The 72,089-nt window shown below is 38.3% G+C and overlaps 2 non-coding genes across 2 annotated transcripts; both read left to right on the top strand.

Moving 5' to 3' along the window:
- Positions 1–45,839: 45,839 nt before the first annotated feature.
- Positions 45,840–45,947, top strand: LOC114927208 (small nucleolar RNA R71). Its single transcript, XR_003817592.1, has one exon. It is a non-coding gene; the product is annotated as a small nucleolar RNA R71 (small nucleolar RNA).
- A 7,118-nt stretch (positions 45,948–53,065) lies between these two features.
- On the top strand, positions 53,066–53,173 carry LOC114927207 (small nucleolar RNA R71). The gene has a single exon (XR_003817591.1). It is a non-coding gene; the product is annotated as a small nucleolar RNA R71 (small nucleolar RNA).
- The last annotated feature ends 18,916 nt before the right edge of the window (positions 53,174–72,089 follow it).

Below are 72,089 nucleotides of genomic sequence, written 5' to 3'. Positions count from 1 at the left end.
GTCTGGATGCTGCATGGCTTTGACAGCAACTTAAACTCATCCTCATTGACTCTCAGGGTTACTTCCCCCTTTTGGACATTAATGAGAGTTCGTCCAATTGCTAGGAAAGGTCTTCCTAGAATGAGAGTAGCACTCTTGTGCTCTTCCATTTTCAGCACTACAAAGTCAGTGGGAAAGGGGAATGGCCCAACCCTGACAATCATGTCCTTAATCACGCCTGATGGGTATTTAATGGAGCCATCAGCAAGTTGGAGACATATCTAGGTTGGTTTAACTTCTTCAGTTAAACCAAGCTTTCTGATAGTGGATGCAGGTATTAGGTTGATGTTTGCCCCAAGATCACATAAAGCTGTCTTGGTGCAATTACCCTCTAATATGCATGGTATCAGAAGCTCTCAGGATCTTTAAGCTTTTCTAGAAAGCTTTTCAGAATGACTGCACTACATTCTTCAGTGAGGAAACTCTTTTAGTTTCTCTCCAATCCTTTTTATGACTCAAGATCTCTTTCATGAACTTGGCATAAGAAGGTATTTGCTCAAGTACCTCTGCAAACGGAATCTTTATTTCAAGAGTCCTGAGATAATCTGCAAAGCGAGCAAATTGCTTATCCTGCTCCTCTTGGTGGAGTTTTTGAGGATAAGGTATCTTGGCTTTATATTCCTCACCTTAGTTGCTGCAGGTTTATTTTCTACAGAGTGGTTGGAGAAGCCTTTTTAGAGGGGTTGTTGTCAGCACTTGTGTATGTCTGATCCCTCACTAGCATTTGAATGCCAAGGTTAGAAGCTGGATTGGCATTGGACGCCAACTCCTTGCTTGTTTCTGGCGTTTGAACGCCTGAGTTATTCCTCTCTGGGCTCTTATTGTCCTCAGAGAGATTTTGAATAACAGTTTGTTCATTTCTTGGCTTCCTGCTACCTTGAAGTGAGGTATTTAATGTTTTCCCACTTCTTAATTGAACTGCTTGGCACTCTTCTATTATTTGTTTTGATAACTGTTGTTATGTTTGCTTCAACTGTACCTCCATATTTATATTAGCCATTCTTGTGTCTTGTAGTATCTCCTTGAATTTGGCCAGCTGTTTTGTTAGAAAGTCTAATTGCTGATTGAATTCAGTAATTTGTTCTGCAGGACTAAGTTCAACAGTTACTGTTTTAGCCTCTTCTTTCATAGAAGATTCACTATTTAGGTACAGATGCTGATTTCTGGCAACTGTATCAATAAGCTCTTGAGCCTCTTCAATTGTCTTTCTCATGTGTATAGATCCACCAGCTGAGTGATCTAGAGAAATTTGAGCTTTCTCTGTAAGCCCATAATAGAAGATGTCTAACTGCACCTATTCAGAAAACATTTCAGAGGGGCATTTTCTTAACATCTCTCTGTATCTCTTCCAGGCATCATAAAGAGATTCATTATCTCCTTGTTTAAAGCCTTGGATGTCCAGCCTTAGCTGTGTCATCCATTTTGGAGGGAAGTATTGATTCATGAATTTTTCTGACAGCTGTTTCCATGTCCTTATGCTAGCCTTAGGTTGGGTATTTAACCACCTCTTAGCTTGGTCTTTTACAGCAAATGGAAACAGTAATAATCTGTAGACATCCTGATCTACTTTCTTATCATGTACTGTGTCAGCAATTTGTAAAAACTATGCCAGAAACTCTGTAGATTCTTCCTGTGGTAGACCGGAATACTGGCAACTTTGCTGCACCATGATAATGAGCTGAGGATTCAACTCAAAGCTACTAACTCCAATGGAGGGTATACAGATACTGCTCCCATATGAAGCAGTAGTGGGGTTAGCATATGACCCCAGAGTCCTTCTAGACTGCTCATTTCCACTTAGGTCCATGATGGAGAAAAGGGAACTGATGTGAATTGTAATTAAAATATATTTTTATTTTATTTTATAAAAAGAGAACGAATAATAAAAAAAATGAAATAAAATAACTAGAAATTAAATATAGATTTCGAAAATTAAGAATAAAAAAATTAAAACTAAAATTAATTACTTAATTAAGAAGATTTGAAAAACTTTGGATATGATTTTTGAAAAAGATTTTAAATTTTGAAATAGAAATCTGAATTTTAAAAGCAATTTTCAAAAATTCACTTTAAATAGAGAAAAAAGATATTTTTTTGATTTTTGAATTTTATGATGAAAGAGAAAAACACACAAAAGACACACAACTTAAAATTTTAGATCTAATGTTCCTTATTTTCGAAATTTTTGGAGGAAATCACCAAGGAACACCAAACTTAAAAATTTTAATATCAAAACACAAGGAAGACTCAAGAACACTTTGAAGACTCACAAGAACAACAAGAACATGAAGATAGAACACCAAACTTAAAATTTTTAGAAAACCAAAATAAAATTTTCGAAAACTAAAGAAAAATCAACAAGAAAACACCAAACTTAAAGTTTGGCACAAGATTTATTCAAAGAAAAATTATTTTTGAAAAAGTTTTTAGAAAGAAAATTCCTAATTACCAAGAACATAAGCACACTGCTCTAGCCAATTGAGCTATAAATTTAAAGTGTTTTAATAAAGGTATTTAATGTATAAATTTTTATTTTTAATTAAATTTTTTTTTGGATACTAATAATTCAAAAATGCACAAGACAAACAAGAAAAATCACAAAACAAGAAAAACTAAAGATCAAACAAGGAAAATAAACAAGAACAACTTGAAGATTAAGAAAGAACAATGAACACAAATTCAAAAATTTAAAAGAAAATAAAAACATGCAATTGACACCAAACTTAAAATATGAAACTAAACTCAAACAGAAAAACTCAATTATCAGTTTATAAAATTTTCGAAAAATTTAAAAAGAGAAAATAAGGATTTAAAAAAAATTTCAACCAAGAACAATAATAGAAGACTCTAAACCAAAAAGAAAAATTTTTCCTAATCTAAGCAACAAAATAAACCGTCAGTTGTCCAAACTCGAACAATCCTCGGCAACGGCACCAAAAACTTGGTGCACGAATTGTAAATCACACTTTTCACAACTCGTACCACTAACCAGCAAGTGCACTGGGTCGTCCAAGTAATACCTTACGTGAGTAAGGGTCGAATCCCACGGAGATTATTAGCTTGAAGCAATCTATGGTTATTTTGTAATTCTTACTCAGGATATCAATTATAATTATCAGTTTGTATTGTGAAAAATAAAAGAGCATGAATTAAATACTTGTTATGCAGTAATGGAGAATATGTTGGAGTTTTGGAGATGCTTTGTCTTCTGAATCTCTGCTTTCTCCCTGTCTTCTTCTTCACGCACATAAGGTTCCTCCTATGGCAAGCTGTGTGTTGGTGGATCACCGTTGTCAATGGCTACCATCCGTCCTCTCAGTGAAAATGGTCCAGGTGTGCTGTCACCGCACGGCTAATCATCTGTCGGTTCTCACTCATGCTGGAATAGGATCCATTGATCCTTTTGCGTCTGTCACTACGCCCAACCCTTGTGAGTTTGAAGCTCGTCACAGTCATTCAATCCCTGAATCCTACTCGGAATACCACAGACAAGGTTTAGACTTTCCGGATTCTCAAGAATGCTGCCAATGGATTCTAGCTTATACCACGAAGATTCTGATTAGGGAATCCAAGAGATACTCATTCAATCGAAGGTAGAACAGAGGTGGTTGTCAGGCACGCGTTCATAGGTTGAGAATGGTGATGAGTGTCACGGATCATCACATCCATCATATTGAAGTGCGAATGAACATCTTAGATAGAAACAAGCGTGTTTGAATAGAAAACAGAAATAATTGCATTAATTCATCGAGACACAGGAGCTCCTCACCCCCAACAATGGAGTTTAGAGACTCATGCCGTCAAAGAGTACAAAGTTCAGATCTAAAATGTCATGAGGTACAAAATAATCCTCTAAAAGTTGTTTAAATAGTAACCTAGTAATCTAGGTTTGCAGAGAATGAGTAAACTATGATAGATAGTGCAGAAATCCACTTCTGAGGCCCACTTGGTGTGTGCTGGGGCTGAGACTTAAGCTTTACACGTGCTTAGGCTGTTTCTGGAGTTAAACGCCAGGTTGTAACCTGTTTTGGGCGTTTAACTCCAACTTGTAACCTATTTCTGGCGTTTAACGCCAGACTGCAACATGGAACTGGCGTTGAACGTCAGTTTACGTCGTCTATCCTTGAGCAAAGTATGGACTATTATATATTGCTGGAAAGCCCTGGATGTCTACTTTCCAACGCAATTAAGAGTACGCCAATTGGACTTCTGTAGCTCCAGAAAAGCCATTCCGAGTGTAGAGAGGTCAGAATCCAACAGCATCAGTAGTCGTTTTTCAGCCTGAATCAGATTTTTGCTCAGCTCCCTCAATTTCAGCCAGAAAATACCTAAAATTACAGAAAAACACACAAACTCATAGTAAAGTCCAGAAATAGGAATTTTTCCAAGAAACTAATGAAAATATACTAAAAACTAACTAAAACATACTAAAAACTACATGAAATTAACCCCAAAAAGCATATAAAATATTCGTTCATCATGAATCAACTTGATTCCACAAGTCCTAGCCAACTCCCAAGGGAAAGACTAGCATTAGTGGTATCCAAATCAATTAGCAACTTCTAATGATCAATCAACAAAGGAATTAGATAACTCAAGCGTCACTAATTACTCTACCAAAGCCAAGAGGAACAAAATCTACACTAAAATCCAACCAAGCATTTTATCAAACACTTGGAAGACATAAAAGGAAAGCAAAGTAAATTGATAACAAAAATAAAATCTAACAACAATTATTGTAAGAAATCAATAACAACAATCAAAAGGAACACAATTATTATGAATTACCTCTAATTGAATTGAAAGAAAATAGAAGGAACAAAAGTAGATCTACAATAAAGCATAGAAACAACATAAAGGAAATTACAACAAAAGAATAGAGGAATCATAAAAGCAACAACAAAGAATTGAGAAGAAGAAGAAGAAGAAAGCATGAATTGAAATCTAGATCTAAGAACTAAACCTAATCCTAATCCTAATTCTAGAGAGAAGTGAGAGCTTCTCTCTCTAGAAACTACTCTAAACTACTCCTAATGTGTGTTATGAGTAAAAATGAGTGAGTGATCCCTTCCCCCTTCAATCCTTGGTCCTTATATGCATTTTGGCGCCAAAGTTGGTTGAAATTGGGCCCACAGCTCTTAGAAATTGCTGGGCACATTTTTTATTTAAAAAATCATGTGCGCCCATCGGCGCGTACGCGTACAGTGCATGTGCGCGCCCCTTGAAGTTTTCGCAATCCACACGTGCGCGTATCGTGTGCGTGCGCGTGGATGCACTTTTCCAATTCTTTGGCTTTTCCATGATTTCTCCACTTTGTATGCTTTCCTCTTCACTCCTTTGATCCATTTCTAGCCTTTTCAACCTGAAATCACTTAACAAACAAATCAAGGCATCTAGTGGAATCAAAGGTGAATCAAATTTAACTAATTAAGGATCTAGAAAGCATGTTTTCATACTTAAGCACACTTTAAGGAAGAATCACAAAACCATGCTATTTCATTGAATAAATTTGGGAAAAGGTTGATAAAATGCCTTAGATGAAGCATAAGATAAACCCTAAATATGGGGTTTATCAACCTCCCAACACTTAAACCAAGCATGTCCTCATGCTTAACCCAAGAAGGAACAAAGGGTATGACATTTATTCAATGAAAACTAACTAAATGCAATCTACCTATATGCAACTATCTACATGTGAAGGTGGTGGTAGGCTTAGAGAAGGGGGGTTGAATCTATGCCTTCCTTTTTAAGTTGCTGTTATTACCCTTTTAAAACAAACTTTCAATTCTGATTCTGTTTGTACTCAGCAGCGAAAATTTATGAGAGAATTTATTTTTGTCTCATGAATATCAGAAAACAGAACACAGCAGAGAAGAGAAAAGCTAACACCAGCATGTATCCTGGTTCGGTTGCCTTGTGCTATGCAACCTACGTCCAGTCTCCTCCACAACTATGGAAGAATTTCACTATAGTTAACAGTATTACATACACCAATTTCACAGGATTGACCCAATCCTTTCACACTCAAGTTCTAACCTAACTTAACTCAAGTTCTGGTAAGGCAAGATGGAGGGAATTGAAAAACAATTCGGGCTTGGATTGGGTTCTTCTCAAGTTCAGCCCGTTGGTGCATTGTCTTGCTTCTTGGAAGACTTTTTGCTTGAGATGAATGACTTGGGCTTGTATTTATTTTCACTTACCATTCAGCCCATTGGCATATATCTTTTGTTTGATGTTGGGCTGCTACAACACTTGTTATTAGCCTGCATTACTTATAAAAAATAATCAAAAACTAATTAGGTGATTAGCCCACTAATCAAATGTTTGTCATCATCAATTTTATTAATTAATTTCTTAACTCAACAATCTCCCCCTTGATGACAAATATAATCAAGCAATGATCAACGGAATTAAAATTTTTTTTGTAAGGTTAGAAAACTTCCCTTTGATGTTTCTTGCTTTAGTGTTTCTCCCCCTTTCATTTTCAAGATTAGCTCCCCCTGGAATTATGCTTTCTTCTTTATTCCTGTTTTACATTGTACTTAAAGATAACACAATAGAGAGCTATACACAATTATCTTGTCTAAGGGATATCAAACAAATAACACTATGTAATCAGCCCAACATTAAGCTAATATTATTAGCAAGTGAAATCAAGTATTAGTGCAGCAAACAGACAACAATCCCAAAATAAATACTAGTAAAACATCCTAGTAAAACATCATCCTATTGCTTTTACTCCCCCTATGACAATAAGGATGAATAAAAAAAACATCACTATAAACCCTGCAAGAAAGGTTAGTGCACAGTCCAAATTACTAACTAAACTACCATAAGTACATCAGTATTCAAAGTTATTACAGTTATCCAAGACATCAAACGTAGAGCAAACAGTAGCAAAATAAAACAGAGTTTATGAGACAAAAAATGAGCTGCAGCAGCAGTTTTTATGAGACAAATCCTAGGCATCAGAACCATTTTCCTCCGAAGCAGCTTCCTCTTCAACATCAGTGGCAATGTCTTCATCATTGTGAAGGTTATCAATGAAGGTCATGAGCACCGCCACCCTGTCCCTTGATTTTCTCAAAAAGTTCTCATGCTTGCTAGCTAGCTTCCTTTGTTCCTTGCTCATGGCAATCATGTGGTTTGATTGGGAAACAAATTCTTGAGCAACATCCTTGACCACATTCAGTAGAGCAGATTTCTTCCCAATTGAGATGGAAGTTCCCTCGATGGAAGGAGGAGGAGAGTCATCTGGAATGAACTCTTCATCATCATCATCTAGAACCACTCTTTCAGATCTAGTGGGTCCTTTGTTCTGTTTCACTGAACCACCCCCTTTTAGGTATGAATGTCTGTTTTCATAAGCCTCATTTGACAGATCAACACCAAAATTCTCAAATATGCAAGTTAAAAACATGCCATAAGGTAGTGCTTTATCTTTCACACTTCTAACAGAATCAAACATGTATCTAGCTATCAAATAGGCAAAAGAGATTTCTGTTTTAGTGATTAGGGCATACAAAACAAGTGTGTCCGTGTAAGAAACCCTTTGATATGAACCACTTTAAGGAATCAAGATGTGATTAACAATTCGATGCAACTGAGCACGTTCATATCCTAGGGCTTTGTGAGTGGGTGTGATGCCATTAATTAAGAAAACATGTTCACAAATGTGAGCCAAAGCATCATGGTAAGAGATACCAACTCCATCATCCCACTTTATAGATGTAAAATCACACGGTCCAACATCAGTGTACTTCAAAGAGTCACTGATAGTTTCATTATTCAAAATAATGTCTCTGCCCTTAACATAAGAATGCACACTTCCTTCATGTTAAGTCATGTTTGCATAAAATTCTTTGACTAACTAAGGATATACAGATTTTTTTGATTTTGAAAAGGTGATTCCAGTCTAAAAATTCCAAATTTTCAACAAAAGGAAAACCTTTCTTTTCAAATCAGGTAAATCAGCCAGAAAATATGGACATAGAGTACGATACTGAATAACTCCCTCATAAAATTATGGTTCATGGCAGATTTGAAACGATGGGGTTAAAGTTTGAGTGAGACGTCATGTAGTGTGATTTGTGAGCAAAAGGATCAATGTCTGGTTCTCTAACAGATTTGAGAGGGCGATGAGGGTTACCTCTTTGTGATCGAATAGGGACAGACCTTGACTTAGGTTTTGCTGTCTCAGGAACAAGTTCTTCAATAGCAGGACGCTTCCCCTTGGATGAGCCAGGTTTCGAAGAGCTTAGTTTGGAGGGTGTCGTCTTAGGTGGTAGCGTCGGCTTGGCAGGAGCAGGGTACCTTGGAGTGGTTTTGGTTCGCGCCATGGGAACAGAGTGAGGAGGAGAGGTAGGAGGAGAAGGAGATGGAGTAAAGGTCCGGTCTTGGGAGCGAGTGGAAGGTTTTGAGGGAAGTTTGTATACTTTTTCACGAGGAGGCCTTTTAGCAATGGTTTTCTTCCTCATTTGGTTAGTTTCAGTCTTTTGAGGGAAGAGAAGCAGTAAAGTGAGTGGGAAGAAACCGAAGAGTGTGAGGAGAAATTATGGAGGGAAGAGAGGGAGTGTTGGTAACCGTACCCAAAAGTGGATTTCCAAAATCATGCAACTGCATCACCATTTGAAAAGACTTGAAAAGACATGACCTCATAAAAGAAAGATTTGATTTGATTTTAAAAAACAAGGAAATTTTTAATTTTAAATTTTCGAAATCCTTAAAATTAAAAATAAATCAAACTGAAAATCTTTTTGGACAAAAATATTAAAAGAACCCTTAAACAAAATTAAACACATAGGCCAAAAAAATTTTAGCAAAGAATTGTAACATTTATATTTGGGCCTTGAGGTGATATGGATTTAATGAAACACATTTGGACCATTCTTGATCTGAATTTTGAAGTTGGCCCAGATTGAGTTTCACTTGAAACAAGCCCAGAACACGCTGACTTGAGGGAAACGTTCATCACCTGCCCAGAATTGTCTCATGCCTGTTTATGAGACAAAAAGCTCCAGCAAATACATCAGCATTTTTCAAACAAAGAATCATAACTCAGAATTCCTAGACTATCCCTAAGCATGCAGAATCTATCCTCAGCTAATGGTTTTGTAAAAATATCTACTAATTGCTCCTCTGATTTAACAAATTGAATGCAAATATCCCCCTTTTGGTCATGTTCTCTTATTAAGTGAAATTTCACTTCAATATGCTTAGTCCTAGAGTACAAAACTGAATTTTTAAAAATATTAATGGCACTCATATTATCACACATTAAGGGAATATTTTCAGCATTTAATTTGTAATCAGCAAGCTGTATTTTTAACCATAAAAGCTGAGAACAACAAGAAGAAGCAGCTATATACTCAGCCTCTGCAGTGGATAAGGCCACTGTTGGTTGCTTCTTACTTGACCAAACATTTAAGGACCTCCTAAGGAAGCAACATAAACCAGAAGTGCTCCTTCTATCAACTCTATCACCAGTGAAATCTGCATCACAATAACCAACTGCAGAAAAATCATCAATCTTAGGATACCAAAGACCAAAATTGGATGTGCCATGAACATATCTAATGATCCTCTTAACTGCAGAAAGATGTGACTCTTTTGGTTTGGATTGGAACCTAGAACACAATCCAACACTTTGCACAATATCGGGCCTAGAGGAAGTTAAGTACATAAGGGAACCAATCATTCCTCTATATCTAGTCTCATCAACATCTTTCTCAGTTTTTCCCTTATCTAATTTAGAACTAGGATGCATGGGAGTTCCCATGGGTTTGGCATTTTCCATACCAAATTTCTTAACTAATTCCTTGGCATACTTTTCTTGATGAATGAAAATACCTTTTTCAGTTTGTTTAATTTGCAGCCCAAGGAAGAAATTAAGTTCACCCATCATACTCATGTCAAATTCACTTATTATGAGTTTTCCAAATTCAGAACAAAGGGATTCATTGGCTGATCCAAAAATAATGTCATCAACATATATTTGGACTAGAATGAAAGAATCATTAGAGTTCTTGATAAATTGAGTTGTGTCAGTAGTGCCTCTTTGAAAACCATTTTTCAAAAGAAAAGAGCTAAGTCTCTCATACCAAGCTTTAGGAGCTTGTCTTAGACCATAGAGAGCTTTAGATAATTTGAAAACATGATCAAAATGCTCTTTATTTTCAAAACCAGGAGGCTACTCCACATACACTTCTCTATCTATCACACCATTCAAAAATACACATTTCACATCCATTTGATATAATTTAAAACCACAAAATGCAGCATAAGCTAAGAGAAGTCTTATGGCTTCCATTCAGGCAACAGGGGCAAAGGATTCATCAAAGTCTATTCCTTCTTCTTGGTCATATCCTTGTGCCACTAGCCTTGCCTTGTTTCTTGCAATGCTACCATCTTCTCCTAACTTGTTCCGAAATATCCACTTGGTGCCGGTCACTTTCTTTCCACTTGGCCTTGGAACCAAAGTCCATACTTGGTTCTTTTCAAACTCAAGAAGCTCATCCTCCATATCTTTAACCCAAGAAGGGTCACTGAGTGCTTCCTTGACGTTTTGAGGCTCTATTTGTGAAAGAAGGGCAACGTTTGATCCTTCATTTGTCTTTCTAGTGGAAGACCTTGTTTGCACTCCATGAGATACGTCTCCAATGACAAATTCCTCAGGATAATTCTTCAAGAATCTCCATTCACGAGGTCTGGTGGACCTGGAGGCAGATTCAGTCACCAAGAGATTCTGAACGCTGCTTGCTTGCAGAATTCCTTCAGATTCATGAGACAAAATGGAATTGTCTCTTGAATTCTCAGCATTAGCAGTTTCTGGTGCAGCTTGTCCAGAATTCTCTTTTTTAAGATTTTGAGCAGCTTCATCTTCCTTTTGAGCTTGATTTCTTGCATCACAATCTTCCAAAATACTTTGTACCAAGTTAGTATCACAAAATGTAACATGTATGGACTCCTCAATAATCCTAGAATCTTGATGATAAACCCTATATGCTTTACTAGTTGTGGAATATCCTACAAACAAACACTCATAAGCCTTTGGATCAAACTTACCCAAATTTTCTTTGTTGTTCAATACAAAACATTTGCATCCAAAGATGTGTAAGTAATCTAAGTTTGGTGGGTAGCCTTTCCAAAGTTCATAAGGGGTTTTCTTCAAAAATTTCCTTATGATTGTTCTATTCAAAATGTGGCAAGTCGTGTTAACTGCTTCAGCCCAAAGGAATTTTGGAACATTACTCTCACAAAGCATAGCTCTTGTCATCTCTTGTATGCTTCTATTTCTTCTTTCCACAACACCATTTTGTTGTGGTGTTCTTGGACAAGAGAAGTTGTGAGATATTCCAAATTTCTCACAAAAGGATTCAAATAAATTATTTTCAAATTCAGTTCCATGATCGCTTCTTATAGAAGAGATTTTCAAATCCTTTTCATTTTGAATTTTCTTGCAAAAAGGTTCAAAGGCCGAAAAGGCTTCATTTTTGTGTGTAAGAAATAAAACCCAACCAAACCTAGTGTAGTCATCCACAATTACTAAACCATAATGTTTACCACCTAGGCTTTGAGTTCTTGTTGGACCAAATAAATCAATGTGTAGCAACTCAAGTGGTCTTTTAGTAGAGATGTCTTCCTTTGGTTTAAAAGAACTTTTTGTTTGTTTTCCCATTTGGCAAGCATCACAAGTGATATCTTTGTCAAACTTTATCAAAGGAAGACCTCTTACTAATTCTTTCTTTACAAGTTTGTTTATTTGAAACATACTTGCATGGCCCAATCTCTTGTGCCATAACCACTTTTCAGATTCTTTAGAGTGAAGACAAGCTACATTTTGATCTTTTAGTTCATCAAGAGTAAGTCCATACATATTATTAAAACGCTTGGCAACAAACATCACTTCATTTGTTTTTTCATTTACAACACAGCATTCAAATCTTTTGAAAATCACTAAATATCCTAAATCACACAACTGACTTATACTCAAAAGATTGTGTTTCAAACCACATACTAAAAGTACATCATCAATGAAAGTAGATTGCTCATTACCTACTTTTCCAACAGCAATGATTTTACCTTTACCATCATCTCCAAAGGTCACAAAACCTCCATCATACTTATTTAGTTTGATGAAGTAGGTTGACCTTCCAGTCATGTGCCTTGAGCATCCACTATCCATGTACCACATGTCCTTTTTGTTCTTGGATGCTAGGCAAATCTGCATGATGAGTTTCAAGTAGCCTTAGGTATCCAAATTAATTTGGATCCTTTGAAATTAATCCATCTTGGTTGCCCAAGTGCATTGAAATCACAAACAACATTGTAGACTTTGTTTCCCACAACTCTCTTTTCAATGAAGCATTGTTCATATGAGTGACCAACTTTCTTGCAATTAACACAATGATTTTCTGATGTGTGTCGCTGAAACTTAGGTGAGTGAAATTGCTTGAAGTGATTAAATGGTTGAAATTTTCTAGTTTTTGGAGGAGACGCATTTCCTTTAACAAACTGATTTTTGTTATAATTGTTCCTCTTTGCAAAACTGTTTTCACCAGAATTTTTAAAACTCTTTGGATTTTTTGAAAATGAGGTTTTGTTATAGAAAAATGGTTTCTTGAAAGCAGCCTCATTTTTTGAAATATAACCCAAACCTGGCCAGTTTGAACTCGGATCAGTTCTTGGTGAAGGCTCAGTTTCACTTGTGTATACTTCATCAAAGTTTTCTTCAAAATTTGAAACATATCCAATACCCGATTTTTTTGGTATATGTTTGGTATTTGATGAAGAAGCCACAAATTTTATAGAGGAAGTGTTGGAAACTGCATCTTCCTTGGCTATGTAGCCTAAACCAGATTTTTCAAATAATGGTCTTTGACTTGCAAGTAATTTGTGCAAGTTACTAGAACCTTGAGCAAATTTTGCTAAGTCACTATTCAGCCTTTTAATCATATCATTTAATCTTTCATTTTCAGCAATTAACTCATGAGAAGGATCCACAGCGTGCTTTCCTTTTAATTCAGTTTCCTTCACCTTTTCTTTTAAAAAATCATTTTCAGATCTGCATTCATTATATTTATCAAGCAGTTTTGATGTGTTTAAAGTGAGATCATCAATAATAGCATGCAAATCTTCAATGGTCAAATCATAATAGTTTACCTTATCAAGATTGTTGTTTCCAGCCATGAAGCAGTCTTTGTCATCTCCTTCGTATTCTTCTTCATTTGAGTCATTCTCAAGATCCTCCGAAGCTGCCATGAGTACTCTCTTCCTTTCCTTCTTTCCTTTGTCCTCCATTTTGAGCTTTGGACAGTTTAGCTTGAAGTGTCCAGCCTCCTTGCAATGATGGCACGTCACCTTGCTCAAGTCTATCTTGTGCTCCTTTGAACTTGAACCCTTGTATTTGCCCTTATTCTTCATCATCCTTCTAAATCTCATAGCAAAAAACAAAAGCTTGTCATCTGAAATACCATCACTAGACTCACTCTCTTTCGGTTCTATTTGTGACTTGAGGGCTATTCCCTTTTTCTTTGAGTCTGTGTTTGTGTGTGTGGCTTCATAGGCAAGGAGTTTGCCTCTCAGCTCATCATAGGTTATGGGACTTATGTTGTTGCTCTCGGTTAGGACTGTGGCAGTGTTTTCCCATTCTTTTGTGAGGCTTCTAAGGAGTTTTCTTACCAAGGTTTGTTTTTCATAGTTTGTACCCATAGCATCAAGGTTGTTGATTATGATTGAGAATCTCTCAAATGCTTCATCAATGCTTTCTCCATCCTTCATGCTAAACATCTCGTACTCTTTTCGCAGCATATCAATCCTCGTTTCTTTTACTTGTTTGGTGCCTTTCGTGTGTAACCTGGAGTTTTTCCCAGATTTTTTTGGCTGTCTTGCATCTAGACACCTTCCGGTACTCTTCAAAGCTGATAGCACAGTGAAGAAGGTTGATTGCTTTGGCATTCATCTCTATCTTCTTCTTATCATCTTCATTCCATTCAGCTTCTTCTTTTGGAGTCACCACTCCATCAACACTTGTCTTTGTTGGAATCTTTGGACCGCTCACAACAATCTTCCATATATTGTAGTCAATGGATTGAATGAAAATACTTATCCTTTCTTTCCAGTAGGAGTAGTTCTTCCCGTTGAAGAAAGGTGGCCGGTTGTTTGACTGGCCTTCAGTGAGGGTGTAGGCAACTGTGGTTGTGCCCAAGTTGTTCGCCGTTGGATCTTTGCTCCAAGCGGTTAATCTTGATTCTTGAGACCTTAGCTCTGATACCAATTGAAGGTGGTGGTAGGCTTAGAGAAGGGGGTTGAATCTATGCCTTCCTTTTTAAGTTGCTGTTATTACCCTTTTAAAACAAACTTTCAATTCTGATTCTGTTTGTACTCAGCAGTGGAAATTTATGAGACAATTTATTTTTGTCTCATGAATATCAGAAAATAGAACACAGCAGAGAAGAGAAAAGCTAACACCAGCATGTATCCTGGTTCGGTTGCCTTGTGCTATGCAACCTACGTCCAGTCTCCTCCACAACTATGGAAGAATTTCACTATAGTTAACAGTATTACATATACCAATTTCACAGGATTGACCCAATCCTTTCACACTCAAGTTCTAACCTAACTTGACATTGGCTATGCTAATACTTAACTATTCACTCTTAGTGCTAACCCAACTAAGAAAGGGATACCTTACAGGTACAAGATACAAGACATAAACATACCTAAAGAAATCTGAAATAAACTCTTGGCTTTTCTCTCAAGTGTTTCTCTCAGCCTTTTTCCACTTATGGCCTTTTTATAATCTTTCTCACAATGCCTTTTCTCACAAGAAATTACAGAAAGATAAACTTAGAAATGTACATTACAATCAGTAAAACATGAAGGAGATTGACTTCATCAGCAGCCTCTTTGCTATGTGCAAAACCAGATTCGCAAACCTCAGATGCAGTTCTTCAGTATTGGCCGAATGCTTCTTTGAAAGAAAGCATTATCCAAGTAGATGAACTTCTTAACAGAACACTACTCACACAACTCTGGTTTTCTCCTTGCCTTCTGAATGAACAGCAAGCTTCATTTATCTCCTTGCATATTGCTGGGTTCTTCTTCCAAGGTCAACACCTTGAGCCTTGAGCTTCACCAACCCACAGATTCACTTTTTCACATTAAACCTTAGAGTAGAAACTTTGCTTCTAACTCCTTCATCTTGGCCAAAAGCCACAAAGCAGTAACCATAGAAATCTTCTCATGGTCAACTTGATCTTAGCCATTGAGAAACTACTTGGTCCCCAAGTATCACTTGTGACTGTAGATGTGAAGCAGATTAGGGCAGAGACCAACTTTCCCTTGAATGCCATTTTCAGATAGAGCAGAGAGTTGGGAAGAAGAGAAGAAGATCTGATGCATGCAAGATGAGATGGATTACCTTTAACTTAAGCTTGATTTGGTTTGGATTTTCTATTTTAGCTTCTGTGTTTCAAGCTTAAACTTTCTCTCTCTTGCTTCTTTGGTTACTAGCTTAGGGAAGAAGCTTTTTCTCTCTTTCTCTTTCTTACTTTTCTGAAGCTTTGATTTGACTTGATTAGAGAGGAGAGGAACGTTGCTTCTGGTAAGGCAAGATGGAGGGAATTGAAAAACAATTCGGGCTTGGATCGGGTTCTTCTCAAGTTCAGCCCGTTGGTGCCTTGTCTTGCTTCTTGGAAGACTTTTTGCTTGAGATGAATGACTTGGGCTTGTCTTTATTTTCACTTACCATTCAGCCCATTGACATATATCTTTTGTTTGATGTTGGGCAGCTGCAACACTTGTTTTTAGCCTGCATTACTTATCAAAAATAATCAAAAACTAATTGGGTGATTAGCCCACTAATCAAATTTTGTCATCATCAATTTTATTAATTAATTTCTTAACTCAACAACATGAATGCAATTGCTTGGTCAAAATAAATCAATTCTCAAGAAGCATATATGCACAAGGGCTGAGGACTAGCAAGTCTAATCCACAATTAAAATGAGTTATTAAATATTTTATAAGCTTGTAAGAAAAGTGATGATTGTGGGTAGAAACATGTAATTGAGCATCAAACCCTCACCGGATGTGTTTGCACTCTATTCGCTCAAGTGTTTAGGGTTGATTCACTCAATTCTCCCCTAATCATGCTTTCCAAGATTTATTTTTCTTCTAACAATCAACATTTATTTCATGCATGCATACACCTATCATGAGGTCTTTTCATTGGTTGTAATGGGGCTAAGGTCAAGGTGGGATGCATATATGGTCAAGTGAGCTTGAAATTTCAATCTTTGATAAGCTTAAACTTCCCACCTAACCTATGACATCCTATACAATTCAAAGCTAACCTAACTACCTATTTGTCATTTTTCCACATACTCATGCATTCTTTTTCATTTCACAACACCTATGCATTGATTTTATTGAGCTTTACTTTATTTTGGGGCATTTTGTCCCCTTTTTATTTCTTTCTTTTTCTATTTTTTCTTTCTTTTTCTATATTTTTTTTTCTTTTCTTTCTTTTCCATATTATTTTTCTTTTTTCTTTTCCTTTTTCTTTTGTTTTTCTCATTTTTTCTTTTCTATATACAAGAATATCAATGCATAAGGTTTTACATTTGATTAATACATGAGCATGTACCCAATTCCAAATATTTACAACATAGATACAAAACTACCCTTTTATTCCCTCAATCTCCCAAGATTCCCACACTTGAATGATACACACACTCTAGCCTAAGCTAATCAAAGATCCAAATGAGGATATTTATTATTTTCCGCTTTAAGGCTTGTAATGTGCTAAAATTATGAACAAAGTGGGTTAATCGTAGGCTCAAAATGGCTAACAATGGAGAGTAAAAGGTAGGCTATTTGGGTAAGTGAGCTAAATGAAATGATGGCCTCAATCATATAAATGCATGAATACATAAAATAATGGATATAAAGAATCAAACAAATCAAAGATCACAATCATAGAAAGAGAACAATGCACACAAGAATGAAAATAAGTGGTTATAAGATGTAACCACACCATTAGACTCAAATCTCACAAGCTTTTGTTCTTAGCTCAAAGACATGATCTACAATATATATATAATTCAAGCAAGTCCTATGAAAGGTTTTCACTCAAATCAATTGGGGTGCCCTATAGATAGAAATCTTGAAAAATCTCATTATTTTGACTAAGCTTATTGTGTATATATATGCAAAAATAAGAAAATGCAAGTAAAAATCCTAAAAACCTAAAATGAAATGAAATGCAAAAGTGTTGAGATTAGAAACTTGTCACCCAAAATCGTCGAACGGTCGGACGACCTCCCCACACTTGAAGATTGCACCGTCCTCGGTGCATGCAAAGATGAGCAAGGGAGTACGACGACTCTCCGGATTGCTACCTTCAGCTGGTAGATCAACCGGTTGCTACGCCTTCTTTCTTCTGCTTCCATTTTTGCTTGCGGTGTATCATTTATGAAAAATAAAAATATAACACCATAAGATGAGAGAACACAAAAATAAGGAAGCATACATTGTTAGAAATGAGGTACTAATCACTAGAATTGAGTGAGTAAATTAGTGTGACATTAGAAAATAGGGATGTGAGTTCTAAATTAGGCACCTTTTAGAACACACATCATCATAAAAAGTGATGTCACAAAAGAAGCATGCACTTCACTTATCCTAGTGTTCTTAAAATGCTTTAAGTAGACTTGTAAGGTAAAACAAGCATTAAAGAAGCATGAAGGCATTCAAGCTATAAGCATATGGATGAAAATGATTGTGAAATACAATGCATTAGGATAAATGCACAACATCCATCAAGAAATTGCCTAATCGAGGAAAAAAATTCCAATTTCATGGTGGCTAGCTACAACATGCAATTCAAAAGGATGTACAAGCTCGAAGGCGATTCTCATCACTTAGTATTCTCAAAAGATAAGCATGAAGAATTCAAAACCAAGTAGCAAAGTATAACCTCAACAATAGAATCCAACAAAGATTATAAACATAATGATGTTAAGATAACATCCCGTTTGTACTCAGCAACAATTAATGGTAAACAAAATTAACAATCCAACACTTACAATGAAAAAGAGAAAATGAAATAAAAACTAACTAAAACTAACTAATCAACTAACTAACTAACTAGAATAGATGATTATCAATGGTGTTTGGAAGTGTTGGATGAGGGGTAGGAGAAGGGAAGAAGAAAGGAGAAGGAAAGAAATGGAAAGAGGAGAAGAAAAGAAATGTGTTGAAGGAAGGACATCCGTGCATACGCGTGCATGGCGCGCGCGCACGGATGGTGATGCAATGGAGGCGACGCGTACGCGTACATGGCGCATCCACGCCGATCGCTTATTTTGAGAGTGGCGCGTACGCGCCAGGTACGCGTACGCGCGAGTTGATTTGTGCCTCGGGCACAGTGCACGCACAGCATTCGCACAACTCTTGGGTCAATGTATGGAGAAATGAAATTTTGCAATCCACGCGTACGTGCACATGGCACGTGCACGTGGATGGTTGAAAACGCTTGATGCACGCGTACGCGTGCAGTGCGCGTACACGTGAATGGTGCTCTATTTTTCAAAATTTTTTTATGTTTTTGCACTAATCCAAGCATTCTAAACCTCCAAACAACTACCAAAACACCATAAAACCTTATTTAACATACTAAACTACCAAACAAACTCAACAAATCAATCAAAACGTGAAATTAAACTATTTTAACCAATATGCACAAAAAGGAAAAAAAGAAAGATTTTACCATGGTGGGGTGTCTCCCACCTAGCACTTTTGTTTATTGTCCTTAAGTTGGACTTATGGGGAGCTCCTCTCAAGGTGGCTTGTGCTTGAAACTATCTTTGAACATCCACTAATGCTTGAATCTCCAATAAGCTCCATTCGTCAATTTTAATATCTTCAAGCCTTGATGGAGTTCTTCACAAACCATGAGCTCCCAAATTTGATTTTCCTTGTGAGATCCGGGATCCCACACTTTGTTTTGACACCCGTCCTTAAATTGGTCATCATTATTCCATCCGGGTAGCATGGCCTTGGAATTCTCAAAGAAGCTTCCAAACAACTTCCTAGACCCATGCAATTTGGTTTCACACCAACCATTGCTCTTGAATTTTGAGCTTGCAACCATCATGAGCTTAGAATGACATTTCCAACTGCTACACAACTCTTTCCTACTCTTAACTCCACAAAGAGCTTTAAGTTGACCATCATTTTCAATCAAACCATATTCAAGTGAGAAAGTAAAGCTTAGGGATAAGAATTTTACCCACTTGAATGTTGTGTAGGATGGTGACTTAGGGAGGGAGACCTCTCCACACTTAGACAATGCGAGGTCTAGTTCTTTAGGCTCTTCTTTAGTTGTTGTTTCCACCTCTTCGCAAGCTTCCTCAATTTCAACCTTTCCCTTTTTATCACTTGGCTTGATGTTGTCTTCAAGAACTTCGATTTCTTGCTCAATGAGAGGTGGCTCAATTTTGGATAGGAATTCATTGATGAATGAATTCATCTCTTGATCAACCCTTTCATATTCTTCAATTTTGATATACACCATGCCAACTTTTTCCTCTTGGTAGCTCTATTCCGATTCACTTTCCTTCTCATTGCTCACCAAGAGTATGGGAGGTTGTGCACATTCTTCTATAATTTCAACTTCATGTACAATGGGAGAGGATTCACATGTAGATAGAAATTCATCCATGATTGAATCCATCTCTTGATAAACCTCTTCCAAGTCTCCAAGTATGATATTCCGTGGAGGTTGCGCACCCTCCTCAACATCAACATCAAGCTTCTTAGAAGAGTGCTCCATGATGCTACATTCCCATGGACTTTCAACATCTCCTAAATCTTCAACCACTTTTTCTTTTTCTTCAATAACCATAGGCTCCTCCAATTTCTCTAACACAAAGTGGCATCCCTCATCACCCACCGGAGTTTTCAATCTCTCCTTCATGCTATGATCTTCAATTGATTCTTCACATGTGGTTATGGAAGCACCTTGAGTGTTCAAGCATTGGTAGGCTAAAGTATGCACTACCTTGGTCAACTTGGTCACAAACTCTAGGGTGTTCCTTTGCATATCTGCTTGTCCTTGAAGTAGCAAGGTAAGAGAATCATCTATTGGGGCTTGGGGTGGATAGGAGGGTTCATTATTTTGGAGAGAGGGTTCATAGTAGGAAGGTGGTTCTACTTGGTAAGGGTATGGAGATGGTGTGCATTGAGGTAGTTCTTCATAGTAGTCATGATATGATTATGGTGGTTCTAAAGGTTTTTCCTCATAATGGTCATAAGAATATGGTATGGGTGATTGGTTATACGATGGATATGGATCATAGGAAGGTGTTTGGTAATGAGAGGCTTGTGAGAATGGTTGAGGTTCATGTTGAGGATAAAAATCATAGGCATATGATGGTGGTAATTGATTGTCATAAAAAGATTCACCATAGCCAGTGAATTGACATGCATTAGGATGGTGATTATACCTATACATATACGGAGGTTATTGCCAATAGGAGTGATCAATTCCTTGAGGCTCCTCCCATCTTTGTTGGTTCCATCCATAATGAGTGTCATCATTGAAGTTCACATTTCCTACAACACAATTAGAACCAAACTCATAGCCAAAGTGAGAATTCATAGTGGAAAAACAAAATAAAACTAACAAGATCTAGAAACAAGCAAAAGACAAACCTATTCACAATATTCACATATATACAATAACCAATAACACAACACCATTGCAAGTCCCCGGTAACGGCGCTATTTTGATGATTGGACTTTTGTGTGGTCTAGAATTCACAATTGAAATCTCGTTGCAAGTATAGTTTATAAACCAACAATAGTCCTTTCATACAAAAATTTGTTTGTCACAAGTAACAAACCCATAAATTTATAAACCGAAGTATTGAAACCTTAGGTCGTTCTCCCTAGGAATTACAATAAAGTGTTCTTGCTATTGGTTATGAAGTATGTTTGGGGTTTTTGAGATATTAGACATGAAAGGTAAATGGCAATGAAAATAAATTAACATCTAGAAAGCTCTTGGCAAGGTTGTGAGAATTAGAAGTTCTATCCTAGTTATCCTTCTCAATTGTGACCACAATTATCCATTGCTACCACTTAGTTAACCTCTAACCATGGAGGAAAGTCAAGTGAATGAATCAACTTGATTCTACAAGTCCTAGCCAACTTCCAAGGGAAAGACTAGCATTAGTGGTATCCAAATCAATTAGCAACTTCTAATTATGAATCAACAAAGGAATTAGATAACTCAAGCGTCACTAATTACTCTACCAAAGCCAAGAGGAACAAAATCTACACTAAAATCCAACCAAGCATTTCATCAAACACTTGGAAGGCATAAAAGGAAAGCAAAGTAAATTGACAACAAAAATAAAATCTAACAACAATTATTGTAAGAAATTAATAACAACAATCAAAAGGAACACAATTATTATGAATTACCTCTAATTGAATTGAAAGAAAATAGAAGGAACAAAAGTAGATCTACAATAAAGCATAGAAACAACATAAAGGAAATTACAACAAAAGAATAGAGGAATCATAAATGCAACAACAAAGAATTGAGAAGAAGAAGAAGAAGAAAGCATGAATTGAAATCTAGATCTAAGAACTAAACCTAATCCTAATCCTAATTCTAGAGAGAAGTGAGAGCTTCTCTCTCTAGAAACTACCCTAAACTACTCCTAATGTGTGTTATGAGTAAAAATGAGCGAGTGATCCCTTACCCCCTTCAATCATTGCTCCTTATATGCATTTTTCCGCTAAAGTTGGTTGAAATTGGGCCCCACAGCTCTTAGAAATTGCTGGGCACATTTTCTATTTAAAAAATCATGTGCGCCCATCAGCGCATACGCGTACAGTGCACGTGGATCTTCTCTAATCTCATGGAGGATGATGGAGTGCTCTTAGTGCTCCATCCTTAGTTGTCCCATGTTGGAACTTAATTCTCCTAGGGAAGTGTTGATTTGTTCCTAATAGTTTTGTGGAGGGAAGTGCATCCCTTGAGGCATCTCAGGGATTTCATGGTGAGGAATTTCCTCATGCTCTTGTTGAGGTCCATGATCTCTTGTTTGCTCCATCCTCTTCTTAGTGATGGGCTTGTCCTCTTCAATGAGGATGTCTCCCTCTATGTCAATTCCAGCCGAATTGCAGAGGTGACAAATGAGGTGAGGAAAGGCTAACCTTGCCAAAGTGGAGGACTTGTCAGCCACCTTGTAGAGTTCTTGAGGTATAATCTCATGAACTTCCACTTCCTCCCCAATCATGATACTATGGATCATGATGGCCCGGTCTATAGTAACTTCAGACCGGTTGCAAGTAGGAATGATTGAGCGTTGAATAAACTCCAACCATCCTCTAGCTACAGGCTTAAGGTCCAGTCTTTTCAATTGAACCGGCTTGCCTCTTGAGTCAACTTTCCAATGAGCTCCTTCCACACATATGTCCATGAGGACTTGGTCTAACCTTTGATCAAATTTGACCCTTCTAGTGTAGGGGCGTGCGTTTTCTTCCATCATTGGCAAGCTGAACGCCAGCCTTACATTTTCTGGACTGAAATCTAAGAATTTCCCCCGAACCATGGTAAGCCAATACTTTGGATTCGGGTTCACACTTTGATCATGGTTCCTAGTGATCCATGCGTTTGCATAGAACTCTTGAACTATTAAGATCCCGACTTGTTGAATGGGGTTGGTGAGAACATCCCAACCTCTTCTTCGGATCTCATGTTGGATCTCCGGATACTCATTCTTTTTGAGCTTGAAAGGAACCTCAGGGATCACTTTCTTTTTTGCCACAACTTCATAGAAGTGGTCTTGATGGACCTTTGAGATGAATCTCTCCATCTCCCATGACTCAGAGGTGGAAGCAATTGCCTTCCCTTTCCTCTTTCTTGAGGTTTCTCTGGCCTTAGGTGCTATTAATGGTTATGAAAAAACAAAAAGCTATACTTTTACCACACCAAACTTAAAATATTTGCTCGTCCCCGAGCAAAAGAAGAAAGAAAGAAGGAGAAGAAGAAGAAAAACGGAGGAAAGGGAGAGAGGTGTGTATTAGGCCAAGGGGAAGACGAGAGGGTTGGGTTGTGTGAAAATGAAGAAGGAATGAAGGGTTTATATAGGAGTGGAGGGGGTTTAGGGTTCGGCTATTAGGGTTAGGTTTGGGAGTGAAAAGAGTTTGAATTTTGGAGGTAGGTGGGGTTTTTGGAGAAGAGATGATGGATGTGAGTGGTGAAGAGGTGATGGGGAAGAGTGATTGACGTGATTGGTGAGGGGTATTTATGGAAGAGAGTTATGAAAAGGTGTGAAGAGGAGAGAAGAAAATGTGGGGATCCTGTGGGGTCAAGAACTTAACATCCCTGCTCTAATTAGGCGTGTAGAATGCTCTTAGCATGCATGTCTGGCGTTAAACGCCAGCTTGCTGCTTGTTTGGCGTTAAACGCCCAAATGTAGCCTATTTCTGGCGTTTAACGCCACTTCCATGCTCTGTTCTAGCGTTAAACGCCAGTCTGGTGCTTGTTTCTGGCGTTTAACGCCAGCTTGATGCTTCTTTCTGGCGTTAAACGCCAGTTTGATGCTTCTTACTAGCGTTTAAACGCCAGTAAGTTCCTCCTCCAGGGTGAGCTGTTTTTAAAGCTATTTTTCATTCTGTTTTTGATTTTTCAGTAGTTTTTGTGACTCCACATGATCATCAACATAAAAAAAACATAAAATAACAATAAAATATATATATATATAATTAAATAACATTGGGTTGCCTCCCAACAAGCGCTTCTTTAATGTCAATAGCTTGACAGTGGGCTCTCATGGAGCCTCACAGATATTCAGAACATTATTGGAACCTCCCAACACCAAACTTAGAGTTTGAATGTGGGGGTTCAACACCAAACTTAGAGTTTGGTTGTGGCCTCCCAACACCAAACTTAGAGTTTGACTGTGGGGGCTTTGGTTGACTCTGCAGTGAGAGAAGCTTTTCATGCTTACTCTCCATGGTTACAGAAGGAGATCCTTAATTTTTAAACACAAGGCTGTCCTCATTCAGTTGGAGGACCAACTCTTCTCTCTCCACATCAATCACAGCTCTTGCTGTGACTAGGAAGGGTCTTCCAAGGATGATGGATTCATCCTCATCCTTCCCAGTGTCTAGGATTACGAAATCAGCAGGGATGTAAAGGCCTCCAACCTTTACTAACACGTCCTCTACTTATCCATAAGCCTGTTTTCTTGAGTTGTCTGCCATCTCTAAAGAGATTCTGGCAGCTTGCACCTCAAAGATCCCAAGTTTCTCTATTATAGAGAGTGGCATTAAATTTATTCCTGACCCCAGGTCACACAGAGCCTTCTCAATGGTCATGGTGCCTATGTTACAGGGAATTAGGGATTTACCAGGATCCTATTTCTTTTGAGGTAGAGTTTGCTGAACCAAGGCATTTAGTTCCTTGATGAGCAATGGAGGTTCATCCTCCCAAGTCTCATTACCAAATAATTTGGTATTCAGCTTCATGATTACTCCTAAATATGGAGCAACTTGCTCTTCAGCAATGTCTTCATCTTCTTTAGAAGATGAATATTCATCAGAGCTCATGAATGGTAAAAGGAGGTTCAATGGAATCTCTATGGTCTCTAGATGAGCCTCAGATTTCTTGGGTTCCTCAAAGGAAAACTCCTTATTGGTCACTGAACGTCCCAGGAGGTCTTCCTCACAAGGATTCACGTCCTCCTCCTCCTCTTTGGGTTCGGCCACACCAAGTAAGGTAATGGCCTTGCACTCTCTTTTTAGATTCTCTTCTGTATTGCTTGGGAGAGTACTAGGAGGAGTTTTAGTGACTCTTTTACTCAGCTGGCCCACTTGTGCCTCCAAATTTCTAATGGAGGACTGATGAGCGGATAATTTATACGCTTTTTGGCATTGTTTTTAGTATGTTTTTAGTAGAATCTAGTTACTTTTAGGGATGTTTTCATTAGTTTTTATGTTAAATTCACATTTCTGGACTTTACTATGAGTTTGTGTGTTTTTCTGTGATTTCAGGTATTTTCTGGCTGAAATTGAGGGACTTGAGCAAAAATCAGATTCAGAGGTTGAAGAAGGACTGCTGATGTTGTTGGATTCTGACCTCCCTGCACTCAAAGTGGATTTTCTGGAGCTACAGAACTCAAAATGGCGCGCTTCCAATTTCGTTGGAAAGTAGACATCCAGGGATTTCCAGAAATATATAATAGTCCATATTTTGCCCAAGTTTAGATGACACAAACTGGCGTTCAACGCCAGCTCTCTGCCCAATTCTGGCGTCCATCGCCAGAAACAAGTTGCAAAGTGGAGTTCAACGCCCAAAATGGCACAAAAGCTGGCGTTCAACTCCAAGAATGACCTCTCCACGTGTAGACTTCAAGCTCAGCCCAAGCACACACCAAGTGGGCCCCGGAAGTGGATTTATGCATCAATTACTTACTTCTGTAAACCCTAGTAGCTAGTTTATTATAAATAGGACCTTTTACTATTATATTAGACATCTTTGGATCATCCTGGATTGTATTTTGATCTATTGATCACGTTTGAGGGCTGGCCTCTCGGCCATGCCTGAACCTTCATTACTTATGTATTTTCAACGGTAGAGTTTCTGCACTCCATAGATTAAGGTGTGGAGCTCTGCTGTTCCTCAAAGATTAATGCAAAGTACTACTGCTTTTCTATTCAATTCATCTTATTTCGCTTCTAAGATATTCATTCGCACTTCAACCTGAATGTGATGAACGTGACAATCATCATCATTCCCTATGAACGCGTGCCTGACAACCACTTCCGTTCTACATTAGATTGAATGAGTATCTCTTAGATCTCTTAATCAGAATCTTCGTGGTATAAGCTAGATTGATGGCGGCATTCATGAGAGTCCGGAAAGTCTAAACCTTGTCTGTGGTATTCCGAGTAGGATTCAATGATTGAATGACTGTGACGAGCTTCAAACTCGCGAGTGCTGGACGTAGTGACAGACGCAAAAGGAGGGTGAATCCTATTCCAGCATGATCGGGAACCTCAGATGATTAGTCGTGCCGTGACAAGGCATCTTGGACCATTTTCACAAGAGGAGGCGATTTAACCATTGACAACGGTGATGCCCTTGCATAAAGCCAGCCATGGAAAGGAGTAAGACTGATTGGATGAAGAAAGCGGGAAAGCAGAGATTCAGAGGAACGAAAGCATCTCTACACGCTTATCTGAAATTCTCACCAATGAATTACATAAGTGTTTCTATCCTTATTTTCTATTTAATTAGTATTATTTTTGAAAACTCCATAATCAATTATTATCCGCCTGACTGAGATTTACAAGGTGACCATAGCTTGCTTCATACCAACAATCTCCGTGGGATCGACCCTTACTCACGTAAGGTTTATTACTTGGACGACCCAGTGCACTTGCTGGTTAGTTGTATCGAAGTTGTGACAAATTATGAATTGAGATTAGAGAACCAAGTTTTTGGAGCCATTACCAGAGATCACAATTTCGTGCACCAAGTTTTTGGCGCTGTTGCCGGGGATTGTTCGAGTTTGGACAACTGACGGTTCATCTTGTTGCTTAGATTGGGTAATTTCCTTCTTATTTTCAAAAAAAGTTTTCAAAAAATTTTTCAAAAATCTTTCAAAAAATTTTTCCTTTGTTTTCGAAAAAATAAAAAAAAAATTGTTTTCAAAAATATATTTTTCTTCAAAATTTTTAAGAATGAATTCTAGTGTTTCATGAAGCATGTTGAAGCCTGACTAGCTATAAAGCCATGTCTAAATTCTTTTGGATTGAGGCTTCCAAACCATCAGCATAGAGGCAAGTTACTTTGATAAGTAATGAGCAGTATATTCTCTGATGTTATATGCTAAAGCTTGACTGGCTATTAAGCCATGCCTAACCCTCAGATTGGAGCTTTAGACTAAGAATGCTAGATTCCTGGAATTCATATTAAAAATTTTGGAATCCTTATTTTTGTTTTTCAAATAATTTTCGAAAAAATACAAAAAAAAATTAGAAAATCATAAAAATCAAAAATATTTTTTGTGTTTCTTGTTTGAGTCATGTGTCATGTTATAAGTTTGGTGTCAATTGCATGTGCATCTTGCATTTTTCGAAAAAAATCATGCATTCATAGTGTTCTTCATGATCTTCAAGTTGTTCTTGGTAAGTCTTCTTGTTTGATCTTTGCATTTGCTTGTTTTGTGTCTTTTCTTGTTTTTCATATGCATTCTTGAATTCTTAGTGCCTAAGCATTAAAGATTTCTAAGTTGGGTGTCTTGCATGTTTTTCTTGCATTAAAAATTTTTCAAAAATATGTTCTTGATGTTCATCATGATCTTCATAGTGTTCTTGGTGTTCATCTTGACATTCATAGCATTCTTGCATGCATTCATTGTTTTGATCTAAAAATCTCCATGCATTGAGCATTTTCATTGTTTTTCTCTCTCATCATAAAAAATTCAAAAATAAAAAGAAAAAAATTCTTCCCCTTTTTATCTCATCAAATTCAAAAATTTGAGTTGACTTTTTCAAAAATTTTTAAAATCAAGTTGTTTCTTATGAGTCAAATCAAATTTTCAATTTGAAAATCTTATATTTTTCAAAATCTTTTTCAAAAATCAAATCTTTTTCATTTTTCTTAGTTATTTTTGAAAATTTTTAAAATATTTTTCAAAAATCTTTTTCTTGTCTTTATATCATAATTTTCGAAAATGACATCATCAATTAATGTTTTGATTCAAAAATTTCAAGTCTGTTACTTTTTTGTTAAGAAAGATTCAAACTTTGAGTTCTAGAATCATATCTTGTGATTTCTTGTGAATCAAGTCATTAATTGTGATTTTAAAAATCAAATCTTTTTCAAAAACTAATTTCAATTATATCTTTTCAAAAATATCTTCTCATCTTATCTTTTTCAAAATTTGATTTCAAAATATCTCTTATAACTTCTTATCTTCTTATCTTTTCAAAATTGATTTTCAAATTTGTTTCAACTAACTAACTAACTTTTTGTTTGTTTCTTATCTTTTTCAAAACCACCTAACTAACTCTCTCTCTCCAATTTTCGAAAATATCTTCCCCCTTTTTCAAAATTTCTTTTTAACTAATTATTTTAATTTTTTATTTTAATTTTCGAAAATTACTAACCTTTTTCTAAAACTATTTTCGAAAATCACTAACTCTTTTTCAAAAATAATTTTCAAAAATTCTCTTCCTCTCTCATCCCCCTCTATTTTATTTATTCATCTACTAACACTTCTCTTCATCTCACATCTCTGTTCCTATCATCACCTTTGTGTTTGGATTCTTCATTCTTCTTCACCCCTATTCCTTTTCTTCTTCTACTAACAATAAGGAACCTCTTTACTGTGACATAGAGGATTCCTCCTCTTTTCTTTTCCTCTTCTCTTTCTTATGAGCAGGGACAAAGAAAAAGGCATTCTTGTTGAAGCTGATCCAGAACCTGAAAGGACTCTGAAGAGAAAACTAAGAGAAGCTAAATTACAACAATCCAGAGACAACCTTATTGAAAATTTCGAACAAGTAAAGGAGATGGCAGCCGAACCCAACAACAATAATGCAAGGAGAATGCTTGGTGACTTTACTGCACCTAATTCCAATTTACATGGAAGAAGCATCTCCATCCCTGCCATTGGAGCAAACAATTTTGAGCTGAAATCTCAGCTAGTTTCTCTGATGCAGCAGAACTGCAAGTTTCATGGACTTCCATCTGAAGATCTTTTTCAGTTCTTAACTGAATTCTTGCAGATCTGTGATACTGTTAAGACTAATGGAGTAGATCCTGAAGTCTACAGGCTCATACTTTTCCCTTTTGCTGTAACAGACAGAGCTAGAATATGGTTGGACTCTCAACCCAAAGACAGCCTGAACTCTTGGGATAAGTTGGTCACGGCTTTCTTAGCCAAGTTCTTTCCTCCTCAAAAGCTGAGCAAGCTTAGAGCTGATGTTCAAACCTTCAGACAGAAAGAAGGTGAATCCCTCTATAAAGCTTGGAAAAGATACAAGCAGCTGACCAAAAAGTGTCCTTCTGACATGCTTTCAGAATGGACCATCCTGGATATATTCTATGATAGTTTATCTGAGCTATCAAAGATGTCATTGGATACTTCTGCAGGTGGATCCATTCACCTAAAGAAAACGCCTGCAGAAGCTCAAGAACTCATTGACATGGTTGCTAATAACCAGTTCATGTACACCTCTGAGAGGAATCCTGTGAGTAATGGGACGCCTATGAAGAAGGGAGTTCTTGAAATTGATACTCTGAATGCCATACTGGCTCAGAATAAAATATTGACTCAGCAAGTCAATATGATTTCTCAGAGTCTGAATGGAATGCAAGCTGCATCCAACAGTACTCAAGAGGCATCTTCTGAGGAAGAAGCTTATGATCCTGAGAACCCTGCAATAGCAGAGTTAAAATACATGGGTGAACCATATGGAAACACCTACAATCCATCATGGAAAAATCACCCAAATCTCTCATGGAAGGATCAAAAGCCTCAACAAGGCTTTAATAATGGTGGAAGAAACAGGTTTAGCAATAGCAAGCCTTTTCCATCATCCACTCAGCAACAGACAGAGAATTCTGAGCAGAATCCATCTAGCTTAGCAAATTTAGTCTCTGATCTATCTAAGGCCACTGTGAGTTTCATGAATGAAACAAGGTCTTCCATTAGAAATTTGGAAGCACAAGTGGGCCAGCTGAGTAAAAGGATCACTGAAATCCCTCCTAGTACTCTCCCAAGCAATACAGAAGAGAATCCAAAAGGAGAGTGCAAGGCCATTGAATTAATTACCATTGCCGAACCCACAAGAGAGGAGAAGGACGTGAATCCCAAGGAGGAAGACCTCCTGGGACGTCCAGTGATCAATAAGGAGCTTCCCTTTGAGGAACCTAAGGAATCTGAGACTCATCTAGAGACCATAGAGATTCCATTGAACCTCCTTATGCCATTCATGAGCTCTGATGAGTATTCCTCTTCTGAAGAGAATGAGGATGTTACTGAAGAGCAAGCTGCCAAGTTCCTTGGTGCCATCATGAAGCTAAATGCCAAATTATTTAGTATTGAAACTTGGGAAGATGAACTTCCCTTGTTCACCAATGAACTAAGTGATCTGGATCAACTGACATTGCCTTAGAAGAGACAGGATCCTGGAAAGTTCATAATACCTTGTACCATAGGCACCATGATCTTTAAGGCTCTGTGTGACCTCGGTTCAGGAATAAACCTCATACCCCTCTCTATAATAGAGAAACTGGGAATCTATGGGGTGCAAGCCACTAAAATCTCATTAGAGATGACAGACAATTCAAGAAAAGAGGCTTATGGACAAGTAGAGGACGTGTTAGTAAAGGTTGAAGGCCTTTACATCCCTACTGATTTCATAGTCCTAGATACTGGGAAGGATGAGGATAAATTCATCATCCTGGGAAGACCTTTCCTAGCCACAGTAAAAGCTGTGATTGATGTGGACAGAGGAGAATTGATCCTTCAAATAAATGAGGACAACCTTGTGTTTACAACTCAAGGATCTCTTTCTGCATCCATGGAGAGGAAGCATAAAGAGCTTCTCTCAAAGCAGAGTCAACCAGAGCCCCCACAGTCAAACTCTAAGTTTGGTGTTGGGGAGTCTCAACAAAGCTCTGCACATCTGTGAGGCTCCATGAGAGCCCACTGTCAAGCTATTGACATTAAAGAAGCGCTTGTTGGGAGGCAACCCAATGTTTATTTATCTAATTTTCATTATTTTTCATGTTTTATTAGGTTCATGATCATGTGGAGTCACAAAATAAATATAAAAATTGAAAACGGAATCAAAAACAGCAGAAGAAAAATTACACCCTGGAGGAAGACCTTACTGGCATTTAAACACGAGTAAGAAGCATGTTTTGGGCGTTCAACGCCAGAACAGAGCATGGTTCTGGCGCTGAACGCCAGAAATGGGCAGCATCTTGGCGTTTGAACGCCAGAAATGCACCCTAGAGAAGAGCTGGCACTGAACGCCCAAAACAAGCATGGTTCTGGCGTTCAACGCCAGAATTGGGCTACAAATGGGCGTTCAACGCCCAGAACAAGCACCAATCTGGCGCTGAACGCCCAGAGTTGTGTGCAAGGGCATTTTGCATGCCTAATTTGGTGCAAGGTTGTAAATCCTTGAACACCTCAGGATCTGTGGACCCCACAAGATCAACTCAGGATCTGTGGACCCCACAGGATCCCCACCTACCTCCACTCACTCTCTCCATTCATGGCCATCCCTTCTGTTTTTCATTTACCACTCACATCCATACACCTACCTACCTTCAAAATTCAACATCTCTTCCCCACCCAATCCCACCCATATGGCCGAATACACACATCCCTCCATCTCCTCCATATCTTCTTCTTCTTCTTCTATTCTTTCTTCTTTTGCTCGAGGGCGAGCAATATTCTAAGTTTGGTGTGGTAAAAGCATAAGATTTTTGTTTTTCCATTACCATTGATGGCACCTAAGGCCGGAGAATCCTCTAGAAAAGGGAAAGGGAAGACAAAAGCTTCCACCTCCGAGTCATGGGAGATGGAAAAGTTCATCTCCAAAGCCCATCAAGACCACTTCTATTATATTGTGCCCAAGAAGAAGGTGATCCCTGAGGTCCCTTTCAAACTCAAGAGGCGCAGGAAGCTCATCACCATGAGATCCCGGAGATGCCTCAAATGCATTTTCCTCCACAAAACTATTGGAAGCAGATCAATACCTCCCTAGGAGAATTAAGTTTCAACATGGGACAATTAAGGGTGAAACATCAAGAGCACTCCATCATCCTTCATGAAATTAGAGAAGATCAAAAAGCAATGAGGGAGAAGCAACAAAGACAAGGAAGAGACATAGAAGAGCTCAAGGACATCATTGGTTCCTCAAGAAGGAAACGCCATCATCACTAAGGTGGACTCATTCCTTGTTCTTACTTGCTCTGTTTTTCGTTTTCTCTATGTTAAGTGCTTATCTATGTTTGTGTCTTTATTACATGATCATTAGTATTTAGTAACTATGTCTTAAAGTTATGAATGTCCTATGAATCCATCACTTCTCTTAAATGAATAATGTTTTAATTCAAAAGAACAAGAAGTACATGAGTTTTGAATTTATCCTTGAACTAAGTTTAATTATATTGATGTGGTGACAATGCTTCTTATTTTCTGAATGTATGCTTAAACAGTGCATATGTCTTTTGAAGTTGTTGTTTAAGAATGTTAAATATGTTGGATCTTGAAAGAATGATGACAAGGAGACATGTTATTTGATAATTTGAAAAATCATAAAAATGATTCTTGAAGCAAGAAAAAGCAGCAAAGAACAAAGCTTGCAGAAAAAAAATAGGCGAAAAAAAATAGAAAGAAAAAGTAAGAAGAAAAAGCCAAAAGCTCTTAAAACCAAAAGGCAAGGGTAAATAAAGAGGATCCCAAAGCTTTGAGCATCAGTGGATAGGAGGGCCTACAGGAATAAAATCCTGGCCTAAGCGGCTAAACCAAGCTGTCCCTAACCATGTGCTTGTGGAGTGTAGGTGTCAAGTGAAAACTTGAGACTGAGCGGTTAAAGTCAAGGTCCAAAAAAAAAAGTGTGCTTAAGAACCCTGGACACCTCTAATTGGAGACTTTAGCAAAGCTGAGTCACAATCTGAAAAGGTTCACCCAATTATGTGTCTGTGGCATTTATGTATCCGGTGGTAATACTGGAAAACAAAGTGCTTAGGGCCACGGCCAAGACTCATAAAATAGCTGTGTTCAAGAATCATCATACTGAACTAGGAGAATCAATAACACTATCTGAACTCTGAGTTCCTATAGATGCCAATCATTCTGAACTTCAATGGATAAAGTGAGATGCCAAAACTATTCAAGAGGCAAAAATGTATAAGTCCCGCTCATCTGATTGGAGCTATGTTTCATTGATAGTTTGGAATTTATAGTATATTCTCTTCTTTTTATCCTAATTGATTTTCAGTTGCTTGGGAACAAGCAACAATTTAAGTTTGGTGTTGTGATGAGCGGATAATTTATACGCTTTTTGGCATTGTTTTTAGTATGTTTTTAGTATAATCTAGTTACTTTTAGGGATGTTTTCATTAGTTTTTATGTTAAATTCACATTTCTGGACTTTACTATGAGTTTGTGTGTTTTTCTATGATTTCAGGTATTTTCTGGCTGAAATTGAGGGACTTGAGCAAAAATCAGATTCAGAGGTTGAAGAAGGACTGCTGATGCTGTTGGATTCTGACCTCCCTGCACTCAAAGTGGATTTTCTGGAGCTACAAAACTCAAAATGGCTCGATTCCAATTGCGTTGGAAATTAGACATCCAGGGCTTTCCAGAAATATATAATAGTCCATACTTTGCCCAAGTTTAGACGATGCAAACTGGCGTTCAACGCCAGCTCTCTGCCTGATTCTGGCGTCCAGCGCCAGAAACAAGTTGCAAAGTGGAGTTCAACGCCCAAAATGGCACAAAAGCTGGCGTTCAACTCCAAGAATGACCTCTCCACGTGTAGACTTCAAGCTCAGCCCAAGCACACACCAAGTGGGCCCCGGAAGTGGATTTATGCATCAATTACTTACTTCTGTAAACCCTTGTAGCTAGTTTATTATAAATAGGACCTTTTACTATTATATTAGACATCTTTGGATCATCCTAGATTGTATTTTGATCTATTGATCACGTTTGAGGGCTGGCCTCTCGGCCATGCCTGAACCTTCATTACTTATGTATTTTCAACGGTAGAGTTTCTGCACTCCATAGATTAAGATGTGGAGCTCTGCTGTTCCTCAAAGATTAATGCAAAGTATTACTATTTTTCTATTCAATTCATCTTATTTCACTTCTAAGATATTCATTGGCACTTCAACCTGAATGTGATGAATGTGACAATCATCATCATTCCCTATGAACGCGTGCCTGACAACCACTTCCGTTCTACATTAGATTGAATGAGTATCTCTTAGATCTCTTAATCAGAATCTTCGTGGTATAAGCTAGATTGATGGCAGCATTCATGAGAGTCCGGAAAGTCTAAACCTTGTCTGTGGTATTCCGAGTAGGATTCAATGATTGAAAGACTGTGACGAGCTTCAAACTCGCGAGTGCTGGGCGTAGTGACAGACGCAGAAGGAGGGTGAATCCTATTCCAGCATGATCGGGAACCTCAGATGATTAGCCGTGCCGTGACAGGGTATCTTGGACCATTTTCACAAGAGGAGGGGATGTAACCATTGACAACGGTGATGTCCTTGCATAAAGCCAGCCATGGAAAGGAGTAAGACTGATTGGATGAAGACAGCGAGAAAGCAGAGATTCAGAGGAACGAAAGCATCTCTACACGCTTATCTAAAATTCTCACCAATGAATTACATAAGTGTTTCTATCCTTATTTTCTGTTTAATTAGTATTATTTTCGAGAACTCCAAGAGGGATGAGATGCCCCAGCAAATTATGCTATCCTGTGAAATTTTTTATGTTTGGGGCATTGACTTCATGGGTCCATTTCCAAACTCAAGCGGTTTCTCATATATACTATTAGCTGTAGATTATGTTTCTAAGTGGGTGGAAGCGATTCCTACCCGTACTGATGATGCTAACACTGTTGTCTCCTTTGTTAGAAACCATATTATCTGTCGCTTTGGATCACCATGAGCAATCATGAGCGTGTCTAACAGAGAGATAAAGCGTATCCTGGAGAAGATGGTCAAGCCTCATAGGAAGGACTGGAGCACCAGGCTACAAGATGCACATTGGGCATATCGGACAACATATAAGACACCTATAAGGATGAGCCCCTTCCACCTGGTTTATGGAAAAGCATGTCACCTCCCAGTAGAGATAGAAGACAAAGCATTCTGGGCAGTGAGAGAAATTAACATGGGATTTGAGAGGGCCAGCGCTGAACGGAAGATGCAACTAGCAGAGCTGGAGACCCTTCGACTAGAGGCATATGATAACTCGAGACTATTCAAAGAGCAGATGAAGGTTGTGCATGATAAGCACATCAAAAGGAGAGAATTCAGACCTGGGGAGCGGGTTCTCCTTTATAACTCCAGACTGAGGCTCATGCCAGGCAAGCTGAGATCCAGATGGGAAGGTCCCTACAGAGTAGAGAAGGCAGAGCCATACGGAGTTTTTCACTTGAGTCATCCTTCAAGCTCCAAATTCATCAAGGTCAATGGACATCGCTTGAAGTTATACCATGGTGAGAAGATGAAGAAAAACAAGGAGCTGGAGATCTTCCTCTTGGAAGATCCCCCCACAGTAGAAAACTGAGCTAGTGGACCGTCCAACTTAAGGATGTTAAAGAAAAGTGCTACGTGGGAGACAACCCACCATGGTACGATCTTTCAGTTTCCTTCTTAACTTTATTTTATTTTGTTTTGTTTTGTTTTTCTCAGTATCCATTTCTCGTCTCTGCATGAATTAGCTGCATACTGTATTCTGCATTAAAAAAACGCACACGACGCGCAAGCGTCACTGACGCGCAAGCGTCACTGACGCGTACGCGTCATATGTGTGTGCGTGCAACATTTGGATTCAACAGAGAGTTGCGCGGAGTGGCACAGGAAGGGTGCATTGCACACAAACTGACTCACGCGTACGTGTCCCTAACGCGTGTGCGTCGATCGAAATTTTGGCACTCCACGCGTACGCGTTAAGCACGCGTACGCGTGGATGATGAAATCGGCGTAAATGAGGATTTTGGCAGAGAGCTGTGATGGTGTGGGGCTGGAGCTGTGCTAGGCGCACAAATCCTGTCATGCGTACGCGTTCCTGACGCGTACGCGTCATTTTGCCATCCAGCCCATCCACGCGTGCGCGACCTTGATGCACACGCATCGCCCCAAATTTTTGCAAACGCACGTAATGAACAGAGAGTTGTGCGTGCAAGAGGCTACTTCCGCGCCAATTGCACAATTTAAGTCACGCGTACGCATCCCTGACGCGCACGCGTCGATTGGAAAAAATGTGATCCATGCGTACGTGCAAAGCATGCATACGCGTAGCATGCGACGCACAACTTAAACACCTCAGCGCCTAATTTCAAATCTTCCACCCCTCCAATCCTAATTCTTCTCAATCCTAATTATCTTCTTCTTCTTCTTCTTTCTTTCTTCTTCCTTATTCTTTCTTACTTTCTATTACTTTCTTTCTTCCCTCTTCATCTTCTTCATCAAGGTTCTTCTCTTCTTCCTCTTTTACTTTTCTTTCATTATTATCATACTTTATGTTTCCTTCTTATTTTTCTTTAACATTCATAATTTCTTTTTCTTTCTTCTTCCATGCATTTTTCATGTTCGTGTTAGAATTTTATTTGGGTCCTACCTTACTTTCATGAAGCTTGTGAACATTATGAGTGATTTGACAATTGATATTTTAATTTAGCTCTCTTATACATTTGGATTACATTATTTTCATTCTTATTATTCCTTGCACACCACGTGTTTGTGAAAAAGCTTTTATGGCACTTTAAATCCTATTTTCTTAAACTCTTTTACTTATATGCCTCTTTTTCACAACACATGTGATCCACATGTGGTGCACGAAATTGTGAAAATCAACAATGGCGCCAAAGACTTGGAGCTCTCAAACGTGAATCACACTTTGTCACAATTCCGCACAACTAACCAGCAAGTGCACTGGGTCGTCCAAGTAATAAACCTTACGTGAGTAAGGGTCGATCCCACGGAGATTGTCGGTTTGAAGCAAGCTATGGTCATCTTGTAAATCTCAGTCAGGCAGATTCAAATGGTGATGGAGGATTGATAATTAAAAGATGAATAAAACATAAAATAAAGATAGAGATACTTATGTAATTCATTGGTGGATTTCAGATAAGCATATGAAGATGCTTTGTTCGCCTTGAACCTCTGCTTTCCTATTGCCTTCTTCCAATCATTCATACTCCTTTCCATGGCAAGCTTTATGTTGGGCATCACCGTTGTCAATGGCTACATCCCGTCCTCTCAGTGAAAATGGTCCTGATGCTCTGTCACAACATCGGCTAATCAGCTGTCGGTTCTCGATCATGTCGGAATAGGATCCATTGATCCTTTTGCGTCTGTCACACGCCCCACAATCACGAGTTTGAAGCTCGTCACAATCATCCCTTCCCAGATCCTACTCGGAATACCACAGACAAGGTTTAGACTTTCCGGATCTCAGGAATGGCCACCAATAATTCTAGCCTATGCCACGAAGATTCCAATCTTAGATTAGAAACCCAAGAGATACGCATTCAAGCCATTGCTAGTAGAACAGAGGTGGTTGTCAGGCACATGTTCATAGGTGAGAATGATGATGAGTGTCACAGATCATCACATTCATCAAGTTGAAGAACAAATGAATATCTTGGAGAAGAAATAGACTTGAGTTGAATAGAAAAATAATAGTACTTGTATTAATTCATGAAGAACAGCAGAGCTCCACACCTTAATCTATGCTGTGTAGAAACTCCACCGTTGAAAATACATAAGAACAAGGTCTAGGCATGGCCGAAAGGCCAGCCTCCCAAACATGATCAAAGCATCAAAAGATAATCCAAAGATGAAAATACAATAGCAAAAGGTCCTATTTATAGAAAACTAGTAGCCTAGGGTTACAGAAATGAGTAATTAATGCAGAAATCTTCTTCCGGGCCCACATGGTGTGTGCTTGGGCTGAGTATTAACACTTCCATGTGTAGAGACTTTTCTTGGAGTTAAACGCCAGCTTTTGTGCCAGTTTGGGCATTTAACTCCAGCTTTTGTGCCAGTTTTGGAGTTAAACGCCAGAATTCTTGGGCTGACTTGGAACGCCTGTTTGGGCCATCAAATATCGAGCAAATTATGGACTATTATATATTGCTGGAAAGCCCAGGATGTCTACTTTCCAACGCAATTGAGAGTGCACCAATAGGACTTCTGTAGCTCCAGAAAATCCACTTTGAGTGCAGGGAGGTCAGAATCCAACAGCATCTGCTGTCCTTTTTCAGCCTCTGAATAAGATTTTGCTCAGGTCCCTCAATTTCAGCCAGAAAATACCTGAAATAACAGAAAAATACACAAACTCATAGTAAAGTCCAGAAATATGATTTTTAAATAAAAACTAATAAAAATATAATAAAACTAATTAAAATATACTAAAAATATACTAAAAGCAATGCCAAAAAGCGTATAAATTATCCGCTCATCACAACACCAAACTTAAATTGTTGCTTGTCTCCAAGCAACTGAAAATCAAATAGGATAAAAAGAAGAGAATATACAATGAATTCCAAAAACATCTATGAAGATCAGTATTAATTAGATGAGCGGGGCTTTTGACTTTTTGCTTCTAAACAGTTTTGGCATCTCACTTTATCCTTTGAAGTTCAGAATGATTGGCAGCTATAGGAACTCAGAATCCAGATAGTGTTATTGATTCTCCTAGTTAAGTATGTTGATTCTTGAACACAGCTACTTTATGAGTCTTGGCCGTGGCCCTAAGCACTTTGTTTTCCAGTATTACCACCGGATACACAAATGCCACAAACACATAACTGGGTGAACCTTTTCAGATTGTGACTCAGCTTTGCTAGAGTCCCCAATTAGAGGTGTCCAGGGTTCTTAAGCACACTCTTCTTTTTGCTTTGGACCTCGACTTTAACCGCTCAGTCTCAAGTTTTCACTTGACACCTTAACGCCACAAGCACATGGTTAGGGACAGCTTGGTTTAGCCGCTTAGGTCAGGATTTTATTCCTGTGGGCCCTCCTATCCACTGATGCTCAAAGCCTTGGATCCTTTTTATCACCCTTGCCTTTTGGTTTAAAGGGGTATTGGCTTTTTCTGCTTGCTTTTCTTTTTCTTTCTTTTTTCTTTTCTCTCTCTCTTTTTTTTCGCCTCTTTTTTTTTTTCCTGCAAGCTTTTCACTGCTTTTTCTTGCTTCAAGAATCAATTTTATGATTTTTCAGATCATCAGATAACATTTTTCCTTTTCCCATCATTCTTTCAAGAGCCAACAATTTTAACATTCATAAACAATCAAATTCAAAAATATGCACTGTTCAAGCATTCATTCAGAAAAACAATAGTGTTGCCACCACATCAAAATAATTAAACTGTTTTAAAATTTGAAATTCATGCACTTCTTTTTCTTTTTCAATTAAAAACATTTTTTTCATTTAAGAAAGGTGATAGATTCATTTTCATAGCTTTAAGGCATAGACACTTAGACACTAGTGATCATAAAGACACAAACATAAATAAACATAAAGCATAAGAATTCGAAAAACAGAAAATAAAGAACAAGGAAATTAAAGAACGGGTCCACCTTAGTGATGGCGGCTTGTTCTTCTTCTTGAAGATCTTATGGAGTGCTTGAGCTCCTCAATGTCTCTTCCTTGCCTTTGTTGCTCCTCTCTCATGGTTCTTTGGTCTTCTCTTATTTCATGGAGGAGGATGGAATGCTCTTGGTGCTCCACCCTTAGTTGTCCCATGTTGGAACTTAATTCTCCTAGGGAGGTGTTGATTTGCTCCCAATAGTTTTGTGGAGGAAAATGCATCCCTTGAGGCATCTCAGGGATTTCATGATGAGGAGTTTCCTCATGCTCTTGTCCATGAGTGGGATTTCTTGGTTGCTCCATCCTTTTCTTAGTGATGGGCTTGTCCTCATCAATGCGAATGTCTCCCTCTATGTCAATTCCAACTGAATTACAAAGGTGATAAATGAGATGAGGGAAGGCTAACCTTGTCAAAGGAGAGGACTTGTCCGCTACCTTGTGGAGTTCTTGGGATATAACCTCATTGACTTCCACTTCCTCTCCAATCATGATGCTATGTATCATGATAGCCCGGTTTATAGTAGCTTCGGACCGGTTGCTAGTGGGAATGATTGAACATTGGATGAACTCCAACCATCCCCTAGCCACGGGCTTGAGGTCATGCCTTCTTAGTTGAACCGGCTTCCCTCTTGAATCTCTCTTCCATTGAGCGCTGGTATGCGAAATTGTTACTCAGGTTGTGAATTATTGTTCGAAATTGATTCCCTGGTGATGGCACCAAAAACGGATGCACAGAACCATGGTCTAAACATATCTTTACAACTTCGCATAACTAACCAGCAAGTGCACTGGGTCGTCCAAGTAATAAACCTTACGTGAGTAAGGGTCGATCCCACGGAGATTGTTGGTATGAAGCAAGCTATGGTCACCTTGTAAATCTCAGTCAGGCGGATATAAAATAGTTATGGAGTTTTCGAAATTAATACTAAAATAAGGATAGAAATACTTATGTAAATCATTAGTGAGAATTTCAGATAAGCGTATGGAGATGCATTCATTCCTCTGAACCTCTGCTTTCCTGCTGTCTTCATCCAATCAGTCTTACTCCTTTCTATGGCTGGCTTTGTGTAAGGATGTCACCGGTGCCAATGGCTACTTTCAATCCTCTCGGGAAAATGGTCCGATGCGCTGTCACTGCATGGCTAATCATCTTGGAGGTTCTCGATCATATTGGAATAGAATTTACTATCCTTTTGCGTCTGTCACTACGCCCAGCACTCGCGAGTTTGGGGTTCGTCACAGTCATTCAATCCCAGAGTCCTACTCGGAATACCACGGACAAGGTTTAGACTTTCCGGACTCTCATGAATGCCGCCATCAATCTAGCTTATACCACGAAGATTCTGATTAAGAGATCTAAGAGATACTCATTCAATCTAATGTAGAACGGAAGTGGTTGTCAGGCACGCGTTCATAGGGAATGATGATGATTGTCACGTTCATCACATTCAGGTTGAAGTGCGAATGAATATCTTAGAAGCAAAATAAGATGAATTGAATAGAAAACAGCAGTACTTTGCATTAAGCTTTGAGGAACAGCAGAGCTCCACACCTTAATCTATAGAGTGAAGAAACTCTACCGTTGAAAATACATAAGTGATAATGGAGTTCATTGGTCTCGGCCCCAGAGGGGAACCGGAGTAACCAAGACTATGAATACAATGATAAAAAGTTCTATTTATAATAAACTAGTCACTAGGGTTTACAGAAGTAAGTAATTGATGCATAAATCCACTTCCGGGGCCCACTTGGTGTGTTCTTGGGCTGAGCTTGAAGTCTACACATGGAGAGGTCATTCTTGGAGTTGAACGCCAGCTTTTGTGCCAGTTTGGGCGTTGAACTCCACTTTGCAACTTGTTTCTGGCGCTGGACGCCAGAATTGGGCAGAGAGCTGACGTTGAACGCCAGTTTGCGTCGTCTAAACTTGGGCAAAGTATAGACTATTATATATTGCTGGAAAGCCCTGGATGTCTACTTTCTATTGCAATTGGAAGCGCACCATTTTGAGTTCTGTAGCTCCTGAAAATCCATTTTGAGTGCAGGGAGGTCAGAATCCAACAGCATCAGCAGTCCTTCTTCAACCTCTGAATCTGATTTTTGCTCAAGTCCCTCAATTTCAGCCAGAAAATACTTGAAATCACAAAAAAACACACAAACTCATAGTAAAGTCCAGAAATGTGAATTTAACATAAAAACAAATGAAAACATCCCTAAAAGTAACTAGATTCTACTAAAAACATACTAAAAACAATGCCAAAAAGCGTATAAATTATCCGCTCATCACAACACCAAACTTAAATTGTTGCTTGTCCCCAAGCAACTGAAAATCAAATAGGATAAAAAGAAGAGAATATACTATAAATTCCAAACTATCAATGAAACATAGCTCCAATCAGATGAGCGGGACTTGTAGCTTTTTGCCTCTTGAATAGTTTTGGCATCTCACTTTATCCATTGAAGTTCAGAATGATTGGATTCTATAGGAACTCAGAGTTTAGATAGTGTTATTGACTCTCCTAGTTCAGTATGATGATTCTTGAACACAGCTATTTTATGAGTCTTGGCCGTGGCCCTAAGCACTTTGTTTTCCAGTATTACCACTGGATACATAAATGCCACAGACACATAATTGGGTGAACCTTTTCAGATTGTGACTCAGCTTTGCCAAAGTCCCCAATTAGAGGTGTCCAGGGTTCTTAACCACACTCTTCTTTTGCTTTGGACCTTGACTTTAACCGCTCAGTCTCAAGTTTTCACTTGACACCTTCATGCCACAAGCACATGGTTAGGGACAGTTTGGTTTAGCCGCTTAGGCCCGGATTTTATTCCTTTAGGCCCTTCTATCCATTGATGCTCAAAGCTTTGGGATCCTTTTTATTGCCCTTGCCTTTTGGTTTTAAGAGCTTTTGGCTTTTTCTGCTTGCTTTTTCTTTTTCTTTCTATTTTTTCGCCTATTTTGTTTCTTTTTTTTTTCTGCAAGCTTTGTCTTTTGCTGCTTTTTCTTGCTTCAAGAATCATTTTTATGATTTTTCAGATTATCAAATAACATATCTCCTCATCATCATTCTTTCAAGAGCCAACATATTTAACATTCTTAAACAACAACTTCAAAAGACATATGCACTGTTCAAGCATTCATTCAGAAAATAAGAAGCATTGTCACCACATCAATATAATTAAACTAAGTTCAAGGATAAATTCGAAACTCATCTACTTCTTGTTCTTTTGAATTAAAACAGTTTTCATTTAAGAGAGGTGATGGATTCATAGGACATTCATAACTTTAAGACAAAGTTACTAAATACTAATGATCATGTAATGAAGACACAAACATGGATAAGCACTTAACATAGAGAAAATGAAAAACAGAGAATGTAAGAACAAGGAATGAGTCCACCTTAGTGATGGTGGCGTTTCCTTCTTGAGGAACCAATGATGTCCTTAAGCTCTTCTATGTCTCTTCCTTGTCTTTGTTGCTCCTCCCTCATTGCTTTTTTGATCTTCTCTAATTTCATGAAGGATGATGGAGTGCTCTTGATGTTCCACCCTTAATTGTCCCATGTTGGAACTTAATTCTCCTAGGGAGGTGTTGATTTGCTCCCAAAAATTCTGTGGAGGAAAGTGCATCCCTTGAGGTATCTCAGGGATTTCATGATGATGAGCTTCTTCATGTGCCTGTTGAGATCCATGAATGTGCTCTCTTGTTTGCTCCATCCTTTTCTTAGTGATGGGCTTGTGAGATGAATCTTTCCATCTCCCATGGCTCAGAGGTGGAAGCAGTTGTCTTCCCTTTCCTCTTTCTTGAGGTTTCTCTGGCCTTAGGTGCTATTAATGGTTATGGAAAAACAAAAAAGCTATGCTTTTACCACACCAAACTTAGAATGTTGCTCGCCCTCGAGCAAAAGAAGAAAGAATAGAAGAAGAAGAAGAAGAAGAAGATATGGAAGAGATGGAGGGATGTGTGAATTCGGCCATATGGGTGGGATTGGGTGGGAAAGAGATATTGAATTTTGAAGGTAGGTGGATGTATGAATGTGAGTGGTGAATGGAAAATAGGGAAGAGAGATGGAGGTGATAGGTGAAGGGTTTTGGGGAAGAGTGTTTATTGGGAATAGAGGATGATTGAGAAGAGAGAGGAGAGTGAGTGGAGGTAGGTGGGGATCCTGTGGGGTCCACAGATCCTGAGGTGTTCAAGGATTTACAACCTTGCACCAAATTAGGCATGTAAAATGCCCTTGCACACAACTCTGGGCATTCAGCGCCAGGTTGGTGCCCATTTTGGGCGTTCAACGCCCCTTTGTTGCCCATTTCTGGCGTTGAACGCCAGAACCATGCTTGTTCTGGGCGTCCAGCGTCAGCTCCTCTCCAGGGTGCAATTCTGGCGTTCAACGCCCAGATGATGCCCATTTTGGGCGTTCAGCGCCCAGATACTGCCCATTTTGGGCGTTCAGCGCCCAGATACTGCCCATTTTGGGCGTTCAGCGCCAGAACTATGCTCTGTTCTGGCGTTGAATGCCAGGCAAGTGCTTCCTCCAGGGTGTGATTTATCTTCCACTGTTTTTTATTCTGTTTCTAAATTTTTCGTTTATTTTGTGACTCCACATGATCATGAACCTAAGAAAACATGAAAAACAAAAATAAAATTAGATAAATAAACATTGGGTTGCCTCCCAACAAGCGCTTCTTTAATGTCAATAGCTTGACAGTGGGCTCTCATGGAGCCTCACAGATGTGCAGAGCTTTGTTGAGACCTCCCAACACCAAACTTAGAGTTTGGATATGGGGGTTTGACACCAAACTTAGAGTTTGGTTGTGGCCTCCCAACACCAAACTTAGAGTTTGACTGTGGGGGCTTTGGTTGACTCTGCTTTGAGAGAAGCTTTTTCTGCTTCCTCTCTATGGATGCAGAGAGAGATCCTTGAGTTGTAAACACAAGGTTGTCCTTATTTAATTGAAGGATCAATTCTCCTCTGTCCACATCAATCACAGCTCTTGCTGTGGCTAGGAAAGGTCTTCCTAGGATGATGGATTCATCCTCTTCCTTTCCAGTATCCAGGACTATGAAATCAGCAGGGATGTAAAGGCCTTCAACCTTTACTAGCACGTCCTCTACTTGTCCATAAGCCTATTTTCTTGAATTGTCTGCCATCTCTAATGAGATTTTAGCAGCTTGCACCCCATAGATTCCCAGTTTCTCTATTACAGAGAGGGGCATGAGGTTTATTCCTGAACCAAGGTCACACAGAGCCTTAAAGATCATGGTGCCTATGATACAAGGTATTATGAACTTTCCAGGATCCTGTCTCTTCTGAGGCAATGTCAGTTGATCCAGATCACTTAGTTCATTGGTGAACAAGGGAGGTTCATCTTCCCAAGTTTCAATACCAAATAATTTGGCATTTAGCTTTATGATTGCACCAAGGAACTTGGCAGCTTGCTCTTCAGTAACATCCTCATTCTCTTCAGAGGAGGAATATTCATCCGAGCTCATGAATGGCATAAGGAGGTTCAATAGAATCTCTATGGTCTCTAGATGAGTCTCAGATTCCTTTGGTTCCTCAGAGGGAAGCTCCTTATTGATCACTGGACGTCCCAGGAGGTCTTCTTCCTTGGGATTCACGTCCTTTTCCTCTCTTGTGGGTTCGGCCATGGTAATTAATTCAATGGCCTTGCACTCTCCTTTTGGATTCTCTTCTGTATTGCTTGGGAGAGTACTAGGAGGGATTTCAGTGATCCTTTTACTCAGCTGGCCCACTTGTGCTCTCAAATTTCTAATGGAAGACCTTGTTTCATTCATGAAACTCACAGTGGCCTTAGATAGATCAGAGACTAAATTTGATAAGCTAGATGGATTCTGCTCAGAATTCTCTGTCTGTTGCTGAGTGGATGATGGAAAAGGCTTGCTATTGCTAAACCTGTTTCTTCCACCATTATTAAAGCCTTGTTGAGGCTTTTGATCCTTCCATGAGAGATTTGGGTGATTTCTCCATGATGGATTGTAGGTGTTTCCATATGGTTCACCCATGTATTTTAACTCTGCTATTGCAGGGTTCTCAGGATCATAAGCTTCTTCCTCAGAAGATGCCTCTTGAGTACTGTTGGATGCAGCTTACATTCCATTCAGACTCTGAGAAATCATATTGACTTGCTGAGTCAATATTTTATTCTGAGCCAATATGGCATTCAGAGTATCAATTTCAAGAACTCCCTTCTTCATAGGCGTCCCATTACTCACAGGATTCTTCTCAGAAGTGTACATAAACTGGTTATTAGCAACCATGTCAATGAGTTCTTGAGCTTCTGCAGGCGTTTTCTTTAGGTGAATGGATCCATCTGCATAAGTATCCAATGACATCTTTGATAGCTCAGATAAACCATCATAGAAGATATCCAGGATGGTCCATTCTGAAAGCATGTCAGAAGGACACTTTTTGGTCAACTGCTTGTATCTTTCCCAAGCTTCATAGAGGAATTCACCTTCTTTTTGTCTGAAGGTTTGAACATTAGCTCTAAGCTTGCTCAGTTTTTGAAGAGGAAAGAACTTGGCTAAGAAAGCCGTGATTAGCTTATCCCAAGAGTTCAGGCTGTCTTTGGGTTGAGAGTCCAACCATATTCTAGCTCTGTCTCTTACAGCAAAAGGAAAAAGCATGAGCCTGTAGACTTCAGGATCTACTCCATTAGTCTTAATAGTATCACAGATCTGCAAGAATTCAGTTAAGAACTGAAAAGGATCTTCAGATGGAAGTCCATGAAACTTGCAGTTCTGCTGCATCAGAGAAACTAGCTGAGGTTTCAGCTCAAAATTGTTTGCTCCAATGGTAGGAATGGAGATGCTTCTTCCATGTAAATTGGAATTAGGTGCAGTAAAGTCACCAAGCATTCTCCTTGCATTTTTGTTGTTGGGTTCGGCTGCCATCTCCTTTACTTGTTCGAAATTTTCAATAAGGTTGTCTCTGGATTGTTGTAATTTAGCTTCTCTTAGTTTTCTCTTCAGAGTCCTTTCAGGTTCTGGATCAGCTTCAACAAGAATGTTTTTTTCTTTGTCCCTGCTCATAAGAAAGAGAAGAGAAAAAGAAAAGAAGAGGAATCCTCTATGTCACAGTAAAGAGGTTCCTTATTGTTAGTAGAAGAAGAAAAGGAATAGGGGTGAAGAAGAATGAAGAATCCAAACACAAAGGTGATGATAGGAGCAGAGATGTGAGATGAAGAGAAGTGTTAGTAGATGAATAAATAAATAGAAAGGGATGAGAGGAGGAGAGAATTTTCGAAAATAATTTTTGAAAAAGAGTTAGTGATTTTCGAAAATAGTTTTTGAAAAAGGTTAGTAGTTTTTCGAAAATTCAAATAAAAAATAAAATAATTAGTCTAATTAAAAAGAAATTTTGAAAAAGAGGGAAGATTTTTTCGAAAATTAGAGAGAGAGAGTTAGTTAGGTAGTTTTGAAAAAGGTAAGAAACAAACAAAAAGTTAGTTAGTTAGTTGAAACAAATTTTAAAAAGATAAGAAGTTAGGAGGTTAGAAAAGATATTTTGCAATCATTTTTTTGAAAAAGGTAAGATAAGAAGATATTTTTGAAAAGATATGATAGAAATTAGTTTTTGAAAAAGATTTGATTTTTAAAATCTCAATTAATGACTTGATTCACAAGAAATCACAAGATATGATTCTAGAACTTAAAGTTTGAATCTTTCTTAACAAGTAAGTAACAAACTTGAAATTTTTGAATCAAAACATTAATTGATGATGTTATTTTCGAAAATATGATGTAAAATTAAGAAAAAGATAAGATTTTTTTAAATTGAAAATTTGATTTGACTCATAAAAACTAGATTTTAAAAATTTTTGAAAAAGTCAAATCTAATTTTCGAAATTTTGAGAAAAAGGGAAAGATATTTTTTTTATTTTTAAATTTTTATGATGAGAGAGAAAAACAAGAAAAATGATGCAATGCATGAAAGTTATGGATCAAAACAATGAATGCATGCAAGAATGCTATGAATGTCAAGATGAACACCAAGAACACTATGAAGATCATGATGAACATCAAGAACACATTTTTGAAAAATTTTTAATGCAAAGAAAACATGCAAGACACCAAACTTAGAATTCTTTAATGCTTAGACATAAAGAATTCAGGAATGCATATGAAAAACAAGAAAAGACACAAAACATGCAATTGCAAAGATCAAACAAGAAGACTTACCAAGAACAACTTGAAGATCATGAAGAACACTATGAATGCATGAATTTTTTCGAAAAATGCAAGATGAACATGCAATTGACACCAAACTTATAACATGACTCAAGACTCAAACAAGAAACACAAAAAATATTTTTGATTTTTATGATTTTCTAAATTTTTTTTTGTATTTTCTTTTAATTTTTTTTCGAAAATCATTTTGAAAAAGAAAAATAAGGATTCCGAAATTCTTAATATGACTTCCAGGAATCTTATGCTCTTTAGTCTAAAGCTCCAATCAAAGGGTCAGGCATGGCTTAATAGCCAGCCAAGCTTTAGTAGAACTTTACATTCAGCAGCCAATTTGCTAAGAAAGATAAAGAAGCTATTCTCTTGAGTCCAAAAGAATTGAGACATGGCTTTATAGCCAGCCGGGCTTCAACATGCTTCATGAAACACTATAATTCATTCTTAAAAATTCTGAAGAAAAAAATATTTTTGAAAACATTTTTTTATTTTTTCGAAAACAGATGAGAAAATCTTTGAAAGATTTTTGAAAAATTTTTGAAAATAAAACAAAAAGAAAATTACCTAATCTGAGCAACAAGATGAACCGTCAGTTGTCCAAAGTCGAACAATCCCCGGCAACGGCGCCAAAAACTTGGTATGCGAAATTGTTACTCAGGTTGTGAATTATTGCTCGAAATTGATTCCCTGGCGATGGCACCAAAAACGGATGCACAGAACCATGGTCTAAACATATCTTCACAACTTCACATAACTAACCAGCAAGTGCACTGGGTCGTCCATGTAATAAACCTTACGTGAGTAAGGGTTGATCCCACAGAGATTGTTCGTATGAAGCAAGCTATGGTCACCTTGTAAATCTCAGTCAGGCGGATATAAAATAGTTATGGAGTTTTCGAAATTAATACTAAAATAAGGATAGAAATACTTATGTAAATCATTGGTAAGAATTTCAGATAAGCGTATGGAGATGCATTCATTCCTCTGAACCTCTGCTTTCCTGCTGTCTTCATCCAATCAGTTTTACTCCTTTCTATGGCTGGCTTTGTGTAAGGATGTCACCGGTGCCAATGGCTACTTTCAATCCTCTCGAGAAAATGGTCCAAATGCTCTGTCACAGCACGGCTAATCGTCTGGAGGCATCACCCTTGTCGTTGGTTGCATCCTATTCCTCTCTGTGAAAATGGTCCGATGCGCTGTCACTGCATGGCTAATCATCTTGGAGGTTCTCGATCATACTGGAATAGAATTTACTATCGTTTTGCGTCTGTCACTACGCCCAGCACTCGCGAGTTTGGAGTTCGTCACAGTCATTCAATCCCAGAGTCCTACTCGGAATACCACGGACAAGGTTTAGACTTTCCGGACTCTCATGAATGCCGCCATCAATCTAGCTTATACCACGAAGATTCTGATTAAGAGATCTAAGAGATACTCATTCAATCTAATGTAGAACGGAAGTGGTTGTCAGGCACACATTCATAGGGAATGATGATGATTGTCACGTTCATCACATTCAGGTTGAAGTGCGAATGAATATCTTAGAAGCGAAATAAGATGAATTGAATAGAAAACAGAAGTGCTTTGCATTAATCTTTGAGGAACAGCAGAGCTCCACACCTTAATCTATGGAGTGCAGAAACTCTACCATTGAAAATACATAAGTGATAATGGAGTTCATTGGTCTCGGCCCCAGAGGGGAACCGGAGTAACCAAGACTACGAATACAATGATAAAAAGTTCTATTTATAATAAACTAGTCACTAGGGTTTACAGAAGTAAGTAATTGATGTATAAATCCACTTCTGGGGCCCACTTGGTGTGTGCTTGGGCTGAGCTTGAAGTCTACACGTGGAGAGGTCATTCTTCGAGTTGAACGCCAGCTTTTGTGCCAGTTTGGGCGTTGAACTCCACTTTGCAACTTGTTTCTGGCGCTGGACGCCAGAATTGGGCAGAGAGCTGGTGTTGAACGCCAGTTTGCATCGTCTAAACTTGAGCAAAGTATGGACTATTATATATTGATGGAAAGCCCTGGATGTCTACTTTCCAATGCAATTAGAAGCGCGCCATTTTGAGTTTTGTAGCTCCAGAAAATCTATTTTGAGTGCAGGGAGGTTAGAATCCAACAACATCAGCAATCCTTCTTCAACCTCTGAATCTGATTTTTGCTCAAGTCCCTCAATTTCAGCCAGAAAATACCTAAAATCACAAAAAAATACACAAACTCATAGTAAAGTCCAGAAATGTGAATTTAACATAAAAACTAATGAAAACATCCCTAAAAGTAACTAGATTCTACTAAAAACATACTAAAAATAATGCCAAAAAGCGTATAAATTATCCGCTCATCAAGCGCCCTCTTCACATATGTCCATGAGGACTTGGTCCAACCTTTGATCAAAGTTGACCCTTCTAGTGTAGGGGTGTGCATCTCCTTGCATCATGGGTAAGTTGAATGCCAACCTTACATTTTCCGGATTAAAATCCAAGTATTTCCCTCGGGCCATTGTAAGCCAATTCTTAGGGTTCGGGTTCACACTTTGATCATGGTTCTTGGTGATCCATGCATTGGCATAGAACTCTTGAACCATTAAGATTCTGACTTGTTGAATGGGGTTGGTGAGAACTTCCCAACCTCTTCTTCGAATCTCATGTCGGATCTGCAGATATTCGCCCTTTTTGAGCTTAAAAGGGACCTCGGGGATCACTTTCTTCTTGGCCACAACTTCATAGAAGTGGTCTTGATGCACCCTTGAGAGGAATCTCTCCATCTCCCATGACTCAGAGGTGGAAGCTTTTGCCTTCCTTTTCCTCTTTCTAGAGGTTTCTCCGGCCTTTGGTGCCATAAATGGTTATGGAAAAATAAAAAGCTTTAGCTTTTACCACACCAAACTTAGAAGGTTGCTCGTCCTCGAGCAAAAGAAGAAAGAATAGAGTAGAGGAAGAAGAAATAGAGGAGATAGAGTGGGCTTTGTGGTTTGGCCAAGGGGGAGAAGTGGTGTTTAGGTTGTGTGAAAATGAAGGAGTGAAAATGGGTTTATATAGGGGTGAGAGGGGTGTGTATGGTTTGGCCATTATGGGTGGGTTTGGGAGGGAAAGTGGTTTGAATTTGGATGGTGAGGTAGGTGGGGTTTTATGAAGGATGGATGTGAGTGGTGAAGAGAATGGTGGGATTTGATAGGTGAGGGGTTTTTGGGGAAGAGGTATTGAGGTGTTTGCTGAATGGGTGAAGAAGAGAGAGAGTGGTGGGCTAGGTGGGGATCCTGTGGGGTCCACAGATCCTGAGGTGTCAAGGATATCTCATCCCTGCACCAAGTGGCGTGCAAAACACCCCTTTCTGCCAATCCTGGCGTTAAACGCCAGGCTGCTGCCCATTTCTGGCATTTAACGCCAGCTTCTTGCCCATTCCTGGCGTTAAACGCCAGTCTGGTGCCCATTTCTGGCGTTAAACGCCCAGAATGGTGCCAGACTGGGCGTTTAACGCCCATTCTGCTACCTTTACTGGCATTTAAATGCCAGTAACTGTCTCCTCCAGGGTGTTCTATTTTTCATTTTGTTTTTCACTTTATTTTTGCTTTTTCAATTATTTTTGTGACTTCACATGATCATCAACCTACAGAAAACATAGAAAATAGAAAATAGAAAACTATCATAGAATAGTAACGATTGGGTTGCCTCCCAACAAGCGCTTCTTTAATGTCAATAGCTTGACAGTGGGCTCTCATGGAGCCTCACAGATGTTCAGAGCAATGTTGAAACCTCCCAACACCAAACTTAGAGTTTGAATGTGGGGGTTCAACACCAAACTTAGAGTTTGGTTGTGGCCTCCCAACACCAAACTTAGAGTTTGACTGTGGGGGCTCTGTTTGACTCTGTATTGAGAGAAGCTCTTCATGCTTCCTCTCCATGGTGACAGAGGGATATCCTTGAGCTTTAAACACAAGGGAGTCTTTATTCACTTGAATGATCAATTCTCCTCTGTCAACATCAATCACAGCTTTTGCTGTGGCTAGGAAGGGTCTGCCAAGGATGATGGATTCATCCATACACTTCCCAGTCTCTTGGACTATGAAATCAGCAGGGATGTGATGGTCTTCAACCTTCACCAAGACATCCTCTACAAGTCCATAAGCCTGTTTCTTTGAATTGTCTGCCATCTCTAGTGAGATTCTTGCAGCTTGTACCTCAATGATCCCTAGCTTTTCCATTATAGAGAGAGGCATGAGCTTTATGCTTGATCCTAGGTCACACAGAGCCTTCTCAAAGGTCATGGTGCCTATGGTACAAGGTATTGAGAATTTTCCATGATCTTGTCTCTTCAGAGGTAATCTCTGCCTAGTCAAGTCATCTAGTTCTTTGATGAGCAATGGAGGTTCATTCTCCCAAGTCTCATTACCAAATAACTTGTCATTTAGCTTTATGATTGCTCCAAGGTACTTAGCAACTTGCTCTTCAGTGACATCTTCATCCTCTTCAGAGGAAGAATACTCATTAGAGCTCATGAATGGCAAAAGTAAATTTAATGGAATCTCTATGGTCTCAGAATGAGCCTCAGATTCCCATGGTTCCTCATTAGGGAACTCCATAGAGGTCAGTGGGCGTCCATTGAGGTCTTCCTCAGTGGGAATCACTGCCTCTTCCTCCTATCCATGTTCGGCCATGTGAGATGTGGTTATGGCCTTGCACTCTCTTTTTGGATTCTCTTCTGTATTGCTTGGGAGAGTGCTAGGAGGGAGTTTAGTAATTTTCTTACTCAACTGACCCAATTGTGCCTCCAAATTTCTAATGGAGGACCTTGTTTCAGTCATGAAACTTTGAGTGGTTTTGATTAGATCAGAGATAATGGTTGTTAAGTCAGAGGGGTTTTGCTTAGAATTCTCTATCTGTTGCTGAGAAGATGATGGAAAAGGCTTGCTATTGCTAAACTTGTTTCTTCCACCATTTTTGTTGTTGAAACCTTGTTGAGGTCTCTGTTGATCCTTCCATGAGAGATTTGGATGATTTCTCCATGAAGGATTATAGGTGTTTCCATAGGATTCTCTCATGTAATTCACCTCTTCCATTGCTGGGTTCTCAGGATCATAAGCTTCTTCTTCAGAGGAAGCTTCCTTAGTACTGCCTGTTGCTACTTGCATTTCAGACAGACTCTGAGAAATCATATTGACTTGTTGGGTCAATATTTTATTCTGAGCCAATATGGCATTCAGAGTATCAATCTCAAGAACTCCTTTCTTCTGAGTTGACCCATTATTCACAGGATTCCTTTCAGAGGTGTACATGAATTGGTTATTTGCAACCATTTCAATGAGTTCTTGAGCTTCTGCAGGCGTCTTCTTCAGATGAAGAGATCCTCCAGCAGAGCTATCCAATGACATCTTGGATAGTTCAGACAGACCATCATAGAAGATTCCTATGATGCTCCATTCTGAAAGCATGTCAGAAGGGCACCTTCTGATCAATTACTTGTATCTCTCCCAAGCTTCATAGAGGGACTCACCATCCTTCTGTCTAACGGTTTGGACTTCCACTCTAAGCTTACTCTAAGCTTTCTCTTCAAGGTCCTTTCATGTTTAGGATCAGCTTAAACAAGTATGCCTTTATCTTTGCTCCTGCTCATATGAAAGAGAAGAGAACAAGAAAGTAGGGAATCCTCTATGTCACAGTATAGAGATTCCTTGAGGTGTCAAAGGAAAAGAAGAGTAGAAGGAGGAGGTGGAGAAGAGGGAATTCGAACTTATCAAGAGGGACAGAGTTCGAATTGCACCTTGATGAGGAGTCTTAGTCCCTTAAATAGAAGGTTGTGGGAAGAGGGGAAGAATTTTCGAAAATAAATTAAAAAGATTTTGAAATAATAAAAAGAAATTTGAAAATTTGATTGATATTTTCGAAAATTAAGATTGGGAAAGAAATTAAGTGATTTTTTTGAAAAGATTTTGAAATTAGAAATCAAAAAGATATTATTGAAAATTAATTTTGAAAAAGATGTGATTGAAAAGATATGATTGAGAAGATATGATTGAAAGTCAAATTAAAAAGAGAAAGTTTTAAAAATTAAAGTTGATTACTTGACTAACAAGAAATTAAAAGATATGATTCTAAAATTTAAAGTTTGATCCTTTCTTAATAGGCAAGTAACAACTTGAAATTTTGAAGTAAATCTTGAATTGAAGCAAGGATTTTTGAAAATAGTAAAAATAAATATAAAATGGAAAGAAATTGATTTTGAAAGAGATATGATTGAAAAGATATGATTTGAAAAAGATTTGATTTTGAAAAATTATGAAAACTTGAAAAAAATGTGAATTAAAAACAAAATCTTCCCTCTAGTGTCATCCTGGCGTTAAACGCCCAGAATGGTGCCCATTCTGGCGTTTAACGCCCAAATCTCTACCTTTTTGGGCATTAAACGCCCAGCCAGGTACCTTGGCTGGCGTTTAAACGCTAGTTTTCCTTCTTCACTGGGCGTTTTGAACGCCCGGCTTTTTCTGTTTGATTCCTCTGCTGAATATTCTGATTCTTCAATTCTCTCTATTATTGACTTGAAAAGACATAGTTTTTAAAAAATATTTTTGAATTTTTGATGATGGGAATCAATAAAAATGCAACTAAGATCAAATAAACAATGCATGCAAGACACCAAACTTAAAAGTTTGTATACTAAGGACTATAACAATGTAAAAATGCATGTAGGAAACAACAAAACATACAAAACAAGAGAATTTGAAGATCAGAGCAATGAAATCATCAAGAACAACTTGAAGATCAATGAAGAACAATATGTATAAATTTTCGAAATTTAGAAGGATAAAGACATGCAATTGACACCAAACTTAAAATTAGACAATAGACTCAAACAAGAAACATAAAATATTTTGGGTTTTATGATTTTAACATTTTTTTTGTATTTTTTTTTGAAAATTATATAGAAAAGAAAATAAAGGGAATCAAAACTTTTAATAAGAATTACAAGAATCATGCAATGTTAGTCTAAAGCTTCAGTCTAAAAAGGATTAGACATGTTTGGCCAAGCTTCAGCAAGACATTATATTCAATAGCTAAATTGATGAGAATCAATCAGCTTTTGTGATGGTGGGAACATCACCTTGAAACTCTAGAATTCATTCTTAAAAATTCTGAAGAAAAGATACCTAATCTAAGCAACAAGATGAACCGTCAGTTGTCCAAACTCGAACAATCCCCGGCAACGACGCCAAAAATTTGGTGTTGTTGCCGGACCAAACTTGGCACTGTTGTTGCCGGAAACAAATGCGAAATTGTTGTTTGTTCATTTGTTCCTTCCCCGGCAACGACGCCAAAAACTTGGTGCACGAAATTGTGATCATCAACAATGGTGCCAAAGACTTGGAGCTCTCAAACGTGAATCACACTTTGTCACAATTTCGCATAACTAACCAGCAAGTGCACTGGGTCGTCCAAGTAATAAACCTTACGTGAGTAAGGGTCGATCCCACGGAGATTGTCGGCTTGAAGCAAGGTATGGTCATCTTGTAAATCTCAGTCAGGCAGATTCAAATGGTGATGGAGGATTGATAATTAAAAGATGAATAAAACATAAAATAAAGATAGAGATACTTATGTAATACATTGGTGGATTTCAGATAAGTGTATGAAGATGCTTTGTTCCCCTTGAACCTCTGCTTTCCTATTGCCTTCTTCCAATCATTCATACTCCTTTCCATGGCAAGCTTTATGTTGGGCATCACCGTTGTCAATGGCTACATCCCGTCCTCTTAGTGAAAATGGTCCTGATGCTCTGTCACAACATCGGCTAATCAGTTGTCGGTTCTCGATCATGTCGGAATAGGATCCATTGATCCTTTTGCGTCTGTCACACGCCCCACAATCGCGAGTTTGAAGCTTGTCACAATCATCCCTTCCCAGATCCTACTCGGAATACCACACACAAGGTTTAGACTTTCCAGATCTCAGGAATGGCCACCAATAATTCTAGCCTATGCCACGAAGATTCCAATCTTAGATTAGAAACCCAAGAGATACGCATTCAAGCCATTGCTAGTAGAACAGAGGTGGTTGTCAGGCACATGTTCATAGGTGAGAATGATGATGAGTGTCATAGATCATCACATTCATCAAGTTGAAGAACGAATGAATATCTTGGAGAAGAAATAGACTTGAGTTGAATAGAAAAACAATAGTACTTGTATTAATTCATGAAGAACAGCAGAGCTCCACACCTTAATCTATGGTGTGTAGAAACTCCACCGTTGAAAATACATAAGAACAAGGTCTAGGCATGGCCAAATGGCCAGCCTCCCAAACGTGATTAAAGGATCAAAAGATAATCCAAAGATGAAAATACAATAGCAAAAGGTCCTATTTATAGAAAACTAGTAGCCTAGGGTTACAGAAATGAGTAATTAATGCAGAAATCTTCTTCCGGGCCCACTTGGTGTGTGCTTGGGCTGATCATTTACACTTCCATGTGTAGAGACTTTTCTTGGAGTTAAACGCCAGCTTTTGTGCCAGTTTGGGTGTTTAACTCCAGCTTTTGTGCCAGTCTTGGAGTTAAACGCCAGAATTCTTGAGCTGACTTAGAACGCCTATTTGGGCCATCAAATCTCAAGCAAAGTATGGACTATTATATATTGCTGAAAAGCCCAGGATGTCTACGTTCCAACGCAATTGAGAGCGCGCCAATTGGGCCTCTGTAGCTCCAGAAAATCCATTTTGAGTAAAGGAAGGTCAGAATCCAACAGCATCTGCAGTCCTTTTTCAGCCTCTGAATAAGATTTTTGCTCAGGTCCCTCAATTTCAGCCAGAAAATACCTGAAATTACAGAAAAACACACAAACTCATAGTAAAGTCTAGAAATATGATTTTTAAATAAAAACTAATAAAAATATAATAAAAACTAATTAAAATATACTAAAAACATACTAAAAACAATGCCAAAAAGCGTATAAATTATCTGCTCATCAACATGTATTTGAGAATATCATTCAAAATTGTCATTATTACATATGCTCCTTTATTTGGCACACTTATCACTTGATGCTTGATTCATGTTTCTCATGCCTATTACTTGCATGCTTTTACCATCTTGCATCTAAGTTTATGAATTGCCTTCTTGATCTTTATTGTTGTCTTACATACATGTTGTAGCTACCATGTTGTTGGGCTAACATCTTTCCTTTGGCATTCATTATCACTTGGAATTTCCTCCCTTCCGGTCTTAGTATCTATATTTAATATTCCCCCTTTTTTTTCTTCTTTAGGCATGGGTACCAAGAAAGGAAAAGAGAAGGCCCCTGATAAGACCCTAGCAAGGAGAGGAACCAGGAGAACACTGGCAAAGGCACTTCCATCTACCAGTGTCAAGCCACCAACAAAGCGGGTGAAAAGGATCATTAAAGTTGATGAATCAAAGAAAGCCTTTTCCGCCCGAGACTCCACACGGTTTGCTAACCATTATTGCGAACAGATGTTCCCCATCCTAGCTAAGAGGAACTACAACAATGAGCGTCTGCTCATTGTCCCAACATACATTGTTGATTTTGTGGAGCCCCGCATAGAAAGGAGACAATGGGGATTTTTAAAAAGACAGCTGCGAGAGACCAACTTATCATGGGTCATTGAGTTTTACTCAAACTTCCACTCGCCTACTCTGCAAACTGTCTACGTTCGTCATCAGCAAGTCCCTGTCTCCGAGAGTGCCATACAGAGAATATTGGACCTTCCACCTAGTCCAGAGGGATGGGACACCTATCAAGAGGCCTCTCTCAAGCACCAAACATACCAGTTCGACTGGAATAGTGTCCTTGGTGTCATAGCACAACCTGGCAGCAAGTGGATCTACGGACAGCATAGGACTCGACCTAAGAGCATCCCAGCCCAGACACTCACCCTGGAGGCTTGCGTGTGGGCACAAATCATGTCCCACTATGTCTTTCCGAGCACCCACAAGTCGACCTTTACAGCAGACATGGCTGTCCTCATCTGGTGCATCCTGACAGAGCAACCCTCAACCTGCCCCGACACATCCAGAATGCCATGGGATACGTACAGATAGCGTGTAACCTGCCTTTCCCCACCTTGGTTTCAGATTTAGTCTCTGCAGCAGGTGTGTCATCTCGGGCAGGAGACACAAAGTCATGATCCCCATAGCGGATCAGTATGTCCTAAACAGGAAGTACATCAGGCCGCCAGTTCCCTCTGCAAGCTGGCCTGCAGATCCATCTTTGGATCCTCCTCCCTCCTCCACTCCACCATCTTCTACACCACAAGCACCATCTACCCATTAAATCTTCCTTCAGATTCTTGAGAGGCTCAACCGGTAAGATCGGCAATTGGAGCAAATGGAGCGCCACAACAAGCGCCGATACGACTACCTGAAGGAACTCATACTTGGTACACACCCACCTTAAGAACCAAAGGACACCACAAACTCCCCTTCATCCAGTAGTACAGGCACCCAAGGCGAACCAGACACTAGAGGTGACGCTTCCAGCCCTCCCTTGCTCCTTACTGATGACACGGAGGACCGTGCCAAGCTTTAAGTGTGGGGAAGTCAGTCCCTGACTTCCGGAGGTAACTTCTCTAGCTCTTAACACCAACCTTTTTAGTTTTTCTTTTATTAGATAGGATAGATTGCATGATTATAATCGTTTGCATGTATATTTTACTTGGTTAAAGTGATGAGTTTCTTTTCAAGACCCTTTTTATAGCATTTCACTAATTTAAATTGAAAATTTTTGTTAAACTTGTTTGAAGTTGTATTTGGAACATAAATTATAGCTATGAACATACAACCTGTGAGACTTGAGCTTAACTACATGGTTACACTATTTAACCATAATATTTGATTCTTGTGTGTTTTCTTCTCTATGACTGCAATCCTCGCTTTGTTCCATTCTATATGTCCATTATTTAGTGTATTTACATCCTTGCATATGACTAAGGCAATCATTTGTTGTAACTCACTTATCCCAAATAGCCTACCCTTTCAATGACCTTTGTTAGCCACCTTGAGCCTTTTAATCCCAATTTGTTCTATATTTTACCACATCACTAGCCTTAAGCGGAAAAACAAGTAATTACCTTATTTGAATCTTTGGTTAGCTTAAGTTAGAAATTTTGTGTCAATTAAGTGTGGGGAACTGTTGGAACTTGGGTTGATGAAAGGGTACAGTATTTCATTGACAAAATATTGGAAATTTGGGTACCTACTCATGTAAAACTAGGAAAATTAAAAAAAAAATCCATGTGCATTGATATGTTATGTTGCTTTTATATTTTTAATCCAAAAAAAAAACAAACAATATTCAATTAATTAAGTAAATAAGTGAATAAGGGGACAAAATTACCCCAATGTTAAGTTCTAATAAAAGATCGATGCATATGTGATAAAATTAAAGAAAATTTGGTACATGAGTATGGGAATTATACAAAAGTGGGAATTTTGGGTAGCTAGGTATGATTTTAGAATTGCATAGAGTGTGTGTGTGTTAGGTAAGAGCTTAGGTTAGTCAAAAATTCATATTATAGCTCACTTGGCCATACGTGTATCCTCACCTTTACCTTAGCCCCATTACAACCCTGAAAAGACCTCATGATGTTTGCATTGATATACTAGAAATTTGTTGATTGGTTTGATGAAGAATAAAGTATAGAAAGCATGACTAAAGAAGAGTAGAGCGATCAACCCTAGACACTTGAGAGTTAGAGTGATATACACCACTAGTAAGGGTTCAATGCTTGATTCTATGTTCCCTGCTTTCAAGAGCTATCTTCTTACAAGTTTACTTGTCTTTACTTTATGATTTGAATTAGTGGAATCTGAACTATATTTGTCTTGGAGAACTTGTTTACTTTTAACCAAGTAGACAGAATCATTTTAGCATATAGTTTCATTCTCTTTCATGAGTCTTACTTTCCCTTATTCATTCTCTTTGGGATCAACTACAATCTGATTGTAGCTTGAGTAATCATCCAGGAAGCAATAGTATTCATGCCCAGCAAGTGTTTCCAACATTTGGTCAATGAAGGAAAGTGGGAAGTGGTCTTTTCTAGTGGCATCATTGAGCTTTCGATAATCTATACACATTCACCATCCTATCACAGTTCTTATGGGAATTAGTTCATTCCTCTCATTTCGCACCATTGTGACACTTGCTTTTTTAGCACCACTTGAGCTGGGCTCACCCAAGAACTATCTGAAATGGGGTAGTTAACCCCTGCTTACCACAGTTTTAACACTTCCTTCTATAGCACCTCTTTCATTGTTGGGTTGAATCTTCTTCATGGTTGGATCGTAGGCTTGGCATCTTCTTCAAGGAGTATTTTGTGCATGTACATTGTAGGACTTGTTCTCTTTAAGTCAGAGAGAGTCCATCCAATGGCATCCTTATGTTGCTTTAGAACCTCAATTAACTCCTTTTGCTCCTCACTTAATATTGGGTTGATGATTACAGGATATGTATCATTACTCCCCAGAAATGCATACTTGAGGTTGGGGGATAATGGCTTCAGCTCAAGTTTGGGTGCTTCTTCTTTCATTTATTTCTTCTCTAACATGATTGGATTGATCATGTTTTCCTTTAGAACTTCACTGCATGGTTGTTGATCTACTTCCAGTACTTCATCAAGCTCATTTTCCTCTAAGACTTCTTGTACTAGAGACTCAATGGCATCCAACCTCATACATTTTTCAGGGGGTTCCTTTGAGTAATTCATAGCTTTAAACACATTTAATACCATTTTTTCTACATGTAGTCTAAGGACTAACTCCCCCTTTTGCACATCAATGATTGCCTCGGCAGTTGCTAGTAATGACCTTCCTAGGATAATTGAGGCTTTGAACTCTTCTACCATGTCCAGCACCACAAAGTCTGCTGAGAAGATGAAGTCTCCTACCTTTACCAATAAGTCTTCTACCACTCTTTGAGGGAACTTGAATGACCTGTCTGCCAATTGAAGTGCCATTCTAGTTAGCTTAACTTCTTCAATATTCATCTTCGTCATTATTGAAATACACATTAGGTTAATACTGGCTCCCAAATCACATAATGCTTTTTTGATGGTGATGTCCCCTATGATACAGGGAATTTAGAAGCTCCCAGGGTTTTTCAACTTTTGGGAAAGTTTCCTTTGTATGATTGCATTGTATTCTTCAATTAACACCACTGTCTCCTTATCTCTCCAACTCTTATTTTTGGACATAAGCTCTTTTAAGAATTTAGCATATAGAGGCATCTGCTCCAATGATTTCGAAAAGGGAATGTTGATCTGGACCTTCTTGAATATTTCTAGGAACTTGGAGAATTGATTATCCCTCACATCTTTTCTGAGTATTTGAGGGTAAGAAGCCTTTGGTACATAGGGCTTCAGAGCTTCTTCTTCTTTTGGTGGAGTGGATTCAGGCTTTTCCTCCTCCTTTGGTTCGCTCGTGTCCTTGTTACCTTCTTTCTTTTGAGTTTTCTAGCTTGGGGATGCTTCCTCCACCACCTTCCCACTTCTAAGTATAATAGCATTACACTCTTCTCTTGGCTTAATCACAATCTCATTGGGAAAGGTGTTGGTAGACCAAGGTATTTTCTTGAAAAGCTGGCCAATTTGTGCTTCCAGTTTCTTGATGGTAGCACCTTGATTCCATATGTTGGATCTGACCTCCTCTTGATAGGACTCCACCCTTGCTTTAAGACTTCCATATCTTCTTTAGAGCTTCTTGTTCTTCCATAAATTTTTCGAATAGAACTTCCAATCTAGATATTCTTTGGGCTTCTAGGGATGGTTGTAGAAGTAGTGGTGGTTGTCTTGGATTGACTTGGAAGTGGAATTGGTTGTTATATGATTGCATGTTATTGTGGGATTGGACCGGTGCATTTTATGAGTTTTTGAATTGGTTCTGGTTAGTTGGTTGATGCTTGAAGCTATTTGTGTGGTTGAAGTTATAGCTTCTTTGGTCTTGGCTCTGATTTTGTCGGCCTCCCCACTCAAAGTTTAGGTGATTTCTCCATCCAGGGTTGTATATTTTTGCATGTGGGTCATTGTGTGTTCTGGAAGAATTCCCCATGATGAGATATTTTGGTGAGAAACGAATTTCTACCAAAACACCCAAAACTAACCGGCAAGTGTACCGGGTCGTGTCAAGTAATAAAAACTCACGGGAGTGAGGTCGATCCCACAGGGATTGAAGGATTGAGCAATTTTAGTTTAGTGGTTGATTTAGTCAAGCGAATCAAGTGTTGGTTGGGTGACTTGTAATTTGCAGAATGTAAATTGCATGAAATTAAAGAGAGCGGGAAAGTAAATTGCTGAAACTTAAAGGACAAGAAATTAAATGACAGAAACTTAAAGTGCAAGAAATGTAAATTGCAGAATCTTAAAGTGCAAGAAATGTAAATTGCTTGAAAAGTAAAGGGGATTGGGATGAGGATTTGCAGAATTTAAACAAGGAAAAACTAAATTGCATCAAACAGAAGAGGAAAAGGGAATTGGGATTGAACCGGATCTTATAACAGCAAAGTAAATGAACAATGAAAGCATTAAACAGAGAATTGAAATGAGAATTTAGATCTCAGGACCCAGAGACTAGAAAACCAAGTCTAGATCTCAATGCCTTCCTAGATCCAACAAGAACAATAGCAAGGAAATTGTAAATTGCAAAGAAAAGAGATGAAGAACAATAAACCGGAAATGAAATTCAGTAAATAAAGCAGAGAGATCCAAGATTGAGATTGAAACAGAATTTCTTCAATTCTCCAATCCAAGATCCAAGACAAAATGTAAAATGAAATTGCAAGTAAAAGGAAACAAAGAAATTCAAGTTCACTCAGTAACAAAAGCTTCCCAAAAACTATATTGAAAATTCTAAAAGGAAAGCTCTCTAAACAAATTGAATTCTATCCTATTTATACACTTTCCAAAATGATCTTCAAGCCTTGAGTTGGGCCTTTGTTCTTGGTGGAATTGGGTTGAAAGAGGCCTTGGTTGATTGCTCTTGAAGATTGAAGAAGAACCGAAGTGAACCAATTGAACCGGTTTTTGAAGTTGGCCAAAGATGATCTCAACGTTAGGGTCAAAGTTAGGGGTCTAACTTTGACCCTAACTTTTCATGGCAGCAAGCAACATCCTTCTGGTTTGGACGTTGGTGCCAACGTTAGGGGTCTAACTTTGACCCTAACGTTGGCAATGCTTGGTGTGATTGGCGCCAACGTTAGCCTCCAAGTTAGGGGGCTAACGTTGGCGCAAACGTTGGCCTTCCCCCTTTGTGATTTTAAGTGCCAACGTTAGCCTCCAAGTTAGGGGGCTAACGTTGGCGCAAACGTTGGTGCCCAGGGGAGAAACTCTCAAGTTCCAACGTTAGCCTCCAAGTTAGGGGGCTAACGTTGGAGCTAACGTTGGCCACTTCCAGGGAGTGATTTACATGCCCAACGTTAGCCTCCAAGTTAGGGGGCTAACGTTGGGGCTAACTTCATGCAACCCGGTTCAATTTTCACTTATTCCATTGTCCTCTCTTCACTCCTAGCCATTCCTCTTTGCTTCAACCTTTCTCCAAGCCTTCTTCACCTATCATTGATCAACCAAACTAATCAAAGCTTTGCTCAAAATCATGAGGTATTCAATCTTCCACAATATGCAACAATTATAGCTCAAAACCTCATGAAATGGCATGAATTCACATATGGTTGGTTCAATCAAGGGAAACATGAAAATCTACTCAATTAGCTTGCTTGTAGCTCAAGAAAGTGCATAATTCTAGTGAAAACTAAAGAAAAAGACTAGCTAAAATGGGCTAAGATGACTTGTCATCACCCCACAAAGTTAAGTTGTTCCATTTCATAATCACCTCCAAGATTGGCTCCTTCTTATACGTCAAATGGTTGCTACTTGGGTGTTAATGGCTAATACTTGCATCCCTCCTAATTTCTTGGTGAGAATTGCCAATTATTATGTTGTGAGTTTGTTTTATGCTAAGATAGAATCCATCTGATTCACCTCCATTATATTACTCCTCCTTTCTTCATATTCATGTTCCTTTCTGAGGAGTAGAAATATTGGTTGTTGGCCACTATTTCAATTAGCTCCCTTGCTTCTTCAGGGATTTTTGAAAGAACTGAAGATTGATAGTTTAGAAGTTATAATAAATACTCGTTGTAAGTATAGTTACTAAACCAAGCAATCAACCTTTCTTACAGAAGTTTTGGTTGTCACAAGTAACAAACCCCTTTTTAAAATTGATAACCGAGTATTTAAACCTCGGGTCGTCTTCTCAAGAAATTGCAGGGAGGTGTTCTTATTATTGGTTGTGAGTTTGTAAATTTGGGGGGTTTTAAATGTATAAGATAAAAAGCGAGAATAGTAAATGGCAAGAAAGTAAATTGTATTAATTTAAATAGATAATAAATCTCTTGGCAAGGTATGAGAACTAAAAGTCCTATCCTTATCAATTGTGATGAAAATTGGATTTTTAATCCCACTTTGTTAACCTCTAACTATGAAGGTAAGTTAAGTGGATGAATTAATTCTGATTCCTCAAGTCCTAGTCTTTCCTTGGGAAAAGTTAGAGTTATTGGAACCCGAATTAATTCTGGAAGAATTCTAATTTTCAATCAATAATGAGTTTGATAACTCAAGAGTCACCAATTATTTAACCAAAGCCAAAAGGGAGAATTCTAAATTAAATTAAAAGCATTCATGTAAATAAAGCAAAGCAAAATTAAATCTGAAAATACCTCAAATTGAATTAATAAAGGAAATCAAATCTAACATGAATATTCATAAATTAATTGGGAAAATAAATAAAAGAAACATTGAACCTGTGATCGCAAAAGATGAAATAATCATAAAGTGAAAAGAATCCTAATTCTAAATCCTAAGAGAGAGGAGAGAACCTCTCTCTCTAAAAACTATATCCAAAACTAAAATTATGAATTATGAGAGCATGATTATGAATGGATGTATTCTCCCACTTTATAGCCTCTAATCTGTGTTTTCTGGGCCGTAAACTGGGTCGGAAATAGCCCAGAATTCGCTGGTTACGAATTCAAACACACTGATTTTTCGTCACTGCGACGCGTCCGGGTGGAGCACGCGTTCGCGTCACCTGTCTTCAGGGAAACTATGGCATATTATATATCAAATCGAAGCCCCGAAGATTAGCTTTCCAACTCAATTGGAACCGCATCATTTGGATCTCTATAGCTAAAGTTATAGCTGTTTGAGTGCGAAGAGGTCAGGCTGGACAGCTTAGCGATTTCTCCAACTTCTTGTATTCCTTCCACTTTTACATGCTTCTTTTCCATCCTCTGAGCCATTCCTGCCCTGTAACCTCTGAAATCACTTAACACATATATCAAGGCATCTAATGGTAATAAGAGAGGATTTAAACATAGGGAACTTTAGGCCAAAGAAGCATGTTTTCAATCAAAGCGCATAATTAGGAAGGCAAATGTAAAACCATGCAAATAGTATGAATAAGTGGGTAAAGAGTTGATAAAAACTACTCAATTGAGCACAAGATAAACAATAAAATAGTGGTTTATCAACCTCCCCACACTTAAACATTAGCATGTCCTCATGCTAAGCTCAAGAGAAACTATAAAGGGGTGAAGAGGAATGGTAGAATGTATGAGATGCAAGCTATCTATATGAATGCAACTACATGCAAAATGTTTCTACCTACTTAGTTAAAAGTAAACAAATCCTTCAAGAAGAAATATGAACTGAATTTCACTAATTCAAATCATGAAAATGAAGTACAAATAGACTTGCAAGAAGAAAATAGCTCATGAAAGCAGGGAACAAGGAATTGAGCATCGAACCCTCACTGGTAGTGTATACACTCTAATCACTCAAGTGTTTAAGGTTCGATTCTCTCAATTCTCTACTAACCTTGCTTTCTAAGGCTTGCTTTTCTTCTACCAATCAACAAAAATTTGATGCACAAATACACATATCAAGAGGTCTTTTAAGGGTTGTAATGGGGTTAGGGTTAAGGTAGGATTGTATTTGGCCAAGTGGACTAAAATCTGAATCCTTAATTAACTTAAACTTTCCACCTAACTTTAGACAATCCATGTAATCATAATACCACATCTAACTATCCATTAACCATGTTTTCCACATATTCATGCATTCTAATTTCAAGTACAGTACATATGCATTGCTTTCACCACTTACTTTGGGGCATTTTGTCCCCTTTTTGCTTAATTGCTCTTTTTTTTTCTTTTTTTTCTTTTTTTTCTATATTATTATTTTTTTTCTTTTTTTTTCTCAATGCATATGATTAAATTATTGAATGCATGAATCATGTCTTAAACATTTTTTTTCAGAAAATTCTAACATACTCAATTCTCAAACCAATTGTTTTCAATCCCAATTTTCCCACACTTAATTCATGAACACTCTCACTAGTCTAAGCTAACCAAGGATTCAAATTAAGGACATTATTATTTTTCACTTAGAGTTAATGATGTGCTAAAAATAAAGAACAGAGGGGTAAAAATAGGCTCAAATTGGTTTGCAAGGGATAATGAAGGGTTAAGGCCATATGGGTATGTAAGCTCAGTGAAATAAGGCCTCAATCATATAAGTGCATGCATACATAAAATAATGGAAATATAGAATTAAGCAAGACAAAGATCATAATTTTAGAGAGAAAAACACACACCAAAAATAAAATATTGGTTGGTAAAATGCAACCAATTCAAATAGGCTCAAAAATCTCACTGGTTTTGTATGTTCGAGCTCTAAACCATGTTCCAAATATAATATTTCTTCAAACAAGTTTAACATTAAATTTTATTCAAATTAGTGAAATGCTCTAAAAATTTCTTGAAAAAGAAAATATTACTTTAACCAAGTGGTAAAATATGCACAAAATCAAATAAATATGCAATCAAACATGCAAATGCAACAACTAACAAGGAAAATAAACCATTGGTGTTGAGATAGAAGAGTAACTAACCCATGGAGATCAGTATCGACCTCCCCACACTTAAAGATTGCACCGTCCTCGGTGCATGCTGAGATGTGCAGGTGGACGAGTTGTTCCAACTGGCGCTTTTCTCCAAAGATTGTGCAGATGGACTTGTCTTGTTTCCCCATATAAACGTCTTCCGGTTCCCTTCCGAGTGGCCATCCTGAAAGAAAAAGAGAAGAAAAGTAACCCAAAAATAGAGAAAAGAAAATAAATGAAGTATGGGTGGGTTAATACCAAATGAAAAGGGTCTCATTTACATGGAAGCTTCAACATGTAAGTGAGAAAATAAAAGAAGCCATGGCATACCAGTGGTACAAAATTTGTAACAATGGGGAAGAGAGTGCAAGACTATATAAATTAATGTCAATGCAAAATTAATACAAATATCATAAAAGATTAGCATTGACTTAAATAATATTACCCAACAGTGTAAAACAAGTCACTGAGCACCAAAATAAATTCAAGAAAAGATGCAACAGTTGAATAAGAAAATTGTAACACCAATGAAAAAAAATAATAAATTTAGAAAATAAAAATATGCACAAAATTAAAATGCAATGAATGAAAGTATGTAATTAAGTAAAAGAGAATGAAAGTAAAGAAGGAAGAAGAAAAGAAGAAAGAAATAAGAATGGAAAAGAAAAATTAGGATTTGGGGGAAGAAAAGATATGATATTTGGCGCTGATCTGGATAAGTTATGCGGCGCAGGCGACGCGGACGCGTGGGTGACGCGGTCGCGTGATGTGCGATAAGGTCAGGTGAAGCGGACGCGTGGATCACGCGATCGCGTGTCCTGATTTGTGTGATTGGCGCGAGTGCAGCCTCGCGTTTGCACAACTCTCTGTTCAAAACTCTTTTCGCCAAATTTTTGGGTGACGCGGTCGCGTGGTTGACGCGATCGCACGGGTGGCCTTATTTCCAATATGATGCGGACGCGTGGGGCACGCGGTCGCGTGATAGGGCTTGTGCTTCTAGCACGAGTCCAGCCCAATTCCAGCTCAACTTTCGGCCATACACCTTTATACGTCGATTTACAGGGCCACGCGGTCGCGTGGGTGACGCAGACGCGTGGGAGGCATTTTTCCCACATGACGCGGATGCGTCAGCGACGCGGTCGCGTGGATTAATTTGTGCTAGAGGCACGCCTCCAGCCACGCTCTCATGTGACTCTCTGTTCACTTTTCTTTTTTCCTAATGCACTTGTGACGCGGACGCGTCAGCGACGCTGCCGCGTCGCGTGCGTGCTTTTTTTTTGATGCAGTATGCAATATGCAGAATGCAGAATGCAAATGCTGATATGGATGTTATGCAAAACTCCAGGTTCAATACAATAAAATAAAATAAAACTCGAAAACAAATAAAACTAAATAAAAATTGAAAGAGGAATAATCATACCATGGTGGGTTGTCTCCCACTAGCACTTTTAGTTAAAGTCCTTAAGTTGGACATTTAATGAGCTTCCTGTTAGGGTGGCTTGTGCTTGAACTCATCCAGGAATCTCCACCAATGTTTGTAATTCCAATGGCCTCCGGGATCCCAAACTAGGCGCAGAAAGCCTTCAAGTAAGTTAAAACAAGTGACAAGGCCCCAAGAGTGCTGATTTCTAGATTGAATTCCGGGATCCCAGACCATGCCTTTGCACGCATCTTCTTGTTGATCATCATTTTTCCACTTGGGTGGTGAACAGACAGAATTCTCACTGAGACATCCACACAGCTTCCTAGACCCATTCAGTTGAGCTTTATACCAACCCTTGCGTTTAAACTTAAAGCTTCCAACCATAATGAACCTTGCAGGGCAATTCTTACCACTGGCCATCTTTCTCTTACTCTTAATGCCACAAAGAGCTCTAAGTTGACCATCCGTCTCCTGTAGCCCATATTCAAGTGGGATTAGAAAGCTAAGGGATATGAATTTTACCCACTTGAATGTTGTGAAGGATGATGGCAACTTATGGGGAGGGGTCTCCAATAACTTTGGCAAGGTGATTTCAAGCTCCACTCCTTTGTGCTCTTTGACAATTTCCACCTCTTTGCAAACTTCTTTGATTTCAACCTCTTCTTCTTCGTAGCTTTCTTCCAATTCAATCTCTTCTTCATTACTTACCAAGGGCATGGGAGGTAGTGCTTTTTCTTCTTTAATCTCCATCTCTTGATCGACCTCTTCCAAGTCCTTAACCATGATATGCCTTGGAGGTTGTACACCCTCCTCAACATCAATTTCAAATGTCTTTGAAGGAGGTTCTATGGCTGGACTTTCCCATGGAGGTTCTGCATCTCCTAAGTCTGCAACCACTTCTTCTTCTTCAATAATTCTGGTTTCCTCCACTTGTTCTAGTACAAATTCATGCTCCTTACTGTCCACCGGAGTTTCTAATGTCTCTTCATTCTACGTTCTTCATTAGATTGTCCACATGAAGCCATGGGGTTTCCTGAGTGTCCGAACGTCGGGAAGATAATTGATTTATTGCTTGATTCAATTGGTGAGGGGTTGTATTAAATTTTTCAAATGTTTCCTTGAGTCGCTCCATTGATTCTTGGGGTGATGGAGATGGATATGATGCATAGGGAGGTGGTGGTTCTTGGGAGTAATTGGGTTGGAATTAGGGTGGATAAGGGTTAGGGTCATATGAAGGTGAATGGTAGAAAGGGGCTTGTGAGTATGGTGGTCCAAAGTCATGTTGAAGAAAGGGTTCATAGGCATATGGTGGTGGTTGTTGATAATCAAAAGAGCGCTCACCATAGCCATTGCCTTGATATGCATCACAGAACGGTTGTTGATAGTCCATTGGAGGTGGTTGTTGCCATGAGGGTTGATCAAATCCTTGTGGCTCCTCCCATCTTTGATTGTTCTAACCTTGATGCCTGTTCTTGTTATAGCTTCCATTCCTTTCAACATTATTAGAACCAAACTCAAAGCGAAAGGGGTGAGAATTCATAATAAATAATAAAAATTAAAAATAAAAACAAATAAACAAGCAAAGGAAAATAAAATAAAATAAATAAGAGAAAAGATTTGAAATTTGAAATTTGAAATTTGAATTTGAAATAAGATAAGATAAGAATTTGAAAAAGATATGATTTTTTTTTGAAAAAATTGAATTTTGAAATTTAAAACTAAGATAAGATAAGATAAAAAAATTTAAAATAAAAATCTGAAATTTTTTTCGAAAATAAATCAATTTAAAAGTAAATATTTACAATAACCAATAATAAGGCACATGTTTGCAATTTCCCGGGCAATGGCGCCATTTGAAAGAACTGAAGATTGATGGTTTAGAAGTTATAATAAATACTCGTTGTAAGTATAGTTACTAAACCAAGCAATCAACCTTTCTTACAAAAGTTTTGGTTGTCACAAGTAACAAACCCGTTTTTAAAATTGATAACCGAGTATTTAAACCTCGGGTCATCTTCTCAAGGAATTACAGGGAAGTGTTCTTATTATTGGTTGTGAGTTTGTAAGTTTGGGGGTATTTAATGTATAAGATAAAAAGCGAGAATAGTAAATGGCAAGAAAGTAAATTGTATTAATTTAAATAGATAATAAAACTCTTGGCAAGGTATGAGAACTGGAAGTCCTATCCTTATCAATTGTGATGAGAATTGGATTTTTAATCCTACTTTGTTAACCTCTAACTATGAAGGTAAGTTAAGTGGATGAATTAATTCTAATTCCTCAAGTCCTAGTCTTTCCTTGGGAAAAGTTAGAGTTATTGGAACCCGAATTAATTCTAGAAGAATTATAATTTTCAATCAACAATGAGTTTGATAACTCAAGAGTCACTAATTATTTAACCAAAGCCAAAAGGGAGAATTCTAAATTAAATTAAAAGCATTCATGTAAATAAAGCAAAGCAAAATTAAATCTGAAAATACCTCAGATTCCATTAATAAAGGAAATCAAATCTAACATGAATATTCATAAATTAATTGGGAAAATAAATAAAAGAAACATTGAACCTGTGATCGCAAAAGATGAAATAATCATAAAGTGAAAAGAATCCTAATTATAATCCTAAGAGAGAGGAGAGAACCTCTCTCTCTAAAAACTACATCTAAAACTAAAATTGTGAATTATGAGAGCATGATTATGAATGGATGCATTCCCCCACTTTATAGCCTCTAATATGTGTTTTCTGGGCCGCAAACTGGGTCGGAAACAGCCCAGAATTCGCTGGTGGCGAATTCAAACACGCTGATTTTTCTTCACTGCGACGCGTCCGCGTGGAGCACGCGTTTGCGTCACCTGTCATCAGGGAAACCATGGTATATTATATATCATATCAAAGCCCCAGACGTTAGCTTTCCAACGCAACTAGAACCGCATCATTTGGACCTTTGTAGCTAAAGTTATAGCCGTTTGAGTGCGAAGAGGTCAGGCTGGACAGCTTAGCAATTTCTCCAACTTCTTGTATTCCTTCCACTTTTGCATGCTTCCTTTCCATCATATGAGCCATTCCTGCCTGTAATCTCTGATTCACTTAACACACATATCAAGGCATCTAATGGTAATAAGAGAGGATTTAAACATGGGGAACTTAAGGCAAAAAGCATGTTTCTATCAAAGCACATAATTAGAAGGCAAATGTAAAACCATGCAAATAGTATGAATAAGTGGTAAGAGTTGATAAAAACCACTCAATTGAGTACAAGATAAACCATAAACTAGTGTTTATCAATTTTCATGGAGCAAGCTCCTCCTACTGAGTTGTCTAAAGAGTTTTTGGATGCTTGGGTGATGCCTTCATAGAAGATTTGAAGTTGTACCCAATCTGAGAACATGTCTGGTGGGCATCTTCTTAGCAATCTATTGAATCTTTCCCAAGCTTCATAAAGTAATTCCCTATCAATCTGTTTGAATGTCTAAACCTTAGTCCTCAGCTTGATTATTCACTGGGGTAGGAAAAACTTAGTCAAAAACTTATTGACTAGGTTATCCCAAGTGACAATGCTTTCTTTAGGGAACGTTTCTAGCCATTGGGTTGCTCTGTTGCCTCTCAAAGAGGAGGGGGAATAGAAGTGTAAGAACCGCCTAACGTACAAGTCTGCCCGTACGTCCCAAAAAAGTGAAAACAATAAAAAACTTAGAAAAATAATAGAATTTGAAAATCCAGGCGGTTAATTTAAAAGGTTTGGCCCAAAGTGGGCCAAACGTCTAAAAATGCTAACGGGTTGGACAGGCTCAGTTGGGCCCAACCCAACAATATAAGTGCTTTAATGAACCCACTTCAGAACAAAAACACTTAAAACAAACACCCACACAGCTGAAAGGAAAGGGAAGAAGAAAACCTCCATTGACACTATTCATTCCTAACTTCTCAAGCTCTATCTTGAAGCTATAGAGCTCCGATCGCCACACCGTTATGGCTACGGTTCCTTATGAGAGCTCTACAAATCCACTCAAGGAACAGTAAAAAAGCTCGAATCTTTCTCAGTTATTCTCTTCAAAAATTTCGAGTTTAGGCTTTAATTAAGTGAGAGTTTTA

Source organism: Arachis hypogaea, unplaced genomic scaffold (genome assembly GCF_003086295.3).
Source record: "Arachis hypogaea cultivar Tifrunner unplaced genomic scaffold, arahy.Tifrunner.gnm2.J5K5 arahy.Tifrunner.gnm2.scaffold_53, whole genome shotgun sequence".
Taxonomy (NCBI): domain Eukaryota; kingdom Viridiplantae; phylum Streptophyta; class Magnoliopsida; order Fabales; family Fabaceae; genus Arachis; species Arachis hypogaea.
This window is presented reverse-complemented; position numbering and strand designations above follow the sequence as displayed.